Source organism: Eleutherodactylus coqui, chromosome 6 (genome assembly GCF_035609145.1).
Source record: "Eleutherodactylus coqui strain aEleCoq1 chromosome 6, aEleCoq1.hap1, whole genome shotgun sequence".
Lineage (NCBI taxonomy): Eukaryota > Metazoa > Chordata > Amphibia > Anura > Eleutherodactylidae > Eleutherodactylus > Eleutherodactylus coqui.
The window spans coordinates 244624073-244696161 of record NC_089842.1 but is presented as its reverse complement, the minus strand read 5'-3'; the positions used below and the strand labels follow the sequence as shown (position 1 = coordinate 244696161).

Below are 72089 nucleotides of genomic sequence, written 5' to 3'. Positions count from 1 at the left end.
TAGTGACCCCCACAGTGACCCCAGTAATAATGATGCCTCAGTTAGTGGCCCCAGCAGTAATAGTGTCCCCCATCATGCCCCTAATAGTAATAGTGTCCCCCATAATGTCCCTAATAGTAATAGTGTCCCCTAGCAGCAGCCGTCCCTGCTGGACCAAAACTGTGAGCAAGTGAGTGAATGGTTTGTGGGATTGCTGCCCGGCCGGTTTACAGATGGCAATTATTTTTTATTGCCCATTAATATGGCTAGTAAAGATAAATACTAGCGGGGTAGCAACCCTAGTGCTGCCCCTCTGAGGTCCTGCAGAAGCAGCAGTCTCAGGTCGCCCCCTGGTGGGAGCTCCCATGGATTGGCTGAGTCTTGTGTATGACGCCTAGAGAGTTCTTACAGGGGTTTTATTTCAGGACGATATAGAGAAAGGTTCTGCTGTAGCAAAGCAATCGTTTATTAATTTGTGAACATGAGTATATAGACCAGTGCTGCCCAACTCCAGTCCTCAGGGGCCCCGGCAGGTCATGTTTTCTGGATTTCCTCAGTGTTGCACAGGTGATGTCATTATTGTCAGTGCTCACACATTACCACAGGGGTTCTTACTATAGGATATCCTGAAAACATGACCTGTTGGGATCCCTGATGACCGGAGCTGGACAACACTGATGTAGAAGAATCCCAGATGAAGTATACACATGATATCAGTGGAGGGCCCACCACATACATCTAGTAATATATGCATATACTTCAGATATAGTAATTAGCATATTGCATACAATGACAGAAGATTAGTTAAACATATAGCATTGAATTAATTTTTCAAAGCCATGACGCCCCCTCTGATCTCCTTAGTTCCATTTGTCCAGCTAAAGATATTTCCAGATTCATAAAGATAACTATTAGAAATGGTCTTGGTGGAGAGAACGTGATCCCACATATTGACATCGGACATTTCACCAACAAAAGATTGGCCTGCATCAAACTTCCCACCAAAACTGTCCTGTTCCTGCCCAAGGATGACGCTCATCTGAGGTCCTATGGGGGATCTGCTTGTAGTAACTCTTCTAGGGTAACGCTTGCTATCGACCCACAGTTGGAGCAGTCCGGTCTCGGAGTCCCAAGCAACACAAGTCTGTTTCCAGTCTAGAACCTCGGGATCCACCTCAAAAACAAATTTTTCTTGATTTATATAAACATGGCAAAATTTTGGAGACTGTAGATAAATAAGGAAAGCGTTGTTTTTTTCAGGCGTGGCCAAGGAAAAAAGAGAATGTCCTCGGTGGAGGTCGGTATAGGAGCGCAGACATACGGTAAGTTGTTTTAAAGCTTGTTTCACAGTTGGCCTCAGAATCACATAGTCAGTAACTGATTGCTTAGGGAAAAGAAGGATATTTTGGCCTAGACCAAAGGAGAGAAAATAAAGTTGCAGTAATAATAATAATAACTAATCAATAACAATCATTATATCATCACCATCACATCTAGATTTATATTAAATCCTACCATCGATGATTGTATATATTAACCCACTAGGCCACCAGGATTCTCTTCTGCACAATTAAAGTGTTTGTACCACAATTACAAGTTATTCCCTATTCATAGGGTATGGGATAACTTGCTGATCAGTGGAGGTTTCACCACTGAGACCCTCGCCAATCTTGAGGACAGGGATCCCATGTCCCCCGTCCTCCTCACTGAGGGGTTACTGCACCCCCTACGGTGAGGAGTAGACTAAATGTGGGAACTAGCACTCTTTTCACTTTCAATGGGAGTGTGGACATAGCCGAGCGGCACCAGATCAGCTATTTCCATCAGCCCCATTGAAATAAATGGAGCGCCAATCATGCATGCTCGGTCAGCGATCCAGTCACAGTGACAGCACTCCAGCGGGTAGAAGCATCCACCAGAGATAGACAAAGTAGGACATGGGGCCTCCATTCTCTAGATTGACTGGGATCTCTGCTGTGCCCCCCACCGATCAACACGCGATCCCTTATCCTGTGGATGGGGAATAACTTGTCATTGTGGTACAACACCTTTAAAGGGGGTGCTAAGAAAAGTGAATCGTTACACGAACCTGCAGTGTTGGAACCTTCACTTCCAGTCTGGTTCTAACACAAGCCACATGTTATGGACCCTCGCTGTGCCTGTAACTTCATTGGACGGGGCTGGCTGTTTGACTCATCTTAAAAACTAAGCCAGCCCGTTTCTCTGTAACAGCCAATGCAGAAACAGAAGGGAGCTGGCTTAGTTATTAAATTGAGTTGAACAGCCTTCTTCCTCCATTGACATGACGGACAAAAAGAGGGTACATATCAAGTGACTCGGTGTTGTAACCAGGCCAGAAGTGGAGGTTCTGACATGGTAAATCCGGGTAATGTTTTCGCCTCCATGGACAACCACTTTATCCACAGATCGCCATCATAAGCTTGAGGACCACAAGACATTTTACATAAAAAACAGTGGACCACACCAACTAACAGGCCAACTAGAAATGGAATATTAAATCCATGGGTCAATAGAGTATTGGACATCGGGTTTTGTGGGTGACCAAGGACAGGACTCTATAGTAGGCCTTGCATATTGAGAAGGCACTAAGTTCTCAAGGGGCAATCATGATGTGAAGAGAAAACACCAGTTCACCAAGGACCAGATATTGAACACTGGATCATCAGGGATTCTGGACAGTACCATTGAGTTGAAACTTAAAGGGGTTGTCTCGTGAAAGCAAGTGGGGGTATACACTTCTGTATGGCCATATTAATGCACTTTGTAATGTACATCGTGCATTAATTATGAGCCATACAGAAGTTATTCACTTACCTGCTCCGTTGCTGGCATCCCCGTCTCCATGGCTCCGTCTAATTTCGGTGTCTTCTTGCTTTTTTAGACGCGCTTGCGCAGATGGGTCTTCTCCCTTCGGCTCGGAAGCAGCGGTGATTTGGCTCCGCCCCCTTGTACGCGTCATCGTGTAGCCCCGCCCCCGTCACATGTGCCGATGCCAGTCTCCTGATAACTTCTGTATGGCTCATATTTAATGCACGATGTATATTACAAAGTGCATTAATATGGCCATACAGAAGTGTATAACCCCACTTGATTTCGCGAGACAACCCCTTTAACCCTTTCAGGACCAGTGCTTTTCAATTTTATTTTTGCCTTTTTGTCTCCACCTTCCGTAATCTTTAAAAAAAAAAAAATTGGAAATTTTCTAATACTTTTATGTATTCATTCTTATCATCAATCGGCTCACAAGTAAGATTCCTTTTAGAATAGTTAGAGAACACAGACACAACGATAAAAGGTAACACATTGTATAATCACCGTATATCATCCAACTAAAACAGATCTAGGAACAGATCCATACTAATGGTCTTCATCTGAACATGCTTTCTTCAAGACAGCCTTTGCATTCTCTCCTGCCCCGCTAATCACCAAAGTGACACATGCATGAGATTAGAGGAGAGGCTGCCCCCCCCCCCCCCCCCCCCTAGAATCATCCCTCTGTACATACATTAACCCTAAACATTATACGAGATCCCACAGCTATAAAACACAATAATTCCAAACCACTCCATGTCACATCATACCGTTCCCTCATATGGAGTATACTGTTATAGAACCCTTCAGGATTCTTATAAAGATCTGATAATCTACTCGCCCTATGCAATAGTTTACTTTGTAACAAGTAGAAAACTCCGCCCATCTCTCTCTCTCCCCTCTGCCCCCCTGCTGCGTGTGCAGACTCCAGAGAACCAGAGTCTAACTTATAGACATACAGTACATAGACAGACAGTGGAAAAGCAGACAGCAGATAACAGATAGTAACATTTAAATTGAAAACAGGAAAAGAGATAGAGGGTTTTAGAGATTATAGTACCGTGTTTCCCCGAAAATAAGACAGTGTCTTATATTAATTTTAGTTTCAAAAAGGTTTACCTTTTTTACATGTATAGCTGCCTGGACACTATTTAAATTAACTTTTTTAATTAACTGTTAGCAGGACTTAATTTGGGAGTAGGGCTTATATTTCAAGCATCCTCAAAAAGCCTGAAAAATCATTTTGCATCCTCAACAATTCTGGAAAATCATGCTGTGTCTTATTTTCAGGGAAACAGGGTAGTTAGCAGCACAAAGACAAACAAAACAATGAAACAAACTAACACAAAGTAACTCTACCTGACTGAGATCAAGTTGCAGCTTTGCATTCCACCGTATACTGACCTCCAGACCCTTCTCTCAGCAGAGGAGATAGGAGGCAAAGGCTCCTTACCCGGGTTAGTTTATATCAGGTAGAGTGAAAGGTCATCCGCATTCAGTATAAGAAGAAAGCAAAGCTGAGCAAATCGCTGCGGGCCTCCAACTGTTAAAGAAGTCATCAGATCAGGTAGAGTTAAAACAAGAGCCCTCTAGGACCACAGCCTTTAGAAGGAAAGCAGACACCATGCTGCTCTGAATCAAAGGGACATCAGCTCTGAGCCCTGGAGCCGCCCCTCAGCATCTTTTATAATGGGGGTAGGTGTAACAAAACATATAGAAATGGGAAGGTTTACACAAATTACATGATCAGGATATAGAACTACATACATTCCTGGGAAAAAAACAATCTCAGGCGAAAAGAATGCTTTACGTGGGTGAAAGCATGTTTGGCAAAAACAAGTCCAACATCTGGTGCCTTTGACATTTAGGATTTCACAATACAAGTCCATTCCACGCACACCATTAATTAAAGACAGGAAATTCTGGTCAGAATAATATAGAAAAGCCAAGCCAATTCTCGGACAGACAATGTGTCTCTAAGATTCCCAAAAAGTGTACTATGTTAGAATCAGATGAAGTCTTAAAGACATCAACCCTTGATAAAGGGGATTAGATTTCTCTAGCACTATAAGATGACCACAGACCAGATTCCATATGGTTGATTACTAGAGATGAGCGAGCACCAAAATGCTCGGGTGCTCGTTGCTCGAGTCGAGCTTCCCGCGATGCTCGAGGGTTCGTTTCGAGTAACGAACCCCATTGAAGTCAATGGGCGACCCGAGCATTTTTGTATATCGCCGATGCTCGCTAAGGTTTTTATTAGTGCAAATCTTCAAAACCCAAGAAAGTGATGGAAACGACACAGAAACGGATAGGACAGGCGAGGGGCAACATGCAGGGCTGCATCTCAGGTTCCCAGGTCCCACTATTAAGCCACAATAGCGGCAAGAGTGCCCCCCCCTAACAATTTTTACTTCTGAAAAGCCCTCATTAGCAATGCATACCTTAGCTAAGCACCACACTACCTCCAACAAAGCACAATCACTGCCTGCGGATCACACCGCTACCTCTTCTCCTGGGTTACATGCTGCCCAACCCCCCCGCACGACCCAGTGTCCACAGCGCACACCAAAGTGTCCCTGCGCAGCCTTCAGCTGCCCTGATAGCCACACCACCCTCATGTCTATTTATAAGTGCGTCTGCGATGAGGAGGAACCGGAGGCACACACTGCAGAGGGTTGGCAGGGCCAGGCAGCGACCCTCTTTAAAAGGGGCGGGGCGATAGCCCACAATGCTGTACAGAAGCAATGAGAAATCCAATCCTGTGCCACCTCCGTCAGGAGCTGCAAACGTGGGCATGAGATGCATAGCTATGGGAAGTCCATGTGCCCACACAGTATTCAATCTGTCTAGGTGTTGGATATCTCAATCCACACCGCAAGGGGAAAGCCATCTGCACTCTGCCCCCTACCCAAGTCAGTCAGTGTCTTTGTGCCAGACAGGTCAAACACCGCGATGGGAAGTCTGTGTGCACCACCAGCATGGGTAGCTCCCTGGAACCCACCGACAGTACATAAATAAATACCATTGCAGTGCCCCGCACAGCTGAGCTAACATCAGATTAAATACAGGTGGGCTTTGGCCCACACTGCAAGCCCGAGTCAGACTGGGTTTTTTTCATTTATAGTCACAGGCAGGTACAACTCCGCTCTGGGAAATCTGTGTGGACCCACAGCATGGGTGGGTCCCAGGAAGCCACCAACGGAACATAAATAAATCCCATTGCAGTGCCCCGGACAGCTGAGCTAACGTGAGATAAAGTACAGGTGGGCTTTGGCCCACACTGCATGCCCTAGTCAGTCTGGCCTTTTTTCATAGTCACAGGCAGGTACAACTCCGCTCTGGGAAGTCTGTGTGGACCCACAGCATGGGTGGGTCCCAGGAAGCCACCAACGGAACATAAATAAATCCCATTGCAGTGCCCCGGACAGCTGAGCTAACGTCAGATAAAATACAGGTGGGCTTCAGCCCACACTGCATGCCCTAGTCAGTCTGGGGTTTTTTTAGGGCCAGATACGTAGAACACCGCGATGGGAAAACTTAGTGCACCCATACTATGCACAGACCCCTGAAATATTCCTGTAGCAAAGGTATAAGCTGACCCCACTAACAGTTATATTGCAGAAGTCTAGAGAGACCCCAGTAACATTTCTGTAGTAACAGTATTGACAGACCCCAGTAACATTTCCGTAGCAGCAGTATAGGCAGAGCCCTGTAACATTTCAGTAGCAGCAGTATAGGCAGAGCCCAGTATTAGTAACATTTCAGTAGTAACAGTATAGGCAGACCCCATTAACATTTCAGTTGCAGCAGTATAGGCAGAGTCCAGTAGCATTTCAGTAGTAACAGTATAGACAGACCCCAGTAACATTTCAGTTGCAGCAGTATAGGCAGAGCCCAGTAACATTTCAGTAGCAGCAGTATAGGCAGAGCCCAGTATTAGTAACATTTCAGTAGTAACAGTATAGTCAGACCCCAGTAACATTTCAGTTGCAGCAGTAAAGGGAAAACCCAGGCAGTATTTGTAACATTTCAGTAGTAACAGTATAGACAGACCCCAGTAACATTTCAATTGCAGAAGTATAGGCAGAGGCCATGTATTAGTAACATATCAGTAGTAACAGTATAGACAGACCCTAGTAACATTTCAGTTGCAGCAGTATAGGCATAGCCCAGTATTAGTAACATTTCAGTAGTAACAGTATAGACAGACCCCAGTAACATTTCCGTTGCAGCAGTATAGGCACAGCCCAGTATTAGTAACATTTCAGTAGTAACAGTATAGACAGACCCCAGTAACATTTCAGTAGCAGCAGTAAAGGCAGAGCCCAGTATTAGTAACATTTCAGTAGTAACAGTATAGACAGACCCCAGTAACATTTCAGTTGCAGCAGTATAGGCAGAGGCCATGTGTTAGTAACATTTCAGTCGTAACAGTATAGACAGACCCCAGTAACATTTCAGTTGCAGCAGTATAGGCAGAGCCCAGTATTAGTAACATTTCAGTAGTAACAGTATAGACAGACCCCAGTAACATTTCCGTTTCAGCAGTATAGGCATAGCCCAGTATTAGTAACATTTCAGTAGTAACAGTATAGACAGACCCCAGTAACATTTCAGTTGCATCAGTATAGGGAGAGCCCAGTAACATTTCAGTAGCAGCAGTAAAGGCAGAGCCCAGTATTAGTAACAATACCAATAGTAACAGTATAGACAGACCCCAGTAACATTTCAGTTGCAGCAGTATAAGCAGAGCCCAGGCAGTATTAGTAACATTTCAGTCGTAACAGTATAGACAGACCCCAGTAACATTTCCGTAGCAGCAGTATAGGCAGAGCCCAGTATTAGATACATTTCAGTACTTACAGTATAGACAGACCCCTGTAACATTTCCATAGCAGCAGTATAGGCAGAGCCCAGTATTTGGTACATTTCAGTAGTAACAGTATAGACAGACTCCAGTAATATTTTAGTTGCAGAAGTATACGCAGACCCCAGAAACATTTATGTAGCAGCAGTATTGGCAGACCCCTGTAACATTTTTGCAGCTGAAGTATAGGCAGACCCCTGTAAAATTAATGCAGTTACGCTCCTCTCCTTTGGCCCAAACAAGTTTCTTCGATAACTGTGGTAACACGAGAGAAAATACATGATGCGCATTGCTGATCCCGTGACCCCAAGCGGTGGCATTACAAGGCCAAGACACCATGACCAGGACCAGCTATGGTCTGTGTGGGGCATTCCTATTGTGCTGGTTTTGGTGAAATTCTTGGACCACTGCAAAAGCATTTGCCAAGAATGTTTTCATTGTTGGAGGAGGTGGAGGGTTTAGAGGAGGTGGTTTTACAAGGCCAAGACACCATGACCAGGACCCGCTATGGTCTGTGTGGGAAGCACGTTAGCGGGCCCAGGGTCAGGCTCGGTTCCGCGCCTCCACCTTGAATTTTGCGTCCATGGGCAAAATCAAACCTTCAGATATGAATAAGAGCCAATGGACAAAGTTAAAGCCACAGAACCAAAGTGGATCGACAACAGCTATGTGGAAATGCTAGTATTTTCTGAGACAAGAGGGGCCTTTGATAGCAATGAAAAGGATATTCTAGGAACTAAATGTCTGCACTCCTCCTCATCTCAATCAGAAATATGGAAAGGCTTCATTCATATGTTTTCTGTTCACCATTTCAAAGTGTTAGCAATGCAAGTTTCTGGCTATACCACTCATCTTTGTCAGGAATTACCAAAGATGATCACAAGTAAAGGCCTCATCAGTCCAGAATCAGTCCAGGGGTATGTGGATCTCAGCTGGCCTGCTTCCACCAAGGATATGTGCCTGCTGCTCCTCTGTCCCCAGCCCTGCAGGGATGCGGTGTTCTATAGTCGTCTCTATTCCTACCTCAGCTGTACATTAAAATATGTAATTATTATCAGTACCAACAAGATGGAAGCCGCTATTGCTCTACCGGTCAGCTGAATGCTTCAGCTAGGAATAATCGAGTACGACCCCGGTTGTATTTAGTTGGTTTTCGGAACTGTGGCCAGGATTAAGAGGGGGGTGCATTCCGATAGTGCCGGTTTACGTGAAATTCTTGGACCGGCGCAAGACGCACCACTGTGAAAGCATTTGCCAAGAATGTTTTCATTGTTGGAGGAGGAGGAGGGGGAGGGTTTAGAGGAGGTGGCATTACAAGGCCAAGACAGCATGACCAGGACCCGCTATGGTCTGTGTGGGAAGCAGCTGGACGCTGCGCTGAGAGACATTTCTGGATGGGGCCGAGGACAGCGGAGTCTGCCTGCTCATCAGAATAGCCTTGATGGGTGATATTATTACTAAGGTTGTAACTCGGGAACTAGAGAGTCGCCATGACATACAGTAGGTATAATTCAATCGCTGCAAGACTGCTAGAGGTCAGTCTTGTAGAGGATAAGTAGTCATTAATCTCTCTGATAAAGGTGGAACTATTGTTATAATGGATAATGTTGAGTACAAAATCATGTTAGACTGATTGTCCTTGTAGATCCCTGAATACACAATCAGTTCTTAGATCAACAACTAACTGGAGAGAACTGCTTGGACACCCACATATTTTAGTAGTTGGCCGGACGTCCCCAGCCTCATCACCCGGACCCCGGGGAACTTTCCAAAGGTTGGGCATCGGTCACGACAAACTCCTCAGGTGGGAGAGGAACCATTTTTTCCTAATCAGGGCAGGGGCCCGAGAACAGTTCCTGGGAGTCTGCCTGCTCCTCAGAATGTGTCATTGTAATGGAGTGAGGAGGCTGGGAGGAAGGAGGAGCAGCAGCCAGAGGATTCAGAGTTGCAGCAGTGGACGGCGTAGAAGACTGGGTGGTCGATACATTGCTGGATGCACTTTCTGCCATCCACGACAGGACCTTCTCACACTGCTCTGTTTGTAATAAAGGTCTACCACGTGGACCCAAAAATTGTGATATGAAGCTGGGGACCCCAGAAACTTGCCTCTCTCCTAATCCCGCAGCAGCCGGCTGTGATTCACCTGGACCAGGAACTGGGCCTATGCTCACACCCTCACTTGGAACTCCGCGTCCTCGCCCGGGTCCACGTCCTCTAGGCCTACCCCTACCCCTCAGCATGGTGGATTACGAAGAGAGCAGACACAGAGCGGTGTAAAAAATGTTAGAATTATTGCCGCGCAGTTGGAGGGAGACAGCGCTTATGTTACGCAAAGTGCAGCCAGAAAAAAAACTTAACACAAGCCTGCAAGCAGGCCTAGCTGTGCAATATGCAATAGTGAGGTACTACAACTCCCACCAGCCACGGAGGTAAATGCACACGGTCACAGCTAGCCCTAAGAAGGACCGTTGGGGTTCTTGTAGACAGGATTCCACACTACCCACTGTCCCTGCCTGGCCAATAGTGCCCCTATACTATGTAGTACAGACTGCAGCCTGAGAACGCTATAGCTGTAATGGGGCTGCACGCCCGATATACAAAAAAAAAAATGTGCAAAACTGCTACCAGCAGCCACAACAGTCATGCACACGGTCAGATATGGCCCTAAGAAGGACCGTTGGGGTTCTTGAAGACGCTAACAGCCTAACACTCTCCCTATTGCAGGAACAGCACCTTCCCTAATCTCTGCCAGCGTGTGTCTGAGGCGAGCAGCGGGTGGGCTGCCTTATATACTCGGCGGTCACCTGATCTCACCAGCCACTCACTGCAGGGGGGTGGGATAGGGCTGGAACGTCACAGGAGGAAGTTGTAATGCCTTCCCCGCATGTCTATTGGCCAGAAAATGGCGCTAAACATGCGGGGAAGGAAATGGAATTGACTCGAGTACCGCGTGGTGCTCGCCTCGAGTAACGAGCATCTCAAACACCCTAATGCTCGGACGAGCATCAAGCTCGGACGATTACGCTCGCTCATCTCTATTGATTACCACTGCATAACTAGACTTCAGTTCTCTGTGACTTGTTATTAAGTAATCAGACATTACAAGGTATAGAATACACGGATGGATCAAATTGGACCGGACAGAATAGGACAATATGGTACAAGGTCTTCTCATTTATACATTTGACATTTTTTTTTTACATTTTTGGGTGGAAATCCTCTTCAGGATCTTCAATCTTGTAAGACCTTGGGGGTAAAACAGTCTTACCCTTTAGGACTGAATGCTAGCACCAATGCTATCTACTACATAGCTCTGGTGGAGTGCTTTGGTAGTCAATGCGGTGGGAATCATAGAGAAGCTGCAGAGGTCTTCACCTCTAGACTTTATGGTCATTTGTGAGTAAATTGGGAATGTTATAACACGGATCTAGAATGATGTAAGTGGAGATATATAGCGTCAGGATCACCAGCGCTGTACTGGAGGGGCTCTGCTGTGGGTACTGTATTATGGCTGCACCCCCTATCCAAGCACTTTATGGGTTACACAATGACTATCACAGCATATAGACTGACCTGTCAGCGCAAAACATCCAGAGAGAAGAACAAACAAGATGGGAAGGGGTTTCATTTTTCTGGAAAAAAAAAATATTGAAGTTAAATCTGTGTTTGGTGAGTCAATGCAATTTTTTTTGCTTTTAAAATATTAAATTACTATATATAACTTAAAGGGGTTGTGCAGGGACATTAAATACGTACACATACCTGCTGTGTTGGAGTCTTCAGTTGGAGTCACATGGTATGGCCCTCCCTTTGTGTCCTCCACATCATCAAGGAGGCTGGCCATCTGGCTGATCTTATTAACTAAGCTATACCCCTTCTGTCTCTGCATCAGTAACAGGGAAGAGGCCACACCTACTGCCTCATCATTGGTTCAAGCTGCAGTGGAGGCATCCTGAACCAATGTTGAGACAGGAGGTGTGTCTCAGACTACTTCAGACCAGGAACTGTAGATAAACTATAGTCACAGATCACAGCTCTGTCCTAAAAGAGCGGAGCTAAAAAGCATCCAAGGAGTTAAATCTGAGGAAAGGTTAATAGCAGCAATCACACCTATGGACGCTATGATAAGGCATTGCAAGACTGTCCTGCAATGCCTTATCACTTGTTTTAGCGATCATAGGCAGTGGTAATACAGGACGCCTGTATGACATCCTGTTGCCATGGCAACCCGGCGGGCTCTCCGCGATTTCATTGCAAAGGTCCGATGACGTGAAATCTATATATACCAATGCAGGGAAAGGGGTTAACAGCGGGGGTCGCTGTCCAGATGCACCCCCGCTGTTGCTGGCGGGGGGAGCCCGGCTATTTGTGACAGGCAGATCCCGCTGCCGGATAGCATGGGATCTTTTCTGATCTTGCGCTATCCCCAGGACGTTAGTGTATGTCCTGTTGCGTTAAGTACCCCACAGCCAGGACATACATTTGTATCTCGTGGTGGGAAGGGGTTAAATGGCAACCAGTTGCGTGCTATAGATGTTTTTAGCATGTGAAACTGCAGCTCCGAATACGACCTGAGCAATAAGGATCTGCTGGGAGTTGTAGTCTTACAAGCTAGGATACTGCAGACCTCACATGTGAACACAATATAAAGTGATGCAGTCAGAGACAGAATACACACTGACACTGAGTGACTCACAGGTGACGTCATCTGGACTCCAGCCTTTTCTTCTCCATCTGCTCCAGACCATCATGGCTTCTCATGCTGATTCTTACCTCTGGTGTTTGCGGCCCAGACATCTTTGACTCCTCTGAAAATAATAACACCGCACACTGCGTCACCTGAAAACAGTCCTACTCAATGTGCCGCCTGGACTGAATAATAATCTACCCTGTGAGCCCAGAAATAAATTATATACAGGTGTCAGTAAGGTACATTTTATGGTTTGATGTACTTTGCTTTAAGAGGAGGGGGGAGCAGGAAGACGGGACTCTGAGCAGAAAGTGGCCGACAGTAGTGTGTGCGGTGGACAACGCTGCGGACAGAGGCAGGAAAGAGGAGTGTCCGGGATTCAGGCTGCAGGTGTTGCAGTATTTGCCCTACGGATGGACTCGTGCCAACTGTTCTGCTGCTCCCGCCCTCCCAACAACGTCGGCTTGTTTTCTTCGCAGTTAACAGATATCGACATTTTGTTTTATGACACCGCCAACGCTGAACTTTCAGGACTGTCAGAGTTGTTGTATCTGAGAGTCTTCTCGGTGACCTGGACCCAGGATGAAAGTCTTTATCACAGTTTTTAGTCAACATACTGTGGAGAGCAGAAAATATGTCTTTGGAGTTCTACGTGAGTCACCAGCGAAGCCTCTGTGCAATGGCTGCTAACAGGGCCAACTCGGTATGGCAGGAACTGAGCCATGAAGATTTAATGTCGACACAGGAGAAGGAGACCAGAACTTTCCTTAGGCCGCTTTCACACGGTTGAGAAAAGTGAGCCAGATTTGTGTGCTACAAGCACACAATATATCTGTACTACACTATATTATCGCTATTGTAAGTGATCATATTCCATGGCAGAACCGTACGCCAGACAATAGTGCCTGGTTGCCATGGCAACCCATTGAGCCTCTGCAGTGACAGCGCAGTGGGCTAATGACATCATAGAAAGTGCACTCCCTCTGTGAACTCTTTAAATGCCAAAATCAACATTGATCGCGGCATGTAAGAGGTTAACAGTGGGGGGGGGGGGGTGTTTTCACTGATCCCCACTGGTTCAGTGGGAGGACAATTGTCAGTCACAGCCGACTCCCGCTGCACATGGCACGGGCTCAGGTTCTGATCAACTATTGATGACGTATCCTGAGGATAGGTGGTGAATACTATTTTGCCTGGAAAAGCCCTTTCACGAAGCCAGACTTGTACTCACAGAACGACCACCTACCCTACAACCTACACCGAGGATACTATGGACGACGTATGGACGTACTATGGATGTATGGACGTATTTGCCAGATGTTAATTGGTATCACGATAACGAAAATTAACTTTCCTGTCAAGGCCAACAACTTATTTTCTATTGAGCCAAATAAGCGTGCAAAGATGGTAAACTTGGGGGCCACTGGCTACCACGGAAACCCATTGGCTACTACTGATCACACTACAGGGGCACCAATGGGAAGACAGAGGAAGCTCCTTGTCTTTGTGCAAGAACCTAGATGCCACAGTCACTGACAAGGGGTTAAAGTGCCAAAATTAGAGTAATCTCCATTCTGCTACACTTAGCGATGCTCTGTATGCAGACTGATTTCTGCAGCCAATCAAAGTCCATCGCTGAGGTCTGTAATTGGCTGCTTTGGCCAATCTATGTATGGAGTGACGACAACATGTAAAAAGAGTCCAGGGGGTAGAATGGGAGATGCAGTGCAAGAGCTGACCAAAGGTCTCGATCTTAACCCTATGGAGATGCTGTGGCATGACTTTCAGAGGGCTGTGCACACACAGCATCCCAGAAATATTGATGAACTGAAACACACTTGCAGAGAGGAATGGTCCAACACTCCTCCTCAACGTTGTGCAAATCTCATCTGCAACTGCAGAAAACATTTAAAAGTGCTGATTGCTGCTATAAGGAGAATCTTAGAGGTTCACTTACTTAACCCCTTAGTGACCGAGCCTGTTTGCACCTTAATGACCAGGCCAAATTTTGGAAATCTGACATGTGTCACTTTAACATAGAATAGCTCCGTAAAGGTTTTGCAGATCCTACTGATTCTGACAGTGTTTTTTAGCCACATGTTGCACTTCATTTAGGTGGTGAAAATAGACCCATAGAATTTGTGTATATTTATTAAAAGCGCCAAAATTGGGAAAATTTTGAAAAAAATTTTCATTGTTTCACATTTTCAACTGCATTATGTAAGATATGTGCAAACATACTGTACACATTTTTGATAGGATATATATTTCCATCTGTTTACTTTATTCTGGAAGCATATTGGAAAAACTTTGTTTTTTTAACCATTTAGGAGACGTACAAATTTAACATTAATTGTTAACATTTTGAGGAACACTTTGTTTTCCGGCACGAAGACAAGTTGGTAAAGGCTCATAGGTGTCAGAATGATAGATCCCCCCACAAATGACCCCATTTTATAAACTACACCCCTTAATATATTCACTGAGGGGGTTGGAGTACTTTGACCCCAAAATTTATTTTCGGGAGTTAATGCAATTTAGAGGAGAAAAAAAATAACATTTCATATTTTTGCAAATATGTCATTTTAAAGACAGGATTTTTTTTCTATAGTGCACATGAAAATGAGGATTTTCACCCCAAAATGGATCCCCCTGTTTGTCCTGTGTTCTGAAACATACCTATTGTGGCCCTAATATTATGTCTGTATCCATAATGGGGCCCAAAGCTAAAGGAGCAGCAGGTGGCTTTCAGAACAGACATTTTGCTTGGAGGTGTTTTAGGCCCCATTGCCCACTTGTAGAGCCCTTGAGCGGCCAAAACAATGGAGAACCACCACAAATGACCCCATTTTGAAAACTAGACCCCTTAACAAATTTATCTAGTGGTGTTCTGCGTATTTTGACCCCACAGTTTTTAAATGAATCTAATCAAAGCAGAAGGAAAAAAAATATGATTGTAATTTTTTTGGCAAATTGTGTACCCCAGAGTTGGCCTCCCCTCCAGTTTGTATACCCCTATGTGGATTGTTTATGTGTGTCTGTATGTGTGTATTTACACTGGTGAATGTGTTGACCTCTCTAGGTTGCTTCAAGGTCAATGTCCCGTGTTGGTGTCACCAAACTTGGTGGTGTCTGTGTGCCCATCTCCCTAACCTGCTTGGTGTGGCATGATGTGTGTATAGATAGTGTTGAAGAAATCGAATCCCCTTTAACAGGGGCTGATGCCTTTAATACTTCAGCAGTGGCATGCTGACCTTTAAAGAGCTTTCATCTGATTATGACATTGCACAAGTTCTTAGGGTAGTAGAGACTCACTGTCTATCCAACAAATGGTTTGGCTCTCATACTATTTTCACGAGAGTCTCCTGTTTTTAATTAATGGTGAGGGCATGTATTGTCCAGCTCTTATGAAATGATGTTGTTTTATTCCCCTGCATCTTGTGTGACATTTTCTTTTCGTTCGGGAATACACTTGAAGAGAAACCATTTAATATATTTGACCCCCCCCCCTATCGTCTTCTATGATTTCTCCTGCATTATTCGTTAAAGCGCCAGCGCTCTCAGTGCAAATCCGTTTGCTGTTAATATAGTTGAAGAATAGTTTAGGGTTATTTTTTGAGAGGAGCGAGCACACTGGTCCGAGCATTAGGGTGCTTGAGATGCTTGTTACTCGAGACAAACACCACGCGGTACTCGAGTCAATTCCATTTCCTTCCCCACATGTTTAGCGCCATTTTCTAGCCAATAGACATGCAGGGAAGGCATTACAACTTCCTCCTGTGACGTTCCAGCCCTATCCCACCCCCCTGCAGTGAGTGGCTGGAGAGATCAGGTGACCGCAGAGTACTTAAAGCGGTCCCGCCTGCGGCTCGCCTCAGACACATACTGGGAGAGATTAGGGAAAGTGCTGCTGCTGCTATAGGGACAGTGTTAGTGTAGGATCCTGTCTTCAAGAACCCCAGCGGTCCTTCTTATGGCCACATCTGACCGTGTGCATTACTGTTGTGGCTGCTAGGAGCAGTTTTGCACAATTAAATTTTTTTCATCTCGGGCTGTGCAGGCCATTACATCTATAGCGTCTCAGTCTGCAGTCTGTACTACGTAGTATAGGGAAAGTGCTGCTGAGAAAGGGAAAGTGGTAGTGTAGGATCCTGTCTTCAAGAATCCTTCTTAGGGCTACATCTGACCGTGTGCATTGTACTGGGTGGCTAGTGGGAGTTGTAGTGCTTCCATTTTTGTATTACGCAGCTAGGCCTGTTTGCAGCCTTCCGTAATATTTTTTTCTGGCTGGAGCGTGCGTTAAAATACCGCTCTCACCAATAAACAGTACTGTAATATTTCCTGGCCCACTGCAAAGTATTTCAGCTCTGCCGCTGTGCAGAGCGTCTCACAACACCCTTTCCTTGGTGGGGTTGAGATCGCCGCAGTTCCCAGCACTATCCACTGGCTTTACAGTCTTCTCCCACTCCACACAGCCTCTATTATCTACAATTCTCTGTGAGCCGTAAATTACCCCTAGGTATCAACGCAAGACACAAGTCACAGCATAGAGCCTCCGCTATCTACAAGTCTCTGTGTGCGGTGAATTAGCCACAGTTGTCAGTGCTGTACAGTGGGGTCATTTATTTGGGCTCTGATTTATTCGTAATCCGCCATGATGAGGAGCAGAGGTAAGGGTCGAGGACGTAGACGTGGGCGTCCAAGTGAGGGTGTGGGCACAGGCTGAGTTTCTGGGCGGGGTGAATCACAGCCGGCTGCTGCGGGATTAGGAGAGAGGCAAGTTTCTGGGCTCCCCAGCTTCATATCACAATTTATGGGTCCGCGTGGTAGACCTTTATTACAAACAGAGCAGTGTGAGCAGGTCCTGTCTCCTGGCCTAAGGACTGCAACTCTGAATCCTCTCGCTGCTGCTCCTCCTTCCTCCCAGCCTCCTCACTCCATGAAAATGACACATTCTGATGAGCAGGCAGACTCCCAGGAACTGTTCTCGGGTCCCTGCCTTGAGTGAGAAAAAATGGTTCCTCTCTCACCTGAGGAGTTTGTTGTGACCGATGCCCAACCTTTGGAAAGTTCCCGGGGTCCGGGGGATGAGGCTGGGGACTTCCGGCAACTGTCTCAAGAGCTTTTTGTGGATGAGGATGATGAGACACAGTTGTCTATCAGTGAGGTAGTAGTAAGGGCAGTAAGTCCGAGGGAGGAGCGCACAGAGGATTCGGAGAAAGAGCAGCTGGACGATGAGGTGACTGACCCCACCTGGTGTGATAAGCCAACTGAGGACAGGGCTTCAGAGGGGGAGGCAAGTGCAGCAGCAGGACAGGTTGGAAGAGGCAGTGCGGTGGCCAGGGGTAGAGACAGGGCCAGACCGAATAATCCACCAACTGTTTCCCAAAGCACCCCCTCGCGGCAAGCCACCATGCAGAGCGCTAGCTGTTCAAAGGTGTGGATGTTTTTCAGTGAGAGCGCGGACGACCGCTGAACAGTGGTGTGCAACCTGTGTCGTACAAAGATCAGCCGGGGAGCCACCACTACCAGCCTCACCACCACCAGCATGCGCAGGCATATGATGGCCAAGCACCCCACAAAGTGGGACGAAGGCCAGTCACCGCCCCCGCGTCGCACCACTGCCTCTCCCACTGTGCCCCAACCTGCCACTCAGATCCAACCCCCCTCACAGGACACAGGCATGAGCGCCTCCCGGCCTGCACCCACACCCTCAGCTCCACTGTGCTCCACCCCATCCAGCAATGTCTCTCAGCGCAGCGTTCAGCTGTCGCTAACACAAGCGTTGGAGCGAAAGTGCAAATACGCCGCCACGCACCCGCATGCACAAGCTTTAAACGTGCACATTGCCAAATTGATCAGCCTGGAGATGCTGCCGTACAGGCTTGTGGAAACGGAGGCTTTCAAAAATATGATGGCGGCGGCGGCCCTGCGCTACTCGGTTCCCAGTCGCCACTATTTTTCTCAGTGTGCCGTCCCAGCCCTACACCAGCACGTCTCCTGCAACATAAATCGTGCCCTCACCAACGCTGTTACTGGGAAGGTCCACTTAACCACAGACACGTGGACAAGTACTGGCGGGTGGGGCCACTATATCTCCCTAACGGCACATTGGGTGAATTTGGTGGAGGCTGGGACCGCTCACGTCCTACCCACACCCAGAATAGCGGGTCTTACCTCGGTGCTGGTATTTGCAGCGGTTTATGCCACCTCCTCTAAACCCTCCCCCTCCTCCTCCTCCTATGCAACCTCTACCTCTCAATTAAGAAGTGTGAGCAGCACGTCGCCAGCAGTCGGTGTGGCGCGGTAGCACAGCGGTGGGCAAGCGTCAGCAGGCCGTGCTGAAACTAATCAGCTTAGGAGAGAAGAGGCACACGTCCCCCGAACTGTTGCAGGGTCTGACAGAGCAGACAGACCTCTGGCTTTCGCCGCTGAGCCTCCAACCGGGCATGGTCGTGTATGACAATGGCTGTAACCTGGTGGCGGCTCTGCAGCTCGGCAGCCTCACACACGTGCCATGCCTGGCCCATGTCTTCAATCTGGTGGTTCAGCGGTTTCTTAAAGACTACCCTCACTAGTCTGACCTGCTTAGCAAGGTGCGCCGCGTCTGAGCACATTTCCGCAAGACCACCACGGACGCTGCCACCCTGAGGACCCTGCAACATTGGTTTAATCTGCCAGTGCACCGACTGCTGTGCGACGTGCCCACACGGTGGAACTCTACGCTCCACATGTTGGCCAGGCTCTATGAGCAGCGTAGAGCAATAGTGGAATACCAACTCCAACATGGGCGGCGTAGTGGTAGTCAGCCTCCCCAATTCTGGGGAATCATAACGGATAAGCGTACCCGCCTGTCAACTGCCAGTGCCGACATGCTTACACTCATAAAGATGAACAAAGCCTAGATTTCCCCAGACTTCTTTTCTCCACCGGGGGAAAGCAGCGGTACCTAAAGATTCTTTTCGCTGCAACCGAATAAATTAGCATTCTCTATCACCGGGAAAAAAGGAAAAATTAGCTTTGTCAATCACTCCCGGACATTAGTCCTCCTCCTCCTCCTCCTCCTCCTGAAACAACATGTCATCACGCTGAACTGCCAATTTTTCTGCGGCCCAAAAGGCTCTGCTTACAATTTTTTTACAATTTTTCAAACTTTCAAAAGTATTGATACTTTACCTGAAAGCAATTTCTTTCACAGGGCTGCCTCCAGGCTCTGTTACAAATTAAGCAACAGCGAGCTGTATCTTTAAAAAATGTTTCTGGGTTTAACCTGCCCTCGCGGTTGATACATTTTTCAGAGGTACACTTGTACTGTTCGTACACCAATTTTTCTGGCCCTCGCCTATATTCTTATCTAACTAATTTTTCCGGCCTTCGCCTACACTAATGGTACACCAATGTTTCAGGCGTTCACCTATACTCTTGCTACAGAAATGAAACAGAGGTCTGCCTATACTTCTGCTACAGAAATGTTCCTGGGGTCTGCCTATACTGTTACTACAGAAATGGTACTGGGGTCTACCTATAGTGCTGCTACAGAAATGTTACTGGGGTCTGCCTATACTGTTACTACAGAAATGTTACAGGGGTCTGCCTATTCTGCTGCTACAGAAATGTTACAGGGGTCTGCCTTTACTTCTACTACAGAAATGTTACTGGGGTCTGCCTATACTGTTACTACAGAAATGTTACTAGGGTCTGCCTATACTGTTACTACAGAAATGTGACTGGGGTCTGCCTATACTTCTGCTACGGAAATGTTACTGGTGTCTGCTTATACCTTTGCTACTGGAATGTTACAGCGGTCTGTCTATACTATGGGTGCACAAAGTCTTCCCATCGCGGTGTTTTACCAATCTGGCCCAAAAACACTGACTGACTAGGGCATGAATTGTGGGCCGAGGCCAACATGTATTTTCTCTCGCATTACCACAGTTATCCGCGACATTGGTTTGGGGCAAACAAGAGGAGAGATACTGCACAAATGAGAGGTTTACAGGTGCACTAGCATCGGAGTCCGCTCTATGCCCGCGATTGCTGAGGGTTTGTGCAGAGGCCTTTGTCCTTGGCGCAGTGAAAGTCTGCCATGTTTGGGCACTGATTTCTTCATGGTTCATGTCTTGGGGTTTCTTGGACTCACCTATGCTGTGGGTGTACACAGACTTCCCATAGCGGTGTTTTATCTGTCTGGCACAAAGACACTGACTGACTTGGGTAGGGTGCAGAGTGCAGATAGCTTTCCCCTTGCGTTGTCGATGAGGTATCTGACACCCAAACAGAATGAATTGTGTGGGGATACATGGATTCCCTATTGCTATGTCACTCGCAGCACCTTGGGCCACACAAGGTGTTTGCTGGGACCGAGCCTGACCCAGGGCCCGCTCACATCCTTCCCACACATAGTATTGCTGCATTGTGGAGATGTGTAGAAGTGCTGGCACCTGAGTCCCCTTTATGTCCACGTTTGCGGCTCCTGACAATTTTGCGAAGGAGGTGGCACGGGATTGGAATGATGATCGTACGTCAATTTATCATCAATTCTTAACAGCATTGTGGGCTATCGCCCACACTTTCAAAGAGGGTCGCTGCCTGGCCCTGCCAACCCTCTGCAGTGTGTGCCTCCGGTTCCTCCTCATCGCAGACACACTTAGAAATAGACATGAGGGTGGTGTGGCATGAGGCCAGCTGAAGGCTGCACAGGGACACTTTTGTGTGCGCTGTGGACGCAGGGTCATGCGGGGGGGTTAGGCAGCATGTAACCCAGGAGAAGAGGCAGCGGTGTGACCCTCAGGCAGTGATTGTGCTTGGTTGCAGGTAGTGTGGTGCTTAGCTAAGGTGTGCCTTGCTAATGAGGGTTTGTCCGAAGTAAAAATTGTTAGGGGGTGATGCCAGACTCTTGGCCCCATTGTGGCTTAATAGTGGGACCTGGGAGCCTCAGATGCAGCCATGCATGCTGCCCCTGCCCTTCCCTATCTGTTTCTGTGGTGTTTCCATGACTTTCGGATGTTTTCCAGAGTTTCACAAGTCATGACCTATGCAGAGCATCGGTCCCATACAAAAATGCTCAAGTCACCCATTGACTTCAATGGGGTTCGTTACTCGAAACTAGCACTCGAGCATCGCGGAAAGTTCAACTCGAGCAACGAGCACCCGAGCATTCTGGTGCTCGCTCATCTCTAGTAATAAAAGTAAACACAAAAAAAAAAACATTTTGCCATATCTATAACATGGAGATCGCCACCTAATGGCAAACTTTAGCATGTACTGGTCAACATTTGTTTTACAACGGGAGCAGAAAAAGAAGTTTGTGCTACTATAAAGAAATTGTCCACGTTTCTCTAAAACCAAAAGCCCCTTTAACCCCTTGACACCAGGGGACGTAACTTTACCTTGTGGCTACTTGGTATTTAAGGACTGTCAATCCTGCTCCATTCAAATCCTGCACACCCAGGACATATATGCCCTGAGACGGGAAGGGGTTAAGACTATCTGTCTTCATTTTCACCGTCTAACATTCAGACAGTAATACTAAATGTGCTCCAATATCTTCTACAAAATCTAATATTTTCTGCAAAATATTATAAAGATATAATCTAGAGTCCAGTGTTGTGTCAGGAGCCAAATACACCACAGAGGAAGTGCTCAGGAAACCACGAGGTGTGAGGACACGGCCGACGGAGGAAGTACTAAGTTATGTTGTCTGAGGCCTAAACTAGGAAATTGTGAACCTCTGTGAGGCACCTACTCTAACTAAGCATGGTCAAGAAATGTTTGGATCATCTCTCTTTGGAGTCCATCTGTAGTGTCCCAGAATAATATCCTGGTCTCCTCCATATTGTCATACATGTCCATCTTATGTAGATGCACTGTGCAAAACTGTCATGTCTATTTTCTGTATATGTGTTGCACAACTGCAGCGTCTAAAGGGTTAACTCCATTAAAATCATTGCCTGTGAGCTGGGCTGCATGCTGTATGTATCTATCTTACAGTGTCATGTGACATAATGTGCATGAGTCTATAAGTAGGAGTGATTGGGTTCCAGGTGGGAGATCCATCTTGTCTGCTGAGGAGCAACCATCTACCATCTGAGGGTTTGCTGCCACAGAAGCGCATGAGGGCACCATTAGCCCTTACGCTGCTGAAGATAGAGGAGAAGGAAAGACCGCCTAACTGTATGTGAAGCACATGGTAGTGAGTGAGCCTAAGTGTTTCTTCCCCAAAAGTCCTATCCCAATAGAGCCATTGTAAGTAACTACCTGATTCCTATGCTGCCATCTGAAGTCTGGATTACTGTATAGTGGATCACTAGTTTGTTTGAGGATCTGGGGCCCGGTAGGATAACTGTGATGGAATTTCCGAACGGAGGTTCCAGCACAGATAGAAAACAACTAGAGAATCGATGAGCGAGCACCAAAATGCTCGGGTGCTTGTTACTCGACTCAAACTTTTCGTAATGCTCGGGAGCTCGTTTCGAGTAACAAACTCCATTGAAGTTAATGGGGGACTCGAGCATTTTTCAAGCTGACCGATGCTCCGCATAGGGGAGGTTGTGTGAATCACCTGAAAATATCAGATAGTCATGGAAACACCACAGAAACGAATAGGAAACGGCAGGGGCAGCATGCATGGGTGCATCTGAGGCTCCCAGGTCCCACTATTAAGCCAAATTTACTTGGACAGACCATAAGCAGCAAGGCACACGCGCTGGCACACCTTAGCTAAGCACCACACTACCTGCAACCAAGGACAATCACCACCTGTGGGTGACACCACTGCCTCTCCCCCTGGGTTACATGCTGGCATTGCTGTCCAACCCCCCCCCCTCCCCGCACGACCCTGCATACACAGCGCACACACAATTTTCCCTGCGCAGCATTCAACTGCCCTCATGCCACACGCTCGCTTCATAGCCACACCACCCTCATGTCTATTTATAAGTGTGTACTGGATGAGGAGGAACCGGAGGCACACACTGCAGAGGGTTGGCAGGGCCAGGCAGCGACCCTCTTTGAAAGTGTGGGCGATAGCCTACAATGCTGTTGAGAATTGATGATAGATTGAAGTACGATCATCATTCCAATCCCGTCCCACCTCTGTCACAAAATTGTCAGGAGCCGCAAACGTGGGCATAAAGGGGACTCAGGTGCCAGCACTTCTACCCATCTCCACAATGCAGCAGCACATACTAACACCAAACATTGATTTGAAGCAGGAATTGTCGCAAAAGTAACCACCGCACGTATACAGTGACCCTGTGAAAGTCTCATGAAATCACTAACGCTTCCTGTGAATGCAACAATTTAATATCTTGGATAACTATAGTAATTTGTAGCACGAGAGATAACACATGCCGACCAACGCTGCTCCCTAGACCCCAGGCAGGAGGAGGAGATGGCATAATAAGCCCGAGAAACTATGACTGAGGAAGGACCCACAATACTCTGTGTGGGAAGCACGTGAGCGGGCCCTGGGTCAGGCTCGGTACCAGCCTCCGCCTTGTGTGACCCAAGGTGCCCTGAGTTACATAGCTATGGGAAATCTGTGTAGGTGTCAGATAGCAGAACACCGCAAGGGGAAAGCCATCTGCACTCTGCACCCTACCCAAGTCATTCAGTGTTTTTTTGCCAGACAGCTGTACATCCCTATGGGAAACGTTTGTGCACCCACTGTATAGGCGGACCCCTGAAACATTTCTGTAGCAAGTGTATAGGCGAACCCCTCAAACCTTTCAGTAGCAGGTGTATAGGCGAACCCCTCAAACCTTTCAGTAGCAAGTGTATAGGCGGACCCCTGAAACATTTCTGTAGCAAGAGTATAGGCGAACCCCTGAAACTTTTCTGTTGCAAGAGTGTAGGCGGACCCCAGTAACATTTCAGTAGCAAGAGTATAGGCGGACCCGTCAAACCTTTCAGTAGCAAAAGTATAGGTGGACCCCTCAAACCTTTCAGTAGCAAGTGTATAGGCGAACCCCTCAAACCTTTCAGTAGCATGTATATAGGCGGATCCCTGAAACATTTCTGTAGCAAGAGTATAGGTGGACCCCTGAAACTTTTCTGTGGCAAGAGTATAGGCGAACCCCTCAAACCTTTTAGTACCAAGTGTATAGGCCGACCCCTCAAACGTTTCTGAAGCAAGAGTATAGGTGAACCGCTCAAACCTTTCAGTAGCAAGAGTATGGGCGGACCCCGGAAACATTTCTGTAGCAAGAGTATAGATGGACCCCTCAAACCTTTTAGTAGCCAGTTTATAGGCGAACCCCTCAAACCTTTTTGAAGCAAGTGTATAGGCGAACCCCTGAAACATTTCTGTAGCAAGTGTGTAGGCGAATTCCTGAAACTTTTCCGTTGCAAGAGTGTAGGCGAACCCCTTGAAACATTGGTGTACCAAGAGTATAGGCAAACACCTGAAAAAATTTGTTTGCCAAGAGTATAGGCGAAGGCCGGAAATTTAGTTGCCTAAGAGTATAGGCGATAGCCTGAAAAATTGGTGTACCAAGAGTACAATTGTACCACTGAAAAATTGCTTAACCCCGAGGGCAGATGAAAGCCGTAAACCTTTTGTAAAGATACAGCTCGTTGTTGCTTTATTTATAACAGAGCCTTTTGGCCCGCAGAAAAATTGGCGGTTCAGTGTGATGACATGCTGTTTTAGGAGGAGGAAGAGGAGTAAGATCTGAAAGGGATAGACCAAGCTACTTCTCCCCTTTTTTGGGATTAGAGAGAATGCATATTTGTCCTGTTGCAGCTAAAAGAATCTTTAGGATCCACTGCTTTCCACCAGCGGAGAAGAGAAGTCTGGGGAAATCCAGCCTTTGTACATCTTTATGAGTGTAAGCCTGTCGGCGCTGGCAGTTGACAGGCGGGTATGCTTATGCGTGATGATCCCCCCAGCTGCACTAAACACCCTTTCTGACAAGACGCTAGTGGCAGGGCAGGCCAGCAGCTCCAGGGCATACAGCGCAATTTCGTGTCACGTGTCCAGCTTTGACACCCAATAGTTGTATGGAGCAGAGGCATCACGGAGGACAGTGGTGCGATCGGCTATGTACTCCCTCACCATCTTTTTACATTGCTCCTTCCGACTCAGCCTTGACTGGGGAGTGGTGACACAGTCTTGCTGGGGAGCCATAAAGCTGTCAAAGGCCTTGGAGAGTGTTCCCTTGACTGTGCTGGACATGCTGCCTGATCCCCGTGCCTCCCCTGCTACTTGGCCCTCTGAACTGCGTCTTCTGCCGCTAGCACTGTCAGATGGGTACTTTAGCATCACTTTTTCCACCAGGGCCCTGTGGTATTGCATCACTCTCGTACCCCTTTCCTCTTCAGGAATGAGAGTGGAAAGGTTCTCTTTATACCATGGGTCTAGAAGGGTGAACACCCAGTAATCAATGCTGGCCAGAATGCTTCTAACGCAAGGTCACAGGAAAGGCATCCTAACATATACTCAGCCATGTGTGCCAGGGTCCCAGTACGCAACACATCACTTTCCTCACTAGGAGGATGACTTCCAGGATCCTCCTCCTTCTCTTCAGCCCATACACGCTGAACAGATGAGAGGCAAGCAGCATGGGTACCCTTTGCAGTGTGGCCAGCAGTCTCTTCCCCCTACTCCGGCTCCTCCCCCTCCTCCTTCTCTTCCAAAACGACAACATACTGTCATCCCCTGTCTCCTGTTCTAAACGCAAAGCGTTGGCCTTTATGCTTAGCAGCGAACTTCTCAGCAGGCAAAGCAGCGGGATGGTAACTCTAATGATGGCCACATCGCCACTCAGCATTTGGGTAGACTCCTCAAAGCTTCCAAAGACCTGGCAGATGTCTGCCATCCATGCCCATTCCACTGTATAGAACTGTGGAGGCTGACTACCACTCCACTGCCCTTGTTGTAGCTGGTATTCCACAATTGCTCTACGCTGCTCGTATAGTCTGGCCAACATGTGCAGCGTAGAATTCCAGCGCGTGGGTACATCGCACAGCAGTCGGTGCTCTGGCAGCTGAAACCGACGTTGCAGTGTCCTGAGGGTGGCAGCATCCGTGGTGGACTTGCGGAAATGTGCGCAGACGCGGCGCACCTTGCCGAGGAGGTCAGACAAGTGGGGGTAGTTTTTCAGAAACTGCGGAACCACCAGATTGAAGATGTGGCTAGACATGGCATGTGTGAGGCTGCCAAGCTGCAGAGCCGCCACCAGGTTACGGCCGTTGTCACACACGACCATGCCCGGTTGGAGGCTCAGCGGTGAAAGTCAGGGATCGGTCTGCTCTGTCAGACATTGCAACAGCTCGGGGGCCGTGTGCCTCCTGTCACCTAAGCTGATTAGTTTCAGCACGGCTTGCTGAAGCTTGCCCACCCTGTGCTGCCACGCCGCGCGCTACCAACTGCTGGCGACGTGCTCACACTTCTTAATTGAGAGGTAGAGGTGGCGGAGGAGGTGGATGGGGGGGTTGGAGGAGGTGGCATAATACGCCTTAGATACCAACACCGAGGTAGGACCCGCTATTCTTGGTGTGGGTAGGACGTGAGCGGTCCCAGGCTCTGACTCGGTCCCAGCCTCCACCAAGTTCACCCAATGTGCCGTCAGGGAGATATAGTGTCCCTGCCCACCAGTACTTGTCCACGTGTCCGTCTTTAAGTGGACTTTCCCAGTAACTGTATGGGTGAGGGCACAATTTATGTTGCGGGAGACAGGCTGGTGTAGGGCTGGGACGGCACACCAGGAAAAATAGTGGCGACTGGGGACCGAGTAGCGCGGGACCGCCGCCGCCATCATGTTTCTGAAAGCCTCCGTTTCCACAAGCCTGTACGGCAGAATCTCCAGGCTGATTAATTTGGCAATGTGCACATTTAAAGCTTGTGCATGCGGGTGTGTGGCGGCGTATTTGCGCTTTCGCTCCAACGCTTGTGTTAGCGACAGCTGAACGCTGTGCTGAGAGACATTGCTGGATGGAGTGGAGAACCGTGGAGGTGAGGGTGTGGGTGCAGGCCGGGAGGCACTCGTGCCTATGTTCTGGGAGGGGGATTGGATCTGTGTGGCAGGTTGGGGCACAGGCCAAGAGGCAGTGGTGTGACCCAGAGGCGGTGAACGGCTTTCGTCCCACTTTGTGGGGTGCTTGGCCATGATATGCCTGCGCATGCTGGTGGTGGTGAGGCTGGTAGTGGTGGTTCCCCGGCTGATCTTGGTACCACAGAGGTTGCACACCACTGTTCGTCGGTCGTCCGCGCTCTCACTAAAAAACATCCACACCTTTGAACACCTATCTCCTCTGCACGGAGGCTTGCAGCGAGGGGGTACTTTGGGAAACAGTTGGGGGATTGTTGGCTCTGGCCCTGCCTCTACCCCTTGCGACCCCACTGCCTTTTCCAACCTGTCCTGCTGCACTTGCCTCCCCTTCTGAAGCCCTGTCTTCGATAGGCTTAGCAAGTCAGATGGGGTCAGTCACCTCATCGTCCAGCAGCACTCCCTCCGAATCCCCTGTGCGCTTCTCCCTCGGACTGACTGCCCTTACTACTAGCTCACTGACACACAACTGTGTTTCATCATCCTCATCTACAAGAAGCTCTTGAGACAGTTGCCGGAAGTCCCCAGCCTCATCACCCGGACTCCGGGAACTTTCCAGATGTTGGGCATCGGTCACGACAAACTCCTCAGGTTAGAGAAGAACACTTTTTTCCCACTCAGGGCAGGGACCCAAGAACAGTTCCTGGGAGTCTGCCTGCTCAGAATCCGTCATTTTCATGGAGTGAGGAGGCTGGGAGGAAGGAGGAGCAGCAGCCAGAGGATTCAGAGTTGCAGTCCCTAGGCCGGGAGTAGTGGACTGCGTAGAAGACTGGGTGTTTGATACATTGCTGGACGCGTTTTCTGCCATCCATGACAGGACCTGCCCGTACTGCTCTGCTTGTAATAAAGGTCTACCACGCAGACCCGCAAATTGTGATATGTGGTTGGGGAGTGTGGGGACTTGGCACTCTCCTAATCCCTCAGCAGCCGGCAGTAATTCACCTTGCCCAGGAACTCGGCCTGTGCCCACACCCTCACTTGGACGCCCGTGTCCGCATCCGTGTCCTCGACCCTTACCCCTACTCCTCATCATGTCGGATTAAGAATAGAGCAGGGCCCAAATAAATTACCCCACCGTACAGCTCTGAGAACTGTGGCTAATTCACCGCACACAGAGACTTGTAGATAGCAGAGGCTCTATACTGTGACCGGAAAAAATCAGACCGCTGTCTTGCGCTGATACCAAGGGGTCATTTACTGCTCACAGAGACTTGTCGAAGAGAGAGGCTGTGGGAGAAAAGTGGGAAGAAAACTAGAAAGCCAGTGGATTGTGCTAGTTAGAGATGAGCGAACGTACTCGGATAAGCACTACTCATCCGAGTAATGTGCCTTATCCGAGTATCACTGTACTCGTCTTGAAAGATTCGGGGAGCGCCGCGGAGCGGGGAGCTGCAGGGGAGAGCCGGGAGGAACGGAGGGGAGATCTTTCTCTCCTTCTCTCCCGCCCGCTCTCCCCTGCTCCCCGCCGCAACTCACCTGTCAGCAGCGGCGCTCCCCGAATCTTTCAAGACGAGTACAGCGATACTCGGATAAGGCACATTACTCGGACGAGTAGTGCTTATCCGAGTACGTTCGCTCATCTCTAGTGCTAGTAACTGTGGCTACCCCAACTCCCCCAAGGAAAGGGTATTGTGAGACGTTCTGCAGAGGGGCAGAAAATTATACAGCCAGTGGATAGTGCTGCTAACTGCGGCTACTTCCCCACACCCAAGGAAAAGGTGTTGTGAGACGCACACCCAAGGAAAGCGTATTGTGAGATGCTCTGCACAGTGGCAGAAAGCTATAAAGCCAGTGGATAGTGCTGATAATTGCAGCTACTTCACCGCACCCAAGGAAAAGGTATTGTGAGACGCTCTGCACAGGGGCAGAAAAGCTATGAAGCCAGTGGATAGTGCTGATAACTGCAGCTACTTCACTGAACCCAAGGAAAGGGTATTGTGAGACGCTCTGCACAGGGGCAAAAAAACTCTAAAGCCAGTGGATAGTGCTGCTAACTGCGGTAACTTCACCACACTCAAGGAAAGGGTATTGTGAGACGCGCTGCACAGTGGCAGAAAGCTATAAAGCCAGTGGATAGTGCTAATAACTGCGGCTACTTCACCGCACCCAAGGAAAGGGTATTATGAGACGCTCTGCACAGGGGCAGAAAACTCTCAAGCCAGTGGATCATGCTGCTAACTGCGGCTACTCCACTGCAGCCAAGGAAAGGGTATTGTGAGACGCTCTGCACAGCGGCAGAAAACACTAAAGCCAGTGGATAGTGCTGCTAACTGCGGCTACTTCACCGCACCCAAGGAAAGCTATTGTGGGACGCTCTGCACAGGGGCAGAAAGCTATAAAGCCAGTGGATAGTGCTAATAACTGCGGCTACTTAACTGCATCTAAGGAAAGGGGAATTGTGAGATGCCCTGTACAGGGGCAGAAAACTCTAAAGCCAGTGGATAGTGCTGATAACTGCAGCTACTTCACCCAACACATAGAATGGTATCTGTGAAATGCTGTTCTGCAGTGGGCCAGGAAATATTAGCATACTATCTAGCAATGAGAGTGAGCCCTCTGCCTAAGGCACTGCACACATAGTACAGTCTAGCTAAAATGCTCTGCAGGTGCCCAGGAAATATTTGCATACTATTTAGCGATGAGACCTCTGCCCAAGGCACTGCACACATAGAACAGTATAGCTGCAATGATCCGCAGTGGCCGAGGAAATATTTGCGTACTATTTAGCGATGAGAGTGAGACCTCTGCCTCTGGTACTGCATACATAGAATGGTATAGTTGAAATGCTCTGCAGCTGCCCAGGAAATATTAGCGTACTATTTAGTGATGAGCCCTCTGCCTAAGGCACTGCACACATAGAACGTTATAGCTGCAATGATCTGCACAGGCCTTGATGCTTAAAAAAAAAATAAAAAAAAATTGGTGCACTACTGCTCCCAGCCAGCCACAGCATTAATGCACACTATGAGGAGTAGCCCTAAGAAGGACCGTTGAAGTTCTTGAAGACAGGATCCTACTCTAACACTGTCCCTGTATAAGTAGCAGCACTTTCCCTAACCTCTGCCAGCATGTGTCTGAGACGAGCGGCGGGCAGGACCAGTTTAAGTACTTGGCGGTCACCTGATCGGCCCAGCCACTCACTACTGCAGAGGATGGCACGTCACAGCAGGAAGTGGTAATGCCTTCCCCGCATGTCTATTGGGCAGAAAATTACGCTAAACATGCGGGGAGGAAAATGGAATTGACTCGAGTACCGTGTGGTGTTCGTTTTGAGTACCCTAATACTCGAACGAGCATCAAGCTCAGACCAGTGTGCTCGCTCATCTCTATTAGTAATGCAGTTTTCTTCATTACCAGCGATGAGAACAATGTTGCTTTGTGTGGTTTTGTGCATGAAGTCTTGGATCAAGTAAATTAAGATCATAATCTCTTCTTCTTGCAGACAAAGAAAGACCTGAGCAATGCAGTAATCACACCAGTAATCAGATAGATTAGTCTGATCAGCTTCGATCTTATATGCAATCTTGTAGAAAAGGCGAATACAGAACATTACACTGATGTTCTACCCATTACTATGGAAACAGGAAGCCCAACCACATAGGATCATCTCTAGATATAATCTACCATGTATACATATATATGTATATACACTGCCAGTTCCTCTTCACATTGCTGGTCAAGAAGCTCTTTGCCACTTCTTCAGATTGGAAGGTAAACCGTCTAATATAATAGGAAATGTAAGATTCATAACTCAGTTGAGTAACTCAGGGCTGTGTTGGGTTTACGGCCGCAGGTCTTCAGGGGTGCAGAATACAAACTGCGGTCAACAGAAATCAGCCAGTCAGTAAAGGCTGGAATTTTTTATTTTTGAGAACAATTTTTCTACATCTTCCAAAAAAGTGGACGCCCAGCAGGTCTGAGATCTGAGAAGTAACAGACATGTGGTAAGAGATCTAGCTCAATACTACATCTGTATTTGTACCCCGAGTCGTGGAAGATTCCATGGGCAGATAATCTAGATTAAAATATGTTTTTTTATGAAGTTTACCCCTTTCCAATCCAATGTTGGATTCGGGGTTTCCTAAAAGGCTTTCTCTTTTTGTTGTTATACAACAGTGCCATCTGCTGGCTAAAGCCAGTGTGTGTGCGCCAGAGAGGCTCTGACAGCAGAGTGGCTGGTCATAGACGGTAAGAATACCCTGTTGGACGTCTTCTGACATTGGAGCTGTACAAGCTTCAATCAGAATGTAGGAAGACGTCAGACAGTGGATTGGAAAGGGTTAAAGTGTGTTAATTCCATATTGTTATTGAAATCTCCAACTCGTATGATGGGCACCTGTGCATCGATGATCATGTTTTGACTGATCTTCCTTGTAATCTCAGAGTAAGCCATCGTTCCTCCGAACAGAAGCATTGCCAAATCAGAGACTCAGAACTCCTAATAAGCCTTCTGACTTTTTATAATTCTCATGAGCCGCTATTTCCTCTCAAATCCTTTTTCGATAATTTTGAAGCCATTTTTAGCCATATGTTGCAACATTTTGCTAAAAATATATATTTTTTGCACTTAACCTGTTTCCCCAAAAATAAGACAGTGTCTTATGTTAATTTTTGCTCCAAAAGATTTAACTTTTTTACATGTATAGCTGCCTGGACACTATTTAAATAGCTTTTTCTTATTAACTGTAACTAGGTCTTAATTTTGGAGTAGGGCTTATATTTCAAGCATCCTCAAAAATCCTTAAAAATCAAGCTATGTCTTATTTTCAGGGAAACAGGGTAGTTGCTTTTTGTTGCCATTTACATATAGAACTCACTGAGATGAATCCAATGACGCCTGATTGCATTCCGGAGGCCATAGCTAAACTAATTTTTAGCAGCACGGCAATTTTAATACCTCAAGATGGCGCCCTTATTGCGTCACTTGATGACATCATACCGAGATCAGACTCTTGTTGCTAACTACATTGATTCTTTTTCTTTGTAATGAGATCCTTTAAACTGTCACCATAGTTATTGTGTAGAACTTGTTTGGATTTTAAAACTTTCATGTTTTTGTAACGCTCAACGACCAACGAACGGTTCCGAAACGACAGACTTATTCTCTGTCACTGCACTCATTGGCAAAAATAATAATAACGCACCTAGGAGGAGTTGTTGGATAGTAAATGAAGCGTTCTATGTGTGATTGTAGTAATGATATGTGTAAGTGACTGCAATACAGATAGAACTACATCTAAAGCCTCTGGATCCTACAGACTTGTAGGCTGCTGAAGTTGGCGTCCCAACGGGTCTCATGAATGCTCAATCAGCAATAAGTCTGGCAACCGGGCAGCCATGGAACTGTGACAATGTTGTGGGGGCTTCCTGTGACCCCCTTGTGTGTGCGGCTGAGCATTATCCTGCTGGAAGCCGCCATGAGAGGAACACATGTGGCTGCAGGATGTCCTGAACATATCGCTGAGCTGTCATTGTCCCTCTTACCACTACTAGGGGGGACCGACTGTTGTATACGATGGGCCCCCCGACCATCACACCAGCAGGGGCAGTGTGCCGCTCCACAGCAAAGGCAAGATTGAGGCGCTCATCATGAGGCCTCTGTACTTAAGCATGATCATCGTTGACTCTGAAACAGAGTGTGGATTCATCTCCAAAGATAATACAGTTCCCGTCTGCAGCTCGGGGTTCTTGTTCACGACAGTACTGCAAATTAAGGCGGCAGTGTAGTGGTGTTAATGGCAGGGCATTTAATGGGTACCGTGAGACTAAATCTCTTTCACATAAGCATCTGGAAATTGTCCGGGCAGAGACCGTGATCTTTAATGATTGCCCCACCTGAGTCTGGATGGTGGGCAGCAACGCTGTTGGATGCTTGTAATTGTTAGTGGATCAAACAATCCTGTCTACTGGTGGTCCGCCTGGGCCGTCCGGAGCCTGTTCACCATGTGTGTGCCCTCATGTAACCACTGGTCTCAGCACCGCCTAACAGCTCGGTCAGAACGGCCTAGATGGCGGGCAATTCATGGAAGTGACCATGCTGCTCCTCTCATTCTAATGATGCCCCCTCTCGGAGCCCGCTAACCAGGCAGAATGTCTTCTGGTGCATCGTAGAATGTCTAGTGGTCAATGATCCTCTCTACTGGTGGTCCGTCTGGGCCGTCTGGAGCCTGTTCGCCATCTGTGTGCCCTCATGTAACCACTGGTCCCAGCACCGCCTAACAGCTCGGTCAGAACGGCCTAGATGGGAGGCAGTTCATGGAAGTGACCATGCTGCTTCTCTCATTCCAATGATGCCCCCAAAATATCTTGTGGAGTGTCGTAGAAGGTCTAGTGGTCAACAATCTCTACACAAGAGGTACAGGACACAAAAGTAGCCTCCGAGAGCCTTTCTATAGGGCAACGGGGGAAGCACTTTTATGGCCTCTGCTGTGAGACCCGGTGTCTAATCAGACCACAATGTAATCACTACGTTCTACAGCCATCCGATATTTCTATCTGGAGGCCTAATTTTTTTGTCAATGTGTGTATTAGGGAATTGCTTTTATAGCAATTTCCTTTTACACATCTATTAGTAGATCTACTTACAAAATCAGCCATCTCTAGACAGAGCTCTAAAGGCTATCTATAAAATGCTGCAATTTATGGTCAGGGCGGCATGGGCACAGCTAAAGGGGGTGCAGAGGTAGCAGCCATACCAAGATCCTGGTGCCTGAGAGAGTTCAAAGACTTCCTTGTCTTTATCATTTATAAGAATGTTGCACAACACTGGGCCCAGGGCAGAGCCTCGGGGTTCCCCACCTGACTAGGTACTAGGTTTAGCTTCATTCCAGATACTTTCAAAAGGCCTATGAAAAATATTTTTGCTGATAAGTTTTTTTTCATACAGGATATGGAGAAGATGTGCATCTGGATAATTTTATGTATAATTATATCTGGAACCTTAAGCCAGACAGGTAAGATATCTTATAGTATATCCGTACATTCTCAGAGAATGGCATCATTAACCCCTTCATGATGCGGCCCCTTTCTTTTTTTCCATTTTTGTTTTATCTTCTCCCCTTTAAAAAAATCGTAACTCCTTTATTTCTCTATCAGCGTCGCTGTATGAGGGCTTATCTTTTGCGGGGCGAGTTGTATTTTTCAATGGTGCTATTTAATGTACCGTATAATGTACTGAAAAACTTTTAAAAAATTCTAAGTGGAGTAAAATGAAAAAAAAAATGACATTCCACCATCTTTAATTGTGTTTTGTTTCTACGGCGCACAAACTGCAACAAAAATGACATGATAACTTTATTCTATGGGTCGGTACGATAACTACGATACCAAACTTGTAGAGTTTTCTTTTTGCTGTACTACTCTTTTTTCTTCTTCAAAAACATTTAATTTTTTTCAATTATTTTCTGCTGCCATATTCTGCGCGCAATAACTTTTATTTTTCCGTTAACGTAGTTGTGCGAGGGCTCATTTTTTGCAGGATGTCCTGTAGTTTCCGATAGTACCAATTCAGAATACATACGACTTTTTGAGCGCTTTTTATTGTGTTTTTTTTTGGGCGACGGGGTAACTAAAAATGTGTACTTCTGGCATTTATTTTTTTTTCGGACAATGTTCATCGTGCGAGGTGAATAATGCACTGCTTTGATAGATCGGACTTTTACGGACGCGGCGATACCAAATATGTACTTTTCTTTTATGATTTAGATTTTTTATTATAGATATGGCAAAAGGAGGGTGATTTCAACTTTTATTACTTTTTTTTTTTACAATTAATAAAACTTTATTGATCTTTTTTTTACTTTTCTTTTAAGTCCCCCTGGGGGACTACAACATGCGATGCTTTGATCGCTCCTGCAGTATGACGTAATGCTACAGCATTACGTCATACTGCATTCTGACAGGCAGCCTATCAAGCCACCCCATGGGGATGGTTTGAAAGGCAGTCTCCTAAGGCAGGCCTGGAGCCTTTCCGAAGGCCCCGGCTGCCATGACACCTGCATGGCTTCCCCGATCTCACCGAGGAGGGGCTGTACGGGACCCCCGAACATTGTTCGGGGGATTTAAATGCCGCTGTCAGAATTGACAGCGGCATTTAAAGGGTTAATAGCCGTGATCGTCCGCACAGCCAATTGCAGCTATTGCCTGTGGGTGTCAGCTGTAATAAACAGCTGACGCCCACGCTGTATGAAGAGAGGTCGCCCCGCAATCTCTCTTCATACATACCTCGATGCTCCAGGATGTAAATGTACATCCTGGAGTGGAAAGGGGTCAATCAGAGCTTTGTGGCCTCCACAACAAGCTTGCTCCAGTCCCTACTGTCAGTGCAATGGAGCGCTACAGGTAAATCGCAAATGATTCCATTTATTTGTTAGCAAGCCAAAGTATTTATAGTCCTTTTGGACAAATACATTGAAGGCGAGGCTGAAAGGTCATCTGACCTAAACTTATGCAGAACAAGCTATGCTTGTGACAAAACTTACTTTTTTTTTGCCCCAATTTTGGCTTGATAAATTCAAGGAAGATTTCAAACACTTCTTTCTCTTACAGACTTGGGTGATGACTTCTTTACTTTCCCCGACACTTCAGAAGTCTCCTACGTTCAACTCTTCCCTGACAAGAATGTGACATTCTCAGAAATATCTCTTTGCATGAGATTCAAGACAGTAAAGAATAGGCATTTTGCACTGTTTTCTTTGGCCACAAAGAAATCTGCCAATTCCTTTACAGTAGAAGCCAAAAAGAGACACACGTTTTCTCTTTCAGTACATACACACACATCTATCATCCTGAAGAAGCCGTTTGCCAGAGACTGGACGAGCCTGTGCGTCAGCTGGACCTCCAAGACTGGAAATGTGGAGCTATGGATCGATGGGGACTATTATGAAAAGGGAAATTTCAAGAAAGGAGTGAATATTTCTGGTGTGCCTTTCATTATTATAGGGGAGGAGCAGGATTCCTACGGGGGAGGCTTTAATAAATCGCAGTCCTTTATTGGTGACATTGCCGATGTTAACCTGTGGGACAGGGCTCTGACCGAAGAGGAAGTCATGGAGCTTATTTATCACGATAACATAAGGGGCAACGTGATTACCTGGAGGGCCCTGAGGTTTAATATAATAGGAAGGGTCACCAGATATACTGCCCCCTGTCTGCCTATTAATTAAAGGGAAACACCAGCAAATTATAAATGTCATAACAAGCCTCAAACCCCGTGCTTATAGCTGCTTTTATGCCTTATCATCCCACATTACACATATAGTCTATGTTATTCTATAGGGATGACAATGTGCCTCCATATTGGGTACATAATAATGTCATCAGGGGTGGAAATCCAGAGCGACCTCATGGCCTACTTCAGCTCCTTCAGCTCTGCTTCTTGTCATTTGGGCCGCTACCACACGGGCGACTTTATCGAATGCTTTTGTCGTAATGTGACAGTGCTACAAATCGCATGTATGTGGAGCCCGTGGTTTCCTATGGGTTCTTCCACATGAACGATGCTTTGTAGCATGTGACAGTGCGAGACTACAACATCTATACAGCTGCGACTTGCAGTGTTTTGTAGCCCATGTTTACTTATGGAGCCTGCCTTTCTGTGGCATCGCATCGCACAAAAACGCGTTTTTCCTGCTGGCGATGCAACTTTTACAGTAGGAAATCCTACTGTAAAAGCCCTAAACTAAGCCCTAGCTGCAAAAAAACCCAAAACATAATACATCACCTAAGAGGCGCTATCATCTCTGGCTTGTCTGCACCTCTTCACCTCTGGCAGTCGTCTTCATTCTTCTGCCAGGCCTTCCTGGTTTGGGGGATCAAAATCCCCACCTCCAGAAAAGGCTGGCTGTGATTGGTTCACGAGTGCCGTGGCTCAGCCAATCATAGCCAGCACTCAATGAACCAATCACAACCATTCAATGAATCAATAAATGGCTGTGATTGGTCCTCAAGCACCAGCTCTGATTGGGTGAGCCATGGCGCTCGAGAGCCAATAATAGCCATCCCTTCCTGGAGGTGTGGATTTTGAACCTCCAATCTAGGAAGAGCTGGCTGAAGACTAAAGACAAGTGCTATAGCTGAAGAGGAGAAGACGCGCCAGAGATGACAGTGACTTTTAGGTGATGTATTATTTTCTTTTGTTTTTGTGTTTTCTGCAGCTAAGGCTTATTATCTGGGTAGGGTTTTTTATTCAAGCCCCGCCCCTGAAAAATCCTTGCACGTGGTGCTACAAAGTCACGTGACTTTGTAGCGATAGAAAATTACGTTATCACGGACCACCGATGCGATTTTCTCACGTCAATATTGTGTCGCCCGTGTGGAAGCGGCCTTACAAATTACTTTGTGACTCACTACAATCTACCATATAATAAAGGGAAGATGTTCTCTTGTTTCTTCCTCTATGACATGCCTTATACCCAATACACGTGGCAAAGTGCTCGGCACACCTCTCCTATGTAAGTTATATCTCAGTGTCCCAAAGTATTTTGAATAATGAAGGAATGGGCTGTATCAGTGATCACACAGGGACTAGGTACTTGTAAGAGGGGTGAGCAGTGCCCTGCTCCCCTCAAACTTATGATAGCAGTTCGGCCACTGCTGGACACTTTGCATCACTCTTCTGACTGTAGTGATGCAGACGTCACAATGAAAACGGGCCAGGCAAGGGAGTTCCAGCATTGCTAGTAGAAGTCAATGGCGTTATTAGAGAATATGGACATTGGGAAATTTCCACTGAAGGCCTTTGATTGGCTGCGTAGTTCCATGTGACTCAGTGGGAAATGTCAGCAGCCATCTAGGGCCGTCCCATAAAGTATCATCTTAATACTTTATTATTCAAAAAAGACAAAAACAACATCGAATAATATTTCAATTAAAGGGGCAAATGAGATGTGACGAGCAGTGATCAGTTAGTATCGTGTGGAGTTGTGCATATACACACTAACACATTGGCCTGGATGGCCAACTTCCAAAAGCCTATGTGGCAATTAAGAAGTCAGCATGACTAAAATCTAACCTGTTGTCACCCTGACATGTTTGGCCTAGCAGCGTCCTATAGCCATGTTTTTTCGCTCCCCCTGAGGATGCCGCAAGGCGAAACATGCCCAGTGGTTATAGGTTAGATTTTAGTGGTGCTGACTTATTAATTTCCACATAGGCTTTTAGAAGTTGGTCACCCAGGCCTATGTTTGAGAGCTTAGTCACACGGGCGCATCGGCACCCGTACACGGGCACCGATGCGCCCGCGTGACGGAGCCCATACTGCAGGAAGAAGAAGGCCGTACTTCAAGACGGACGACTCCCCGCAGCGCTGAAGAAAGAACACGTGACCGGCAATGAAGCTTGTCACATGTTCTTTTTTCCGGCGCTACAGAGAGACGTCCGCCCTGAAGTGCGCCCATCTTCTACCTGCAGTAACACGGGCGCCGATGCGCCATGTGACTAAGCCCTTAGTGTGTATAATATGCACAGTTACAAACATGATACTAACTGATGACTGCTGGTCACATCTCATTTGCTACCAGCATTTGCCCCTTTATTTTAACCCTTTCCAATACAATTTGTATCCTGGTTTTCCTAGGGGGCTTACTCTTTTTCTGCCACTATACAACAGCTCTATCTGCTGGCTAAAGCCAGTACTGCATGCGGTGACATGTTGGATAGGCTCTGACAGCAGAGAGGCTGGTAATATACAGTAAGATAACCCTGATGGACGTCTTCCAACATCGGAGCTGTACAGCCTTAAATCCCAATGTCTTCAGAGGTCAGACAGTGGATTGGAAAGGGTTAAATATCATTTAATGTTGTCTTTGTCTTTTTTGAATACTAAAGTATTTATATTATATTCTAGGTGATATTACCTATGGGTATAACCTGGAGTATTCCTAGGGCGATTTCGTAATATATTCCTGCATCTTGAGACGGTTCAGTGTGATGCAGTAGAGCGCAGGGCAGTGAGGCAGCCCAGAACCTGTTGAAGAAGCAGAGGCTATGTCACCCTGCTGGGGAAGCAGCCCAGAGAGGTATCCATGACTCCAGAAGTCAAGTGGCCCGCTGCAGTGTGGTGAGTGCAACTGTTCCCTAGTCTAGAGGAGACAGCCATGGGTCAAGCAATTGGAGGAGTAACACTGAGAGGGCCCTGATAACTTCGGGCCGAAGGACATGAGTTTGCACTGCATGGAAGGAGAGGAAGACTCCCTTCCCACATGGTAATTGTTCCTGGAAGCAGAGGACGAAGCTGCAGGATGTGTTAGAGACCGGTCTCCAGCATGATGTTGTAGTGTGCTCTAAGGACACAGATGGACTGTGGTAGGCTGGGGGAGTACTTCCCATAAGGGACTGTGAGATGTGGGAATATAAGGACGCACTTTTTTATGGTTAAATGGTTGACAAAGACTAGATGTCGAAACGTTGTCTGTTCTGCTTTTAACATGGAGCAATAAAGAAGTACACTTATTTTACACCTTTGATGCTGCTACGTATCTTTACAATTTGGTGAGACGTGAGGCCCGCCCTGAGGATCTGGCACTTGTCATGGTGGCTCTACCAGACTTCTTCCCAGAAGGATGCAGGAACACCTCTGCCCAGGCACTGTTAGGCCTCTTCCAGACAACACTGTATAGGGATCTGTAGTGGACTGTAGAAACTGTCACTCGTGACGCCACCATCCCTTCACACTGTTGATTTTCCAGTAGTAGAAAGTAAAAGAGAGTCCACACATGGTTTGACTTGGGAACACTCAATCACCGGGAATGAAAACTTTACTTCTTGCTTTTCAAGATACAGCTTTACTCATCAGTGCAAAGAGACAGTTTAGCAGATGGTCAGGGGGGAAGGACACAGGATGAAATCGGGCCTACAGTTGCTTACTGTATGACTCTGCTCCTGGACACACAGGATAACATCGGAGGGGGACACACCACTCTGCTGACACTCACTTGAAATTTAGGAAGTTAATTGCTGCACAATGCACTCTTTCTCTTCTTTCTCACTCCTCGGAGGCGGTTCTTGGAATTGGGGACCTCAGGATACCTCTCTTCTGCTTCCATCCCTTCACCACATGAGGGTTGAAGGTACCCCCATGTGGCTGGCACTCTCCCTCCTCTCACAACTGTTGAAGAAGATGGTCTCTCCTAGTCTCACCTTGCACTCATATATATATATACTTGCATGCTCACACGCCAAAACAAACTTGTTACATTTTCCAGACATATTCCAGCCACTCTCAGACATTAACCTCTTACATGCTGCAGCTGTGCAGTACATATAACAGCAGATAAGATAATTTGCACAGAGCATCCACACTGAAGACACAACATTAGTCTTCTATCTCTTGGCATGGCAACTAAAAAAATCCAAGTAAATGTTGGACTCAAGTAGTTTAAATGCATTTCCGTATGGATCTGGTTGTTAGAAATGTATATCTCTAGATCCCAAAAAACCTATATTTGTAGAATTGATGGAGCTGGAGAATTCCAATCCCCAAGAGTTGCCATCCAGCTCGGTGTTCCATGAATCCAAGTGATTACCTTCCCGAATAAACATTACATTGTCTGTAACTCTTCTGTAAAACTTTATACAGGGGACCTCAAAGGGGTTTAGAAAAAAAATTCTATTCTTACCTATTCCACATCTTCTCCTCCCCGATCTTCTCCTGGCTCCTGCAGTCCCCCCGAGTCATGTCACCTCCAGCCAGCCGGATCCCCTTCTTCCGGTTATGTAGCATCTGTCTGCTACATTCTGCATCCTGCAGATCGGTGTACACTACATCATTCGTGGCTAAGGCAGACCGCCGGGGATTCGGCATTTCCTGTTAGGCAGTGAACCACTGGTGACGTAGCATTCACTGCCCTGCAGGAAGTGAAGTGTAGCGAATGGATGCTACATAAGAGGAAGAGGAGGATCCGGCCGACTTGCCGTGAGGTTACCTCGGGGACTGGAGGAGCCAGGAGAAGATGTGGTAAGAAGACTCCCTGCGGAGGAATAAGTGAGTATTGAACTTTTTCTACTAATGACAGATCCCCTTCAATGCATTTTTCAGGTGCAGATTTTGTCCTTTTGGTCTGCGAATAAAATGTGTTGCTAAAGGTAAAATAGCTATTATTAAGCATAAAATGGATTGCATCAAGAATAAGAGCCCCCAGGGTCTCAGGCATCAGAGGGTCCTGGTCAAGGGAGGATTTGATTGTCTGAACGCCCATTTGGTGCAGAATATTGGAATAAAGGGATTTGACATGCAGAGCCAAAGATAGGAACTCCTCCAGGTGATTTCCCAGGCCATGTTTCCTCCTCCTTTCTCCTTTGGTGAGCCCATGCCCATACACAGGGGCCGACATATTCCTGACCTGGGGCAGTGACACATACAAGAGGGTAGATGATGCGCCAGTCATGTTAACAATTCCTACATCTGTACCTGGGACTCCTCGTGTATCACCGTGTCCAGTGCTGGTCTGGTATGTCCGTCCCAGGACTCACAGACTATTGTAGATCTGGTCACACTTCCAACAGTAGGGGATCTGATCTGACAGTGGAGAATAGATAGGGGGTCTTGGATGGTCCTGCACCCCCTGACCTGTCACACTCTGTTCACGTAGCTTTAAATATCTGTACAAGGTAACGGAACATAAAAACAGGAAGTTGAACCTCACAAGTCACAGGTGTGGTTTACAGTTTATATATATTATACATGATCAGTCCCCTCTTCACATTGCGGGTCACGGAGCTTTCTGACACTTCTTCAGACTGGAAGGTAAGCCGTGTATCTAATATAATGAGAAGCCGAGCATTTATAACATAGCAACATCGTATTTTAGGCTGAGAAAAAGCCCTATGTCCATCCAACTCAGCCTATTAACCCCCAATGTTGATTCAAAGGAAGGCAAAAAAAAACCAATAAGGTAGAAGCCAATTTTCCTCATTTCAGGGGAAAAAATTCCTTCCTGACTTCAATCTGGCAATCGGAATAATCCCCGGATCACCGACCCTTCTGAGTAATCAGTGATATAATGTGGTAGCTCTCAAGAAAGGTGTCCCGGCCCCTCTTGTACTCTTTTATCGAGATCACCATCACCACGTCCTCAGGCAGAGAGTTCCATATTCTCACTGCTCTTACAGTAAACAACCCCCTTCTATGTTGGTGATGAAACCTGCTTTCCTCTAGAAGTAAAGAGCACCCCCATGTTACAGTCCTGGGTATAATAGATGATGGGAGAGATCTCTGTACTGACTCCTGATATATCTATACATAGTTATTAGAGCGCCCCCTTGTTACAGTCCTAGGTATAATAGATGATGGGAGAGATCTCTGTACTGACAGGGACCTCCAGGGTCATCTGGTCCAATCTCCTGCTCCGTACAGGATTCACTAAATCATCCCAGACTGATAATTGTCCAGCCTTTGTTTGAACACTTCCATTGAAGGAGAACTCCCCACCTCCCGTGGCAACCTGTTCCACTCATTGATCCCACTGAAGTGGGAACGCAGCTGTCTGCTTCCTTTAGAAATATGCTCAGTGTACAAGCACAAAGACCCTGTGAACAGCTGATTGCTGGGGGTACTGGGTGACGGACCCATGACGATCTACCACTGATGACCTATCTTGAGTACAGGCCATCAATAGTTTAAAACTGGACAACCGCTTTAATTGAAACATCTTTTGTCAATAAGCTTGGAGAAGTCATTAGCACAGAAGGTCACTTACTTTTTCTCCTTGCATTGGCGGATGATTACTCAATGTTGTCAATAAAAAACATTACTGGGGGGGGGGGGGGGGGTGCAGCTTATATCCTGAATGAGCGAACGTGCAGAAGAGGAGCTCTGAAACAACACCTAATTCAAAAGACACCTGTCCGCTTATGCAGAATCCCCCTCCTCAAACCTCCTGCTACCTACTGAGGTGAACTCGCGGGGGACATTATCATGGATCCCGCTGCCCGATGGTCTTCAGAGTGGCATGTGGTCTTCCCCACATGTGGAGCCAGGCCTCTTCACTCCACTCCCGGCGGCTCCGAGGGTGGCTCCGGCGGTGTTGCCCTGGCACTGAAAACACTCTGCAGCATTGCCCTGTGGGATGGTTGTGCTCCTCACACCAAGTGGAAGACCCGCTGAAGCACCGGTGCTCTTGCGTTGAGACAGCGCTTTAGTGCATTAGCGTCAATCTCCCCCCCGCTGGAGGGCGCTGACCTCACTGCAGTAAGCTGCACCTCACTCACTCTTTCTGACTTCCCACAGCCTGCTGATGCCCTATGGCTGGGAACTGGAGATCCAGGAGAGTTTTGGATTCTTTTGGGATTGCATTGGCAGTTTAAACATTATTTCTAAAGGACTTTCTATTTTATGAGCATCAGCTGCCACCTTGTGGCGCAGATGGATAAATCGCCTATATGCTCAGATATGATGCTTTTCTAAGGGCACTTAGATAATGGTCTAAAGCACATAAAGCAGAAGAGCACAATGTTATAAACATCTCAGGCAGAGACCTTGGCCGCTAGCATAGCCCCTTCACCTGCCGGAACACCAGCCGACACTCAGCTTACACACACGGGTGGTAAGTTCTCCCGCAGCTGCACCTAAGTTCTCCACACACAGCCGCCTATATTATAATCCAAAGTTTTCCCCCCACAGTTGTGCTTCTCTCCCCTTCCTCCCTTCCTGCTGACCCTATCGGCTGCTAAGCCCCCTCTTGAGTGTACACCTCTCAACTCTTTACATACTTCTCCCTCTTCCAGCAGCCGCTCCCCTCCCAGTCCGCCTTACAATATGTTTCATAGTAACTATCTCCGTTTACTATCCCTCATACATACACAATTCGTTCCTTTCAGAGCAACATCTGCCCATAGACACCTTCCACCACCTCCTTCCATTCCTCCCTCCATCCATCCATCCCACAAATATAAATGCTCCACCCCCGTTGATTATATTGTATATAACTTTATATTGTGTATGTCATCTCATGCTGGTCTAATACATTTATGCAATCTACTAACCATACCTATAGATGTGATGTCACAGACTTAGCCAGAATCTAATGTAAGGCTTGAGGGACAGTTAGGAGGGAACGCCTCATGGGATCTGGGAGCTTTATGTACATGATGGATGGATGATATGTCACCCTCTATGGAGCCTCATGGGATCTGGGAGCTTTATGTACATGATGGATGGATGATATGTCACCCTCTATGGAGCCTCATGGGATCTGGGAGCTTTATGTACATGATGGATGGATGATATGTCACCCTCTATGGAGCCTCATGGGATCTGGGAGCTTTATGTACATGATGGATGGATGATATGTCACCCTCTATGGAGCCTCATGGGATCTGGGAGCTTTATGTACATGATGGATGGATGATATGTCACCCTCTATGGAGCCTCATGGGATCTGGGAGCTTTATGTACATGATGGATGGATGATATGTCACCCTCTATGGAGCCTCATGGGATCTGGGAGCTTTATGTACATGATGGATGGATGATATGTCACCCTCTATGGAACCTCATGGGATCTAGGAGCTTTATGTACATGATGGATGGATGATATGTCACCTTCTATGGAGCCTCATGGGATCTGGGAGCTTTATGTACATGATGGATGGATGATATGTCACCCTCTATGGAGCCTCATGGGATCTGGGGGCTTTATGTACATGATGGATGGATGATATGTCACCCTCTATGGAGCCTCATGGGATCTGGGAGCTTTATGTACATGATGGATGGATGATATGTCACCCTCTATGGAGCCTCATGGGATCTGGGAGCTTTATGTACATGATGGATGGATGATATGTCATCTTCTATGGAGCCTCATGGGATCTGGTAGCTTTATGTACATGATGGATGGATGATATGTCACCCTCTATGGAGCCTCATGGGATCTGGGAGCTTTATGTACATGATGGATGGATGATATGTCACCTTCTATGGAGCCTCATGGGATCTGGGAGCTTTATGTACATGATGGATGGATGATATATCACCTTCTATGGAGCCTCATGGGATCTGGGAGCTTTAGGTACATGATGGATGGATGATATGTCCCCTTCTATGGAGCCTCATGGGATCTGGGAGCTTTATGAACATGATGGATGGATGATATGTCACTCTCTATGGAGCCTCATGGGATCTGGGAGCTTTATGTACATGATGGATGGATGATATGTCACCTTCTATGGAGCCTCATGGGATCTGGGAGCTTTATGTACATGATGGATGGATGGATGATAGGTCACCCTCTATGGAAGAGGTTTTCTGTTTTTTTATATCCATTTCTGATTTATCACTGCTTTCCTCATGTAATATCACTGTTACAGTATATCTATCTTGATGCACCCACATCATATACCATTCCATTATCACAATCTTGTATCACAATGTGGACTGTATACAGTGTGTCTCCAGTGAGACTGAGGAAGAGGCGCATGTGCCTCGAAACGCTCAGCGTGTCATGCTTTTTTTTTTTTTTTTAATCAAATAAAGTTATACTCCTTTAAAAATGCGAACAAGTGCACACGTGTCTAAAAGGTCGCGCCAACATATCAGTGTTTTTTTTTCCTGACCCACACGTTGTATCACGGACAACCCTCACGGCTTGCACAGCCACTTTTTTAGCAGCACCTCAAATTCAATGCCCACAGCCTTTTTTCCACCAAAAAAGGAATTACTTCTTTGCACTGGAACCTCATCACCGCAGCTCCGCCTCCTCCATTCCTCCATTCATTTTCACCATTATCATTCATACTGCTCAGGCAGAGGTAGTTTTTCCTCCAAATTGGCCAGCCTGACCCCCGGGTGATACCTGCTTCAAGTGTCTCACCGAACAAAGAGGACATCTTGCCCAAACAAGAGATTACATCTCAAATTGCTTCATCTCAAAATACAAAAACAGACTCTATACCACCAGATGGAACACAGAAGAGTCACTCTCGGATCCTCCGTCTACATAAACCAAGGAAGAGACACTAAAAGCTAATTTCCAAGACCATAACCCCTTAGTGACACGGCCTGTTTTGGGCTTAAGGACCAAACAATTTTTGGCGCATTCTCATCTCCATTTTTCAAAAACCATAACTTTGTATTTTTCCGTCGATGCGGCGAACTGTAGTTTTTATGGGTGCTGTTTTTGGGTCCATAGACTATATTGGAAAAGTGTTATTCATTGTTTTAACAGGGACAGAAAACAAATCAATTCTTTTTTACAGCTTTAATCCTGCAGCATAAATGACACAATACATTTTTTTTGTGGATCCGTACGATTACAACGAGACCAAAATTCTTATATTTTTTTTTAGGTTTTTCTACTTTTCTGCAATAAAACCCCCTTTTTGAAAATTATAATTTTTTCTAAATTGCTGCATTCAAAGTCCTATAACTTTTTTATTTTTCCATGGACGGGGCTCTGTGAGGGCTTATTTTTTGTGAGATGAGTATAGATCTATGAGTATAATGAGAATAGTTTTTATTGGTACCATTTTTAGGTACATGCGGCTCTTTTTGATCACTTTTATTGCATTTTTTGTGAAGCAAAATACAAAAATAAGCATTTTGCCTCAGTTTTTTTAGGGGCTTTTTTACGCTTTTTGCCGTGCAGGATTAAAGGCGTGTTCAATTTATTGTACGCATCATTATGGATACAGTGATACCAAACATGTGGGATTTTAGTTAAAAAAATAATAATTTTATGCTAATATGGGAAAAAGCCCCAAAAAGTTTTTTTTTTTTAATTTACATTATTTTTATCCTTTTTTTAATACTATTTGTGCCTCTGTGGGGGACCTGCACCTATGATCGCTATGATAAGGCATTGCAGGACTTCTGCCCTGCAATAACAATAGCCCTGTAATAGGTATCATAGGCATTGACAATACAGGACGCCTGTAGGTGGCGTCCTGTTGTCATAGTAACCTGCCGGGCTCTCTGCAATTACATTGCGAGAGCCCAATGACGTCACAGAGGTAGTGTGCTTCGTCTGTGTAGCTTTTACATAGATCGCAGCGTGTAAGGGGTTAACAGTGGGGGTTGCTGTCCTGATGCACCCCCGCTGTTGCAGCAGGAGCCAGGCTATCGGGGACAGTCGGTTTCCAGGATAGCACAGGATCTCTCCTGATCTCGCCCTATCCCCAGCATGAAAATGTACCTCCTGTTGCGTTAAGTAACCCTCTGCCAGGACGTACATTTACGCCCCGTGTCGGGAAGGGGTTAAAGATAACAATCAGAAAGACAATAGAGACGCTACTTCCTCTATCACAGCGATATCATAGCCATCAGTCAACGTACTTCACACCTCGAGGAGACGATGGAGGATTTGTGATTCCTCACAACACACTAGTTGAAGCTGCCAGACTTGGAGGATAGATCGAGGAGGACTAGTATAAGATTCAGAAACATTCCAAAAACATTTATGATTCTCAACTCACAGATCTTTTCATCGCTTTTATCCCCGACGCTCAACAAACCGACTTCCTGACCGACAGAGTTCATAGAGTACCCGAGCTTAAAAACATACCTTCCGGAGTGCCGAAGACAGACTTGCAAGACTACATGTTTTCCTTTTTAAGGACGCTCTCCTAAGGGCTTCTTCTCAAGCCAAACATCTCCTGGACCATTCCCAGCAGATCTTTCTTTTCTCAGACCTATCGCCTACCACTTTAGCTAAGAGGAGAGAAATTGCAAAATATACAGAAATTCTAGGAGATGAAAAGATTCCTTATAAATGGGTCTTCCCAGTGAAGCTCCTGATCTTCACAAACGGAGTTACACACAGAATTTCTTCTTCTTAAGAAAGAGGAATTTATATTCACCAAATAGTCCTCTGTTGCACCTCAAGAAGAACCCAAGACCACACAAAGAAAAAGGCCTTCCTTGTTTGGTCAGGAATGGCGTAAAGCACAGTGGTGGCTTGGGTTAAGAGTTTCATTTGTTCCGTGACGGAGCTCTTAACCTAAAACTCTTGTAAGTCAAATCAATTTTTCCCATTGAAATTAATGGAAAAGCCATTCATCCGTACCGGATCGCGAAGCTCTCCCACTTATTTTAATGGGGATGGTGTTGCCCCATTGAAAGCTATAGGACCCCGGCACCCCCGCAGCGATTTACGGGGAAGGGTTTTAAATATAAGCCCTTCCCTGAAAATCATCCTTAGCTGTAGTAAAAAAAAAACATATATATACTCGCCTGTCTGCCGGGGTTCAGGTGCATCTAGCCGCTGCTTGCTCTCCCTGTACTGCTTTGAAGCTTTTCAGCAGGCATGGATAACAAGCTGTGGCTAGACACGCCTGAGCCCCGGCAGCAGCGGACAGGTGAGTGTATATTTTTTACTACAGCTGGAGAAGATTTTCAGGGAAGGGCTTATCTTTAAAGCCCTTTCCTGAAAATCACTGCAGGGGCTGATGGCTGAGCCATGGCAGCTGAAGAAAGTTGAGTATGTGTTTTTTTTTTTTTTTTTTTTTACACTAGCTTGCTTGTTTTTTAAGGAAAGGGCTTATATTTAAAGCCCTTCCCTGAAAAACAACTAATGGGTGCCGGCAGCTGGACCCTCTACCAAAGCTGTCATCTGTGACAGCTGCAGTAGGAAGTTCTTTATTCCCTGCGGGGATAAAGAATTCCTTTGCCACATCTGTCACATCTGTGACAGCTGCAGTAGGGAATTCTTTATTCCCTGCGGGGATGAAGAATTCCTTTGCCACATCTGTCAAATCTGGGACAGGTGCAGCAGGGAATTCTTTACTCCCCGCAGGGTTGAAGAAAACATCTGCCGCATGCAACAAATGTGTTCTTCATCCCCGCGGGGACACGGCAGCGGTGGACAGGTAAGTATATATATATTTTTATTTATTTATATTTTTTTTACACTAAAAGGGATTATTTTCAGGGAAGAGCTTATACTTAAAGCTCTTCCCTGAAAATCACTTCAGGGGTGCCGGCAGTCCATTGCCTTCAATGGAGCCGCCGGTAGCAGCCGCAGCTCCATTGAAGGCAATGTGTGCATTCTCTATGGTGCATTCATGTCCTATCTTTACAGGCGCATGCCTGTAAAACCCAGATATGTGAAAGCACCTTAGGGAATGCAGTGGTTGTAATAGACGCATGTTTTTGTGCACGTATGCACGCACATAATCACGCTCGTGTGAAGCCACCCTAAAGCTTATTGTGGGCTTATGGCTATACTATTCAAAGCAGATTTAATTTTGACAGTTTTAAGTTTGTTCTCTGTTATAAGTTTTCATTGCTCCCTTGCGGTTCTCCTAAGGACTGTAAAGATTTTTTGGTATATCCTTAGGAAGTACAGCACCAAATGTCTCAATTTGTTAAATGGTAGTTAAGATCCACCTTTAAACATTTCCTCTTCTGGAAGAAAGATAATAAGCACAAATGCGACATCTTTTGCGCTCAGGAAACTCACTTAATGTAGCAGATACTAACAGACTTACAAACACAGCTTGTCCCCATATATACTTTTCCCATGCTAAATAAAAAAAAGGGTGTCATTTAGGTGATAAACATAGACCAATAGAGTTTGTGCATATTTATTAAAAGTGCCAAAATTGGGAAAATTATGAAGAAATTGTCATTTTCTTTCACATTTTCAACTGTAATATCTCAAATCTGTGCAAACATACTGTACACATTTTTGATAAGATATATATTTCCATCTGTTTAAAGTTTTTCAAATGTGCTTCCAGAATAAAGTAATTTCTTTTAACGATTTAGGAGACGTACAAATTTAACATTAATTATTAACATTTTGAGGAACACTTTGTTTTCCTCCAACAAGCCAAGGCAAACAAAGGCTCATAAGTGTCAGAAAGATAGATCCCCCACAAATGGCCCCATTTTATAAACTACCCCCCTTGATGTATTCACTGAGGGAGTGAGGGAGGATTTTGACTGCACAGGATTTTTGGCCAGAGTATTAAATTTCATATTTTTGTAAATATGTCACTTTAAAAACTATTTTTTTCTGCACATAAAAATGAGTATTTGCACCCCAAAAGGGATCCCCCCCTTTGTCCTGTGTCCAGAGATATACCCGTTGTGGTCCTAATCTTCTGTCTGGATGCACAACAGGGCCCAAACTGAGAGGAGCAGCCGGTGATTTTCAGAACAGACATTTTGTTTGAAGGTGGTTTAGGCCCCATTGCCCACTTGTAGAGCCGTTGAGCGGCCAAAATGATGGAGAACCCCCCACAAATGACCCCATTTTGAAAATTGGACACCTCAATAAATTCATCTAGGGGTGTACTGTGTATTTTGACTGCACAGTTTTTAAATGAATCTAAGAAAAGCAGAAGGAAATATTTTTGGCAATTGTGTCATTTTAAAAACAGTTGTTTTTTTTTGTACAGCACACACATGAATGAAGATATACACCCCAAAATGGATCCCCCTGTTTGTACCGTGTTCAGAAACATCCCCATTGTGGCCCCAATCTGCTTACAGGACACATGGCTAGGCCTATAATGGAGCGAACACCCGTTGGATTGCAGGGCACAACTGAATAAATTCCAGGCCCCATTGTGCAGAAAAAAATGGACTCCCTAAAAACAATCTTCCCCTGCACTCCCCCTTTTTGGAATCGCCTAAATCTCACCTAACAGTAATAATGTAAGCTGTGTGGTATGTCTCAAAACAGGGGTGATTATGGAGGCCTGGTTGGGATAGGCACATGGGGCAATAAAACCACATATCCTTTCTCCTTCCATGCTTGCGGCAAACCCAAAACTTTTTTGGGGGGTATATCTTGACCTTAGAGGCAGGATGGGGTGTAAAGTGGCGCTCTGTGAGGCTTCGTAGGCTTGCTGAGGTGCGTCGGTCTCAGAATAGGGGCTCAACAAGCTGCTCCTGGAACTGCGGACGACGAGCGATCCCGGGGCTTCTTGTAAATTACATAGACATTATGGGTAATGAGCTGAATAATGCCGGGCTCACATGTCGGTATATGGTATTCACTTGCGGAGGTTCCCAGTGGATCCCAGCCATAGCCCTGCTAACTGTACATGTAATGTACTGCGCATGCCTGCCTACTCACACAGGCGGTCATGTGCAGCCCAGTTTTTGGTTGTTTATATTTCCTGTGCCATCGCTTAGCTATAATGCGGAATCCGCAGGCCATACGCGATATAATTGCATTTGGGTTGTGGGCATATCTGCGACCATAGCGCATGGGCTCTATGTCGCATATATCCGCAGTAAAATAGAAGATGCTGCGCTGTGCTTTCTGCGAGTGGATTATATAATCCCAACATGCTATTGTGAGTGGAATTCCGTAATCCAATGCATTTGATTGATCTGCGTATTACCACGGCTGAAACACATCCGAAATCTGCAATTGCTAGCAGCGAAGGAAGGTGGAACTTAATTTTTTTCACATTTACATGATTGCCGTTATCTATTGGATAATGGCGATCACATGACCATTACATGACCATGAAATATCCAGGCTCTTGGTTACCTTTGGTAGCCAGGAGCAGAGGGATTTTAAATTTCAGGGGTAATCCTTGGCTTCTGCGCATGCGTGTGCCATTTTGCTAATGGGCGCATCTGCAGAAGCCAGAGAAGGTCCATGGATTTTATCTCCCCTCATGGATACAATACTTTTTAAACTTTTTTTTTAACTTTACATGATTGCCATTATCCAATGGATCTGCTTGCTCTCGGCTACCTTTTATAGCCAGGAGCAGGGAGATTTTACATTCCCTGGGCTCTTCTCTCTTGTGCGTATGCTCAAAAGCCGACGGAAAGTCCTTGCAGGACCAGATCACCCTCGGACATTGCGGAGGCCAGAGGTGAGTAGTTTGTGAGTAGTAGATCTGATCGGTGAGGAGAGATGAAACTTAATTTTTTTTTAACTTTAATGCGAACGCTGTTATTCATTCGATAACGGTGATCGCGTGACTCGGGGTCACATATCGTAGTGTCCCATGACAGCTGTCAGCTACCTCCAGTAGCTGATAGCAGGGAGCTGTGACATGCACAGACCCCGGGGCTTTGGTTTACAGGGCCAGCGTGTTTTTACAGACCTGGAGATTAAAGCCCAGGCACCCAGGACGTGAACATACATATGGGTGGTCACTAAGGGGTAATTAATAACACCCCATTTATCATACTCACACTTTTTTCTCCAAATATTAAGCAAACTATCATGCTCGGGCAGCCCGTGGGGGAAACGACCTATCTGCATCCAACCCAAATATAGGTTGGATGGGAGGTATTGATGTAGAGGATTGTGCATACACACTGAACACAATAACAACCTGGACTACAAACTGGACTTGGGATCAGACATCCAACAATGACTGACAACTAGGGAGGAGCGAGTATACTCGCTAAAGCACTACTCATCCGAGTAATGTGCTTAAGACGAGTATCTCCCTGCTCGTCCCTGAAGATTCGGGGGCCGCCGCGGAGCAGGGAGCGACGGGGGAGAGCGGGAAGGAACGGAGGGGACATCTCCCTCTCCCTCTCTCCCGCCCGCTCTCCCCTGCTCCCCGCCGCAACTCACTTGTCAGCCGCGGCGGCACCCGAATCTTTAGGGATGAGCAGGGAGATACTCGTCTAAAGCACATTACTCGAGTGAGTAGTGCCTTAGCGAGTATACTCGCTCATCCCTACTGACAACCAACAAAACACTTACTTAGAATACCAACACACATAGGTAGATGGAATAGCTAAAGTACATACGAGGTATTGATTCGAATTTTGGCCAATAATTCTAAGCTCACAAGGCCATGACAAGGGTCCTCATTGTCTCTTGAGTCCCTGCAATTTTGGACACCAATTCCTCCCTAAAACTAAATAAATCCCTGGGGATTTAAAATTAATATTATTAAAAAAATGCCAGCAATGTCACCCCATACCTCTTAAAGATCTCCAATACGCTGCCCAAAAAGACTCTTTCCCTTCGAAAATGCTAAATGCTTCAATTATCGCACTCCCTTAACCAGGTAAACCACACACTATTCCTGAAAATTTTTGATCCATTTCACTATTAAATTCTGATATAAAAATTTTCAGAAAGATATTGACCTTGTGACTTCCAAAAATTTTACCAAGCTTAATCCAAAATTATCAAGTTGGCTTTATCTCAAACAGACACTCTTCTGATGCAACAAGATGATTTATTAATCTAATTGAGTTTGTTGAGTCCTTTCAAAGTCCTTTTCTGCTCCTCATTCAGCAGGGTGTGCTGCGGATACCTGAAAACTATCCTTGTAAAATTTGGCTTCTGGGGAAACTTCCTCTCAGCAACCATATCCTTGTACTCTTCGCCCAATGCGAATGTTTACTCTTCAGGCTTCATGTTAAAGTCCTTCTCAATTAGCAGTGGAACTAGACAAGGCTGTCCTATGTCACTGTTAATTTTTGCCCTACTAATGGAATCCTTGGCGGAGTATATAAGGTCAGGATCTCGTTGGAAGCCAAGTCGGAGATAAAGATCATAAAATGGACCTGTATGTGGACGATTGTTTACGGTATAATAACTTCAATAATGATCACGTTATTATGGTTATTCTGGCCTTATTAAATCTATCTACTCTAACTACCATAATCGAGATCTTTCTTATTATAAAGTTAATACCTCAAAATAACAAATCCTTAACCGTAGTATTAAAAAAAGAAACCATTTAGGGCAAGGTAGGTCTCTAGGTTCCAGTGTGGGGCCGTCCCTGTTGGGATGATCGCCCAGCATGCCGGCAGGTTTCACGTGGTAGTTGTCTCGTTAGACCTGTGAGACAATGAAGACCCTTGAAGTGGGATCGCGGGCTTAAGTGACTTCGCCAATTCACAAACTAATTCCTCATACTTTTATAGCTATTCCATATGGTTATGTGGGCAGGTATGTTTGGTGCATGTTTTAGTCAAAGCTCTGTCCCTATGTCATGTCTGGCCGTGAGTCCAGTTCGCAGTTCACTTTTGTTTGGTGTTCAGTGTGTGCAGTTCTTTAGTTTATGGAGGAACTAGATGCAACAGAGGCGTAACCGGATGCAAGCATCTAAAAGCCAGTCATTTATTCATTTGATCTCATTCCCACTCTCCCCTGGGTGTTATGCATGTTAGTTGGAAGTGTTTCTCTCACTTCCCCTGAAGGCAGTCTGGACACCTGTATTCCCCATCTACATATTTTGCGGATCCCTCCTTTTCTCTTTGGCAGGTGTGGCCTCCTGACGTCTGATTTCACATGTGTTCAGGTGGGTGATGCCTGAAACCATTCCTTTTAGGTTAGTTTGGTGTTTAACTCTCTTTTCCCCTGGTGTGAGGATACTTCCACTAGCTATTGTTTCTATCTGCATGCATGAGAGATCTGAGTGGGGTTTCTGTTTGTCGTTGTGAATGGTGCCATGTTCTGGGTAGGTGACCGGACATTGGAGGTGATCAATTTCCTGTTCTGTTGGTTTGCCTTATTCTATCTTTGGCAAGCCAGAAGCTTGCACCTTCCCCATTAGGGCCATAAGGATAAGTCTTATGCATTGTTGTGTTGGCAGGGGAGGTTGCCATTTTTATTCCCCTCTGGGTGTGCTGTTCATGCGCTTGGTGAACATAACATAATCAACAGCCTCACCCTTTGCACCAGACCCCCCTGTTTGTTATGCACCTGTTTTTTATTCCCCTCCTTGCTCACACATCTGCGTCTACATCAGACCCGGAAGGATAAGTCTTATGCTATGTTGTGTCAGTAGGAGTGGTTACCATCCTTTCCCCTATGGATTTGTGCACTCTCTATGTGGGCTACTGTTTGGTGGCTTTTTTGGATAAGGCGCAGTGGTCCTGCTTAAATAGCACAATAGGTGATTCCCTCCTATTTTTCGTGTGGTTGGTAGGTTGGTGTCAGGCCTTTAGGATAAGTCCTGTGACATGTCTGTTCGAGGAGGGGCACATTTTTTTATGCCCTAAGGGTTCAGAGGCCCCTTTTTTAAAGGGGAGGTACTGCCAGGTTGTACTGCTGCGATCTGGTGTTCTATATGGATTTTCAGCAGCACAGCTCTACAGAGTGTGGATTTCTCCAGCCAGCCAATCCCTCTGGTCTGCTGCTCATATATACCAGCTCCTCTGCTAGAAGAGTTTGGTTTCCCTTCACCATAGGGTTTTGCATGCATGCATGTTAGTTCAGTGTGTATAGGTGTGAACAGTGTCATGTTCTATGTGTGTGTGCAGGTGGCCGGACATGAGGTGTGACCTGGCATATTCAGTGTGTTTAGGTGTGAACAGTTATGTGTTCTGAGTGTCTGTGCAGGTAGCCGGACATGTGGTGTGAATAGTCCTGTTCAGGGTGCATGATGTTCTATGTGTTATGCAAATCCCTGGCGTGTTGATGTGAGCTGAGTCCTGTCCTGCTTTGGATCGTTTATCATCCAGGGCAACATAGGTCTCTAACTGGGAAAAACTACGTCTTACTCAAACTAAACAATCTTGGGCTAATGAGCGCTTTCTACTATTCTCGGAGTTGACTTCTAGATTCAACATCCCTCAATCAGACTTTTTGATATACTTTCAAATTAGCCATCTTTTATAACTCCCCCCCCATTCCCCATACAAGAAGTACTACCCCCCTCCCTAAAATTAAAATAATAAGACAAATTCAGAAGAGATGGGACAACCTGGCTCCAGAGTTCCTATTGCTTTATGCCCAGCTTAATAAATCATTGATGTCCCTCATTTGCTACGTATTTGAATGTATTTGTTCAAGCATACGGTTCTCATTGTAATTTCTAAAATACTGATACCTACGATTTCTTATTTGTATGCTCAATATTACTTTATTGTTATAAGTGTTAAATTTTTTAAAATATGTTATTAATTACATTTTGTTTGCCTATAATTTCTACTAAGATAACAATCAGATCACATTTTAATAATCAATGCAGAAATCTGGGTAATTCCAGAGGGTGCACTTACTTTTCTTTGCAACTGTATGCAGGGGCAGGCATAGGAATTTCTGCAGAATTCAAGCAATTCCTAATATTTAGTGAAAATTGTAGCTTCAAAGTTTAGCTTCATGTTCAATACATGCTTGTTAATATGAATATTGTTCGGCAGGATATGGAGAAGATTCTGATCTGGACGATCTTATGTACAATTATATCTGGAACCTTATGCCAGACAGGTAGAGTGAAATGTGATTTTACTTCTAGTGATTTAAAGTACAATCTCTTCCAATGTAGCCATATTTACTGAGATAATAGGATCTATTATAAGGGCAAAAAGGGGCACTTGCGCTGGGGCCTCCACCATCTAACTGCCTCCTGTGCTTCCCAGCAGCAAAGCAAGGGGATCAGAAAAGTAATGTGTTCCTCTAACCACAAACATTGTACTATGTGGCAGAAGAAGGGATTATACATCTTTTTCTAGTACTTATTACCAGGGCTTGGGGCTTCCTTCTCTGTTCTGCTCTTGGGATGGGTTTTTGGAACATGTAGAGTACAGGAGGCCCCCCTACTTGCTAGTTGTAGTTCTCAGAATTTTCAAATTCTATATAACACAGCTAAATACAATATTTACATTTACCCAACTGTTGATTACTGTCATACAAAACTAAGTGATACTGCTGGACAATGCCAACACATTGCAACTATTCAGTACCCAAATTGCACTGCCATATTATGGCTACCTTATAACTTCATACAATATCCAAATAATACTGCTATCTACTGCCTACAAAATTGCCATGTTTTCCATACAATGCTGCCAGACAATGCCCAAAAAAACTACCTTGCATGCTGCTTCACACATTCAGCAATGCTGCACACTGCTACACACATTCAGCACTGCTACATGCTCCTATACACACTCAGCACTGCTACACTCAGCTACACACACTCAGCACTGCTACATGCAACAAAACACACTCAGCTCTTTTACACTCAGCTACACACACTTAGCTCTACTACATGCTGCTACACATATTAAGCTCTGCTTTACACTGTTACACACACTCAGCTCTGCTACACGCTGCTACACACATTCAGCACTGCTACACGTTGCCACACACACTCAGCTCTGCTACATGCAGGTACACGCACTCAGCTCTGGTACACATAGCTACATACACTCAGGTCTACTACACGCAGCTACATGCACATACAGCTCTGCTACATGCAGCAGCACACACTCAGCTCTGCTACATGCAAGTACATACAATCAGCACTGCTACATGCAGATATGCACACTCAGTACTGTTACATGCAGCTATATACACTCAGCTCTGCAACACCCAGGTATTAAGAGGTCTACAGCTCAGTGACTGCATTCTCTCTCTGTAGTAGATGCAATCTGTAGAGTATACCAGGGATACAAGATATTATCACAGGATTCACCGAATATTCTGCTGCTCCACAGTAACACATAGTATACTACGTGGTATAATAGACCAACATGTAATATACACTAATTTACTGTTGTCATGTTCCCACAACGTGCAAGACCAAGCTGTGGACGTTGAACAGTTCAAGCCCAATCCTCGGCTCGACAGTTCTTAAAACATTTACAACCATTTCCCCAAACATTTTATGTTCACGTAGCGATGAGTGAATCCAGTACTCCAAATATTACAGCATCTTAATACTAAAGGCTTTAATGGTAAAGTGCCGATTTAAAATGACGTCCAACCAACTGAAATTACCATAGATGGCTTCCAATAAAGATGTAGAAACATCTCAAAGATGATCAAGAGAAATGTGAGGCACCCAGAGGTCTGAATACTTATGGCAATGGAAAATGTTAGTTTTTCATAAAAAAAAATTACAAAGACTTTTAACATTCTGTTGTCACTTAGTCATTATGGGTACTGAGTGCTGAATAATATGCCCAAGGCCATAACATAACTAAATGTAAAGAGGTGAATGTAGAAAGTAGGAGTCCTACAAAGTTATTCAAGGCAGGGTCTTGGGACTTGGCATCCTTTGTATGCCTTATCTATGTGCAAGGATAATGCTAGCAGCCACTCCCCCACCCAATATGTGGCTGGAGCGTGGGTCGCTATTCATCAGTATCTCGCACTTGTGCCATGCCCCTCTGCTATCTGATTCTGCTTTCTGTTGTGTTTTTATCTGCCCTTGTGTATCTTTGTATTAGTATAGGTAATTAGGTATTAGGTAAATATGGGCGCTAGCAGTGATATGACATTTGAGTTCAATTTTCGCTTTGCAGTGGTAGGAGTCCTTCAACCACATATGGAGGAGTAGGAGGCAGCATCCCTGCAGCCACATGTAGAGGAGCATAAATACTAAAAATTCACATGTTTTGCACAAGTTAGGTTTGCCCCAAATTTTCTTCTTTTATATGCTAGTTTTTGCTTGATAACTTCCCCTCCCTACTGGTAGTTATTCCAGTGGATTTCAAACACTTCTTTCCTCTTACAGACTTGGGTGACGACTTCTTCACTTTCCCCGACACTCCAGAAGTCTCCTACGTTCAACTCTTACCTGACAAGAATGTGACATTTACAGAAATATCTCTTTGCATGAGATTCAAGACAGCAAAAGATGAGTTTTTTACACTGTTTTCTTTGGCCACAAGGAGACGAGATAATTCCTTTCTAGTAGAAGGAAGGGAGAAAAACATGTTTTCCCTTTCAATATATGGAGATCAACGTATCATCCTGAAGAAGCCGTTTGTCAGAAACTGGACGAGCCTGTGCGTCAGCTGGACCTCTGATGCTGGAGACGTAAAGCTATGGCTCGATGGTGACTATTATGAAAAGAGAAATTTCCAGAAAGGAGAAAGTATTTCTGGTGTGCCTTTTATTGTTATAGGGGAAGAGCAGGATTTATACGGGGGAGGTTTTAATAAATCGCAGTCCTTCATTGGTGACATTGCAGATGTTAACCTGTGGGACAGGGCCCTGACCAAAGAAGAAGTCACAGATTTTCTTTATCACGATAACATAAGGGGCAATGTGATTACCTGGAGGGCCCTGAGGTTTAAGCATGAAGGATATGTTGCCAAAAATACCGCCCCCTGTCTGCCTATCAATTAAAGGAAAACTCCAGCACTATAATTTACAAACATGTTATAATAAGCTTTACACCCAATCCTTATAGCTGCTTCAACCTCTTATTTCTGTGTTACGCATGTTACGGTCAGTTGCCATGGCAATCGGTAAATAAAACGCTGATGATTCATTCTATTAGAGATTACAATGTGTCACCAACTTGGGCACATAATAATGTCCTAAGAGGCAGTTGTGGAATAAGGTTTTTGGGGGTCTTCATTAGCGATGAGTGATTATTGGAATAATGGAGTCAAGAGTGATCAGACCGATTTTCCAAAAATAATTGGGATAACCCGATCCCGATTCCATTACAGTCAATGGGAGCAAAGGTAGTGGTGCAGTGCTGGGCTCTTAGATTCAAATCTCATCAAGGGCAACATCTACATAGACTTTGAAAAACTCCATACAAATGTTGCACTTGGTCAGATTTAAACCTGGAACTCCAGCATTACAAGGCAGTAGTGCCAACCACACTTGTTCCTTCTTCTCCAGAGGAACAGAAGAAGGAGAAGAATAAACACAAAACGTACAGATGTTGTCTTTGGACATATTTCTAAAAAAAATCTGTCTGAATGCGGTGAGCAACTCTAGTCTTTACCTTACCTCATCCCCTATTTCAACAATGTATTGGCTACACATACTGTACATCTGGCCTTCTCCACTTAAATGGTTCTTTCAGACATTAACATTGATGGTCTATCTTCTAGTAAATTGACAAACCTACAGGATGAAGAACAGACCCCCGTGTGGTTGTGCTGATTGGTAACATCTCCAAGGGTTGGACCCCACCAATTCATCATGATATCCTTTCATAACCATAGACCATCAGTGTTAAAGACCAGGAGAAAAGGGAACCACTTTAAGTCTTTGGTTGTCATGGACATAGTTGATCCTGTGATCACACATCTGCATTTCCACTTGTTCTCAGCTGGATGGGAATACCAAAAGGCCATCAGGTTCCTTCTAGATTACCAGCTTCCCTAACACTGAATTTTCATCCCATTCTTCCACTTGCAAATTGTTATGTTTTCTGACCTGCCGCAATCTACCAGATAGTAAATGGAAAACTAGTTATTTATTGTTAAATTCTCTATGATATGCTTTATACCCAAATACATGTGACAACGTGCTCTCCATGCCTCTTCTATGTATGTGATAAGTCAATGTTCTAAGGCATCATGGAAATGGAGTTATTTGACGAATGGGTGAGCACACAGTGATGCTACCCTTCCAGCAGGGTGAACACAGGAAGGAACAGACAAAAAGGATGGTGCCATGCAATACATTTAAGCTAAATAGTTATACTATAATGTATACTAAACCTATTCTCGCTCTTGTGTTTAATCGCTGTGCCTCCACTAGATGAAGTTGCCAATACCACATCTCTCAGACTGGCCACATTCACAGACAAACCTATTCACCTCCAACAGGTTTAAAAGATTTGATGTAGGTCTTGGGCAATCTGCTAACATCGCTGGGGGATGTTTCATCCAGTCACCCATTCCTCCTACAATGGTTGCTACAAAGGAAGTATAATATTATATAGGGTCCACTCTCTTGGTGGGGTTCTGCTCAAGGTAATGAAGGGGAACCCAAGCAGTGCTCCACATCATGTGCCCTCAAAAACACCAAAACAGGCCACAATGCTGGGGCACTATTAAATGGGTTGTCTCTTGACATGGTTTTACTTGTCATGCAGACAGCCCAGACGCGGCTTGTCCCGAAGTGTATTGCCACATATGTGCAATCCTGCTCCGTTGACTTCAATCGACTGCTTTGCAGGGTTGCCAACTTTGTCACAAAAACAATACCCACCAAGGTCAAAGGGGACGTGGTTTTGGCGGTGTGGTTAGGAATTTATATTATCACAATGAAATAATAATAATAATCTTTATTTGTATAGCGCCAACATATTCCGCAGCGCTTACATAGACAGGGGGATACAGAGAGACAAACTTACAAACATTACAGAACCACGGTTACATAGTAATCAGTTGGTGGAAACAGTAGGGGTGCGGGTCCTGCTCCCATGAGCTTACATACTACAAATAATGGGGTTATACAAAAGATAAAGGGCTGGAGATGTGGACGGTATGGCGGGGTGGGGAGTGAGGAATGCTATACACAAAGACAATGGTTAGACATTAAGCCGCGTGATGGCAGGGTCGGTATGACTGCAGGGGCAGTTGATGGTGGCTAGCAGGGATTGCAGTCAGTAGGTCAGGGAGCATGTTATCAAGTGGAGTACAGAGGGGTTTGTTTAGGGAATGTGGTATGCCTCCCTGAAGAGGTGCGTTTTTAGAGCACGCCTGAGGTTCTGCGAGTCCTGGATTGCTCGGGTAGCCTTTAGTAGTGCGTTCCAGAGGACCGGTGCTGCTCTGGAGAAGTCTTGGAGGCGAGAATGAGAAGTTCGAATTAGAGGGGCGCTCAGTCTAGTTTCGTTAGCAGAGCGGAGAGCCCAAGCTGGGTGATGGATTGAGATGAGGGAGGCAATATAGGGGGGCGCTGCGCTATGGATGAGGGATACAATATAGGGGGGCGCTGCGCTATGGAGGGCTTTGTGGATGAAGGTAGTAAGTTTAAATTGAATTCTGTATTTACCGGCCAGCAAGTGCAGTGACTGGCACAGGGCAGAGGCGTCCGAGTAGCGGTTGGACAGGAAGATGAGCCTGGCTGTTGCATTCAGGATGGATTGACGAGGGAAGAGTCTGGTGTGGGGGAGGCCGATCAGCAACGAGTTGCAATAATTGAAGCAGGAGTGGATAAGGGCAACAGTGAACATTTTTAGCATGCCCATGATGAGAAAAGAGTGGATTCTTGTGATGTTCTTGAGGTGTTCGGGGCAGGGATTGGATGTAGGTGGTAAAGGAGAGATCAAGAGTCAGCTTCTTTAGCAGTGGGGATATGATGGCATATTTGAAAGAATAGGAAAAGATGCCAGAGGCCTGAGAGAGGTTGAACATAGTGGTGAGATGGGAGATGACCACTGGGGAGAGGGACTGGAGATGTGAGGGGGGAGGGTCGCCAGCGCAGGTGGTGGGGCGAGCCGAGGAAAGCAATTTGGAGACTTCTTCCTCTGTTGTTGGTCTGAGTACAGACAGTGAGCAGAAGCTAGATGCAGTATCGATGAGACTAGAGTCAGGGCTAGTCTGGGATTGGGAAGTTAATTTCTGACGGATGTCATCAATTTTCTTTTTGAAGCAGCCAGCAATTCAGCACTGAGATCCGTCACCGGGGGCTTTGGTTTAGAGCTGAGAAAGGAGTGAAAAGTGTCAAAGAGACGTTTAGGGTTGTGCGATAGTGAGGAGATGAGAGAGGTGAAGTAAACTTGTTTAGCGTGGTGGAGGGCAAGGTTGTAGGTTCTGAGCATGAATTTGTAGTGGAGAAAGTCCGTGGATGCTTGCGACTTCTTCCATAGCTGTTCAGCACTTCTCGAGCACCGCTGGATAGAACGCGTTTGAGGCGTGAGCCAGGGTTGTCGCGATCTGCTTCGTATGGCTTCGGTCACGGGGGTGCCGCTTCATCCAGGGCATGTTTGAGAGCGGTGTTGTAATGTGCAGCAGCCAGGTAGGGGCACAAGAGGAGAGAAATAGGAAAGGGAGGACTGTAGGGACTCATCAAAGTCCTGAGTGTGAACGGCCTGAAGGTTCCTGTATGTACAGTAGGTAGGTGGGTTTGGGGAATGTTAGGGAGCTTGACAGAGAAAGAGAGAAGATTATTGTCTGAGAGCGGGAGAGGGGAGTTAGTGAAGTGGGAAGCAGAGCAGAGATGGAGGAAGACCAGATTCAGAGTATTGCCATTCCTGTGAGTGGGAGAGGCTGTGAGTTGTGAGAGACCAAGGGAGGAGGTAAACAATAGAAGCTGAGAGGCAGATGGGGTCATTAGTGGGGATGCTGATGTCTCCTAGGATGAGGCTTGGAATTTTGCAGGAGAGGACGTGGGGGAGCCAGGCGGCAAAGTGGTCCAGAAACAGGCGGGGAGCACCTGGGGGGCGGTAGATAACTGCTACTCGCATGGACAATGGGCAGAAAAGCTGTAGCACATGTACCTCAAACAATGGAAAGGTGAGTGAGGGTACTGGTAGGATGACCTGGTAGGTACATTGCGGAGAGAAAAGAGCACCTACTCCTCCACCACACCTGTCATCCGGTCTTGGGGTATGGGAGAACTGCAGGCCATTATAAGACAGTGCAGTAGGGAAGGCCGTGTCAGACTGCTGGATCCACGTTTCTGTGAGAGCGAGCAGATTTAGAGATTTAGCAGTAAAAACGTTGTGGATGATGGGGAGTTTATTACATGCTGAGTGGCAGTTCCAGAGCGCACATTTAAAGGAGTCAGGGGAGGGTATGCATGGGCTAGCAGTTGGGCTTGGGGATTTTCTTAGTGAGTCAGGTAGGGAGTAATAGTTAGGAGCAGTGGAGGGTGGGCCAGGATTGGGAGAGATATCCCCAGCTGCTAGTAGTAGCAAGATAGCGAGGATTAGCAGATGGTTAGGAGATTTATGAGGGCGACTGTTATGATTGTCAGTGGCATTAAGAGGTTTGAGGCTTAGTAAGAAAGTAAAGAGTGCTTGCAAGCTGTGCATAGGTGAGGATAGGGGAGAGGGGCAAAATGTGAATAGAGTGCCCCAGAGATGGATGCTGGAAACAAGTTCTGAAACTGACAGCAAGGATGAGAATAGAAGTGACAGCATTAGTGATAGCTTTGAAGTATAAGGCATTTAGGCAGAGTTTGTGGCCCACCTATCTCCTGCCTTGTCCAACTCCCATGGTCAAACTGCATAACATACTTGATAAAGCTCATACTTGATACAGCTCATAACTGCGAGGCAGCCACTCGCGTGGCATACATGCTTACACTGATTTTATAATAAAAGTTAAGGTACAACTAGGAAATAAATGGGAGTGATCAGGTTCCAATTGACTAGCCAGCTGAGTTTAACTCTGCAAATCTACTGACCAAAAGGAGGGGGGGAGGAAATGTATTGCTCTCCTTAGATAAGGCAAGCATCTCAGCAAGGATGGGTGAAAGATGGCAGAAATGACTAAAAGTAAAGTTTCATTTAGCCAGTAAAACGCAACAATACAGACAGATAAAATGCAATATACACAAGTATGTATGTTTTCAACTGTAATATTCTAATGGGCCCAACTAGTAATTGTGCCCCTGGAGCTACAGAGTGAGTTAAATGCATAATAGTGTGGGGTTGCTACCCTACAAACAGGTAGTTAAAGAGAAATCATCAGTAAAACATGGAGGCCGCTTGCCACCTTTCTCTTTCTAATAGTCAGCAATCCTGGTGTTGAGTGTGAACAGGTATCACAAGACTGACAGTAACATGCAAATTTGCTATTGTCACCTATAGACTGTGTTCCTGTTACTAAGCAGCAGATCAAGCATACTATGACCACTGAGCCATTGGAATCATGATAAGGAAAGGCAACTCTAACCTGCTCAGACCAAAATCTTCTTTTCTATCTTAAACTTTATTTAGCCTAAAGAAAGTACAAATATGGCAACCGAGCACAGACCTTCAGGAGGAGACAGCAGCAGCAAACAATGGTAAAAATAATGGCAATGGTGGTCAAAATGCTTTAGAATAGTTTTGTACCATCTTTCCCATTAGAGCCTCCAACCACCTTCTATTTGCTAACACTGCGTCCAATCAACATCAGTCTCAGTTATCTGATGGTGGATTCCTAAATTAGTGCTTTCAGTGGGGCAAGGAAGCAAACAGACAATATTTTGTTCCTAGACCCTCTCATCATGAACCTGTCGGGCACTGCAGACATTCACACCCAATTTGTACTCCAACTGAAAGATGTGAAGTCGCACCCTTCTGTGGTTAAGCAGGGGTGTGTGTAACATACTCTGCCGACTTCTCCTCCAAGGTTCCACAGACCCTTCATTTCTAAAGGGATCTCAACCCGATTATTGATTATAATGGGTCTCTCCAGCCCTTCCACGGACTTTGTAGCATCGGGGCCTGAGCCTTCTACACACGCCCCCCCCCCCCCCCCCCCGACTACCTCTACTCTTCTATCTCTCTCTCTTCAACCCCTAATCCGCCCACAATTACTTCCTACTAACACGAGCAAATTAGAGTAACAGGGACACAGACATATGTCAATGTGGGGGAGACAACAGGAAAGCAAGATGGATGTCACGGGTGGCTCTGCGATCTCTCCCAGCAATAGTGGGAAAGTGCCTGGTTCGGTTGCACACAGTGGCAAAAGGGTTTACTATGGTTAACAATGATCATCGAAGGTTTGTCACATGACGCCAGCACCTCTTTGCAGGAACTCTAATGGTTAATGACGCAATAACTAACACAAGTCCTGGTAGCTTGATTAGCAAACTGGAGGTACACAGTTTACTTCAGCTTTTAGTAGTACTCAGAACAACAATTACAGGCTTGCAGTAATGGCAGAGGTATTAATTTGCATGAACAGAGATATCATTGCTCCACAGTTCAGTGTAGTGCCACACAAATTAATCTTCAACGCTCTTTCTCTATTTGCATATAGATATCACTTAGTAGAATTCCCACAGTCCTAGTTATCTGATGGGACTTTGCTAGAGGATAATCTGCAGAATAATGAAGTTGATTTAAGATGGGGCTTTTATTTTCCCTGGCTTTACTTTTAAATGGGTTTTGTGTAACTCACTATTAAGAAGATAGGTCACAAACTTTCTCCTCTACACTACTTTTGATTAGGAATAGAGATGAGCGAGCGTACTCGGTTCGGGTGTTTTCGCACTTAAGCACCACTTTTTCCGAGTAACTGACTACTCGGACGAAAAGATTCGGGGGGCGCCGGGAGAGAGCTCCCCTCTGTACCCCACTGCTACCGCCTGCTCCACCACACCCCCCGGCGCCCCCCAAATCTTTTCATACGAGTAGTCAGTTACTCGGAAAAAGCGCTGCTAGAGTGCAAAAACACCCGAACCGAATACGCTCGCTCATCTCTAATTAGGAACCTTGTTAATCCTTGCTTCCCACTCCAGGCAACACTATTTCTCTGCACACACTGCAGCACACCTCCCGCATGTCTTTCTCCCCCGACTGCCTCCTCACTACTCCCTCTTACTCCTCCTTCACTTCCTGTCTTAACTCCCGCACTTTCTGTCTTCTCCTACCCCTAACATCCTGCCTCACCGTGACATTTTCCCGCTCTGGACTATCACACTATCACACCATTTCCCTCCACCAATCAGTGATAGCATGACAAGCAGCCAATGAACAGCCAGCTGTTGCCAAGCAGTTAGCTTTAGTTTTGAGAAGAAAGGGGAAAATACGGATTTTCTGACATAGAGCACCTTAAACGTCTCCTAGGAGCCCGTAGCTAGGTGTTATAGGACAAATGATTGTGTGGCTACCCTGGAGGACCTTCCAGGCCACTACAATTGTGTCAATCTTATTTCCTGCTGCAGAATGCATTTGGTGCAGGTGATTACTGCTAAAAAGATATCTAAGGGCTTCACTTGTTTAAACAGGCGATTATCATTGAAATCCAAATTTTCTGTCATGGATTTTAACCTCCTAATGCCACAGGACGTAGGTTTATGTCTTGGCAGGGTAGTATTTAATGTAACAGGACGTCCTGTGTATAGCACAGACTCAGAAGCTGGTTTTAACTGATAGCATTGATTCCTATTCTTAACCCTTTACATGAATGATCAATGTACATCGTGGCATGTAAAGGGTTCACCAAGGGAGAGTGCTCCCTCTGTGATGGTCATCGAGACATTGACACTTTGTGATGTAATCACAGAGGGACGATGGGTTGCCATAGAAACCAGATGCCACACACTGGAGTTCGGGCCTGCCATGGCCTGCGATTGCTATTGTGAGTGACAGGGCATTGCAGTACAGTTTTGCAATGTATTATCATAGGGATCAGAGTTTTTATGGCTCAAGTCCCCTACAAAGACAAAAAATGTGTTAAAAAATAAATTTGCACACTTTTCCATTTCTATAAAGAAAAAAATGTAAAAACTCACATATTTGTTATCATCGTATCCATAACTTCCTGTACAATAAATTAAACACAGTATTTAGGGTGGCTTCACACAAGCGTGATTTTGTGCGTGCATACGCACCCACAAAAACATGCTTCTATAAGAAACAATGCATTCCCTATGGTGTGTTCACATGTCCGTGTTTTACAGGTGCGTCCCTGTAAAGATAGGACATGCCTGCATCATAGGGAATGCACACATTGTCTTCAATGGAGCCGCGGCTGCTGCCGGCAGCTCCATTGAGGACAATGGTCTGCCGGCACCCCTGAATTGTTTTTCAGGGAAGAGCTTTACATATAAGCTCTTCCCTGAAAAACAAGAGTTTTAATGTAAAAAAAAAATAAATAAATAAAAAAAATACTTACCTGTCTGCCGCTGCCATGTCCCTGTGGGGATGAAGAACACATCTGCTGCATGCGGCAGATGTTTCCTTCATCCCTTGAGGAAAGAAAAATTGCCTGCTCCACCTCTCACATATGTGACAGATGCAGCAAAGGAATTCTTCATCCCTGCGGGGAATAAAGAATTTCCTACCATGGATATAACAGATGACAGCTGTGGTAGGGGATCCAGCTGCCGGCATCCTGTAATTGTTTTTCAGGAAAGGGCTTTAAATGTAGGTCCTTTCCTAAAAAACAACAAAAAATGGTGATAGAAAAAATCTATACTCACCTTTCTTCAGCTGCCGGGGCTCAGCCGCGTCCAGCCGTCTCTTCTCCTGCACTGCTGTGAGGGATATTCAGCAGACGGGGATTTAAAATCGCCGCTGCTGAATGGGCTGCCTCTGATTGGCTGAGCACTGTGACCAATCAGAGGCAGCTCTCAGCTATTGAATGACAGCTGAGAGCTGCCTCTAATTGGTCCCTGCACTGAGCGAATATGTAAATTTCTTCCCTGAAAAACAACTCAGTGGTGCTGGCAGATCATTGTCTTCAATGGAGCCGCCGGCAGCAGCTGCAGCTCCATTGAAGAGAATACCTGCATTTTTTTTTAACACTAAAATTTTTGTTTTTCAGGGATGAGCTTATATGTAAAGCTTTTCCCTGAAAAATAATTCAGGGGTGCCGGCAGACCATTTTCTTCAATGGAGCCACCAGCAGCAGCCCTGGCTCTATTGAAGGTAATGCATGGACCTGCATTCATGCTTGTTTTTGCACGTACATCTGTGCGCGCTTATGTACGCACCTATGTACACACAAAAACACGCTTGTGTGAAGCTACCGTTAGCCCGCATGCCAAAAACCTTAACACCCCCCCCCCCCCCCTAAAAACAGAGGCAAAATGCTTATTTTGTTAATTTTGGCTACCAAAAAAGCAATAACAGTGATCAAAAAAAGCCGTACATAGTCCAAAAAGCTATTAATAAAAACTACAGCTCATCTTGCAAAAAACATATGGGAACTTCAAGTTATGGGACTTACCTAGTAAAATTAAATTGTGATATTGTTGTAATCGTACCGATGCTTCATGTCATTTATGCTATATTATTAATGCTGTAAAAAGAAAAACAAGGACTGAACTGGTAGGTTTTTTCCTGCCCTCTAAAAAAATGTATAACATTTTTACAATAAATGATATGTACCCAAAAATGGTACCAATAATAACTAGTTTGCCCCACAAAAAACAAAACCCTCATATGGTCGTGCAATTTAAGAATTAAAAAAAAATATGACTTTTAAAAAGTGGAGATAAAAATCCCCCAAAATAGTTGCATCCTAATGGACCAAAACAGGCAATGTTATTAGGGGTTCATCATGTGAACATACCCTGATAGTTCCAGCATGCAAATTTTTAAAATGAAGACATTGCGAAAATCTCTAAAGGCATTGTAATTCTTCTTTGCAATGGGGTGACCAAAGGGCACCCTGACAATAGGGTAGAGTTAAAGGCATACCGGTAGTAGCGGTTGCGGAGCTTGGACCACTAGAGATTGCTTGTTTCCCTGTAGCTGGCATTTGCAAGGTGGTAGAGGGCTTTTTTAGGCTCTAGAGTAAAGAGGATTGAATTTTGTCCCACCTTGCAATTTTTTAAAATACGCACCCTGGCCCTTTCCATTTTTTAAAATTGTGCAAAAAGGTCACAGAAGTGGCAATCCTGTTCATGACACCAAATCTTGCAATGAGTGACAAGCAGGAAGAGGCCTGAACTCTCCATGCAGTTTCTAAGATGTGGCTGAGGAGCCGTGTCACGGTGACGGCGAGTGCGGAACACTCTTTGTAATTTTGCCCACCGTTGAACATATTCAACAGGATCTAGATGATTAATGGAATTAGGGGATCATGACGCCAGTGTCTGGGTTCAAAAGTTCTTGATAGCGAAATAAGACTAACACACATATTTAGGATAACAACAGGCACACCATTTACTTTCAGGCACGTGGCTGTCTGCATTAAGATTAAGCACCGGAAATTGCATATATACACTTTATACACAGATAAACAAAACTTTAAGGAGGCAACTGAGATAAGGGAAGGCTAGCTATGGAGAGACTGACTATGACTGAGAACAATCACCCCTATCATCCAACTAACAGTATGTGCCAAGCTAGAAGACTGAGCTAAAGATTCTCCAGTGATCACAAAATTGGAACCTCAGGGAATTCCGTAATCTGGAGGACAGATGCCGGCTGCTCTCTTCCTTGTGGGTAATTAATGAGCTGCACACAAGCTTTCTGGAATCCGTAATTAAGCATCTCCAGTTACAGGACAGAGGAGGGTGACAAACTGCATGATATGGCTTCACATGGCTGTCACCTTACTTCATGTCCATCTCAGCTCGCTCCTTTCTGACTACACTACCATGACTACTCCTCACTGCCTCCATACTCCCCCCAACTACTGCCTCCTAACACTATTATAATTTCTAACTGCACCACTTGAAAGCCAGTACCCTCTCCCTCCTTCCACTCAAGGATCTTCTTTCATCTTGGCTGGGATTACCTCCGCCCCTGAACCATGTGACTTGGGTCTTGTTCTCTATAATTTTATCCCAGATGTTTCAGCCACGATTGTATTTCAGTGACATTCCTAAGCTTGGCCGAATGCAGACAGCTGGGTTAGATTCCGTATGCAGGATCCCGCAGCAGAATCCGTCCTGATGACCCCTGCGTACCTGTCCAGTGTCTTCTTTTCTGTGCTGCAGATGTGCTGGCTGGCACATCTGCACAGTCCAGATAATGCTGAGCCATCCTGTTAGTCCCCGCAGGGATTAAGGGAACCCTCGGGGCTTCCCCTCCTCCCCACAGGGACTAACAGGAGTTTGCAGCGGGACATTTAAAATGTGTTTGTGGGCAGCACATCCTTAAATGTCCTGCTGTAAGCAACAGGGAATCTTCTTTTCCTGCGGAGGAGTTTCCATGAACTCCTCCTGCCATTGGAGTCAATGGAAAGGACAGGTTCTGTCTTTACACACAGCAGCGGCCTGAGATCCAGGCATTGTAGCCACGCATGTCCTATTTTGAAGTTGCGAGTATTTTGCACTTCAAGAATGCTTTTATGTGAACGCTTCTATAGGAAATCATTGCTTTTTATAGAAACGCTCTTTTTCACGCACCTCTAATGTGCGCAAACAGCACTCGTGTAAAAGAGCCCTTAGGCTGCCTTCACACGGACACTAAAATTGCCTGAGTTTGTGCATTTGAAGCACACAAATCTCGTACTCCGTTCTTTTGAACGGTGTGATACACACGAGCGGCGTTTTCCTGCATGGCACCGTTTTGATTAGCAGGATTCTCGCGCGATAATATTACATGCAAGAAAATATAGGACTTGCACGAAGTTTGAATAGTAATTAAAAAATCACTGGTTCATGCACAAATATGCTCCATTGTGGCGAGTGTATTTGTGCATGTGCCCTTGTGTTTAGGCCCTTATGGTGCAGCATGCTACAACAGTGCTGTAGAGCGCCTACACTTTTTGCGTAGCACAACAGTCAAAATACTACAATAGGCCACGTGAGTTGCATATAGATGTGGCTCACTGAGTGCCTATTTGTAGCCTGCCCCATCTGTATCTCAGAGGTTCACAATTTCTAGTTTAGGTTTCAGATAATGTACCGTAACTTGGTACTTCCTCCGTCGGCCGTGTCCTCACACCTTGTGGTTTCCTGAGCACTTCCTCTGCAGTGTATTTGGCTCCTGGCACAGCACTGGACTCTAGATTATAACCTTTATAAGAAAATATTATACACAGCAGTGATCTCTAATAGTTATAAAACTACAACTCTCAACATGTCCAGATAGTCTACGCTTGTTGGGGCATGCTCGGAGTCCTATTTAATACAACTGTTGGAGAGCCGCAGACAGGAGACTGATGTATAACACTGATAAATCTGCAGTGACCTGAAGTGTGAGGCACTACAGAGTAAATTAATTTGGCTGCAAGTCAAGAGCAACTGTTCTCACTACAGATAGTGTAGCAAAGGGTAGCTATGCCGGACTTCATTTATAAGAAGATGGAGTCAGGATAGGGAACTAAATAGTTAATGTAAGTCCCAATGCGCACTGGCAAATTGGCCTTGCGGAATCCAGAGTGGCCATCCGCCTTCGGCAAATATTGCCCGTAGACATAGGCTATAGAAAATCGCTTTTCCATGTCCACGAGCAGAAATTAATTGCGATTTTCTTCCCGCTGAGGGAAAATCACAACATGTTCTATTTCAGCATGGAT

The 72089-nt window shown here is 45.8% G+C and overlaps 3 protein-coding genes across 4 annotated transcripts; 2 read left to right on the top strand and 1 right to left on the bottom strand.

Annotated features, from left to right (window-relative positions):
- Positions 1 to 421: 421 nt before the first annotated feature.
- LOC136633468 (jeltraxin-like) lies at positions 422 to 11311 on the bottom strand. Of its 2 annotated transcripts, none has more exons than XM_066609230.1 (2): positions 11255 to 11311; positions 422 to 1389 (listed from the first exon to the last, which is right to left on the bottom strand). In XM_066609230.1, the coding sequence occupies exons 1-2, from the start codon at positions 11307 to 11309 to the stop codon at positions 803 to 805; spliced, it is 642 nt and encodes a 213-aa protein (XP_066465327.1). In that variant the 5' UTR covers positions 11310 to 11311; the 3' UTR covers positions 422 to 802. The 2 variants fall into 2 exon arrangements, 1 of the variants encoding a protein (XP_066465327.1); XR_010793273.1 differs by lacking the exon at positions 11255 to 11311 and adding an exon at positions 4171 to 4457 and having other exon boundaries at positions 1253 to 1389.
- Positions 11312 to 31104: 19793 nt separating this feature from the next.
- On the top strand, positions 31105 to 37100 carry LOC136633465 (C-reactive protein-like). The gene is made up of 3 exons (XM_066609220.1): positions 31105 to 31132; positions 34308 to 34374; positions 35969 to 37100. The coding sequence occupies exons 2-3, from the start codon at positions 34311 to 34313 to the stop codon at positions 36583 to 36585; spliced, it is 681 nt and encodes a 226-aa protein (XP_066465317.1). The 5' UTR covers positions 31105 to 31132; positions 34308 to 34310; the 3' UTR covers positions 36586 to 37100.
- Positions 37101 to 42138: 5038 nt separating this feature from the next.
- On the top strand, positions 42139 to 60518 carry LOC136631674 (C-reactive protein-like). Its single transcript, XM_066605962.1, has 3 exons — positions 42139 to 42164; positions 56448 to 56514; positions 58769 to 60518. Exons 2-3 carry the CDS (start codon positions 56451 to 56453, stop codon positions 59383 to 59385), a joined length of 681 nt encoding a protein of 226 aa, XP_066462059.1. The 5' UTR covers positions 42139 to 42164; positions 56448 to 56450; the 3' UTR covers positions 59386 to 60518.
- Positions 60519 to 72089: the final 11571 nt, after the last annotated feature.

What these genes read in the sequence shown, in the direction of transcription:
- LOC136633468 (XM_066609230.1), bottom strand. Translation starts at nt 11,309, where the DNA reads ATGAAACCCCTTCCCATCTTGTTTGTTCTTCTCTCTGGATGTTTTGCG. An exon ending in TGGATGTTTTGCGCTGACAG is followed by an intron (nt 1,390 to 11,254) that starts GTCAGTCTATAT and finishes CCTTTGGTCTAG; the next exon opens with GCCAAAATATCCTTCTTTTC.
- LOC136633465 (XM_066609220.1), top strand. Translation starts at nt 34,311, where the DNA reads ATGGAGAAGATGTGCATCTGGATAATTTTATGTATAATTATATCTGGA. An exon ending in TGGAACCTTAAGCCAGACAG is followed by an intron (nt 34,375 to 35,968) that starts GTAAGATATCTT and finishes TTTCTCTTACAG; the next exon opens with ACTTGGGTGATGACTTCTTT.
- LOC136631674 (XM_066605962.1), top strand. Translation starts at nt 56,451, where the DNA reads ATGGAGAAGATTCTGATCTGGACGATCTTATGTACAATTATATCTGGA. An exon ending in TGGAACCTTATGCCAGACAG is followed by an intron (nt 56,515 to 58,768) that starts GTAGAGTGAAAT and finishes TTCCTCTTACAG; the next exon opens with ACTTGGGTGACGACTTCTTC.